The sequence below is a fragment of the Lepidothrix coronata genome, unplaced genomic scaffold, assembly GCF_001604755.1.
Source record: "Lepidothrix coronata isolate B3197 unplaced genomic scaffold, Lepidothrix_coronata-1.0 Scaffold1, whole genome shotgun sequence".
Lineage (NCBI taxonomy): Eukaryota > Metazoa > Chordata > Aves > Passeriformes > Pipridae > Lepidothrix > Lepidothrix coronata.
Window position 1 is genome coordinate 4,877,140 of NW_016690181.1, and position 72,089 is coordinate 4,949,228.

General features: G+C 37.4%; 1 long non-coding RNA gene across 2 annotated transcripts; it reads right to left on the reverse strand.

The window, feature by feature from the left end:
* Positions 1-20,629: 20,629 nt before the first annotated feature.
* On the reverse strand, positions 20,630-49,819 carry LOC108493896. 2 transcript variants are annotated; one of them, XR_001873636.1, is made up of 4 exons: positions 49,709-49,819; positions 36,408-36,487; positions 26,324-26,442; positions 20,630-20,733 (listed from the first exon to the last, which is right to left on the reverse strand). It is a non-coding gene; the product is annotated as an uncharacterized LOC108493896 (long non-coding RNA). The 2 variants fall into 2 exon arrangements; XR_001873637.1 differs by lacking the exons at positions 20,630-20,733; positions 26,324-26,442 and adding an exon at positions 32,187-32,295.
* Between the last annotated feature and the right edge of the window lie 22,270 nt (positions 49,820-72,089).

Genomic DNA, 72,089 nt, shown 5'->3' on the forward strand with positions numbered 1-72,089 from the left:
GAGTGATTAACTGTTTCACTTCAGAATACTGCTTTTAAACATTCTGACTCCAGCATAAACTCTTCTTCTCCCTCTGCCCTGTAATACTTTCCTCAGGGGAAGTTAGAGTCTAATTTCCTAACCCATGTGCTTCAATATCTCTGCTTTCAATCTGGACTTGTACCGAAACAAAAAAAAAATTTCCATACTTGCAGTGCAATTTCCTTTAAAAACAGCCTTATTTTAAATATCATTCACCCTCCCCAAGACAAAGCAAGACTCTTTTGGTATTTTTACCTTTATGTTACAAATACACACTCTCAACAGGACTGTTTTTCTTCCTTCTACCTCACTAAAGTATCAGGAGCTCTGCTCTCCAGTATCATAATTCCATCGAGGTGGGCAGTTAAATCAGTACAAAATTAATGAAAAGAAGAAGGGAGCTTAGTCCATGCTACTCATGAATTACTTCACTATTAAATTGCAGGCTGCATTATAAATTCACCATGGTAGATGAAGAGAACAACTATACAGTTTATAAAGAGGGAATTAGAGAAAGTAGAACAGTTGCCTACGCTGAAATTTGGCTGCAAACACTACAAATAAAGACCCTTGCTCTTGGGAAAACAGCATAATGTTCTTCTGTTCAGGTCATTGACACTGTGATGGTAGCTCAGTCAGTTCTGTTGGACCACACTTTCTTTATATATATAAAAAAAGGAAAAATTATATATAAATAATTTTAAATGACTTTTATATAGATTTTTTTATTTTTATTTCCTTTTTTTTTTTTGTAAACAAAAAAGCTTTCCCTGTTACTTAAAAAATAGTGATAGAAGTGCAAAAGGCGGGGGGGGGGGGAGAAAAGTAAAAAGACTGACTTCTGGGGACAAAAAGGATAATGTAACCTTTGAAAATCTGCTAAGGCTTAAGATTTGTCTACCCAGACACTGCTTTCTACCTCCATTTAATTAGATTTTAATTTTCTTTTTACATCCTTTCCCTCTACAGATTCTGAGAAGTAATTATTTCAATATCAATCGATTTGAAGCAAGAGTCCCAAGTCTGAATTAAGCAGCTTATGGAAGTTTGTCTTGTTCCTGGTTAAACATTCCTGCTATGCAGCTGGGTAAGCTGCTTGCAGTAATAAAATCCAGATGAAATAATGGAATTGTGCTTGTGAGCCCAGGCTTGGCCTGGTTAAGGGGAACTTCTTATATGCCAGGGATTCAGAGAAAACCTTCCCAAATAATCAAGCAGAGGCAGAGAAGCAAAATATAAGCTCAGTCTCTTCCCTCCAGTGTGCCTTTCATCAAAACAATATCAAATTTTTACATGTTTCATAAATATGTTTCATAAACAGCACAATCCCCAAAATTCTGGATTTGGGAGCTTCTCACTGGTTAAAAATGGCAGATAGAGTAAGGCCTGGGCAATACTCTCAGTTAGGGTCCTAAAATAATCATGAACACCACACACAATATAATCAGTTACGTAAATACACAGCCAAACAAATGTGCCTTTCAAGACCTTTATCTATTTTAGTCAGTCTGTTCATTCCTTCAGGTCTTCCCTCATTTTCTTGGGCAAGCCTCCTTGTTTCTCATAAATGCCTATTATTAAAGCTACCCTTATTTACTGTTTCACATTCTCTTAGTTACCTTTTCTCCTACCCCTAGAACAAGCCAGTCAAGACTTTCATTTGTTTGTAGCCCACCTAGAATCCTAACTATTTGACATAGGCTACAGCTAACTTGTAAGTCAAGCACAGGGAAGCAGACTCTGCATTTCAGGCTAACACCTGACATGTGTTAGCAGGGAGAAATGCCCAGACAGAATCCAGGATACAGTGTAATTTATAAATCAAATCAACATTCACAACCACATATGGAGTTTGCCAACTGATAGTATAGCCATACAGTCTTTCAGCCTAATTTCTTAATGACCCATCTGAGACATACAAACCAACCAGTAAACAATTTAAAAAATAGGACAGGATAAATCCCATTTCTGTCACATTAAAGCATTGTGCAAAGAGAAACATGACACATAAGAGGCTATTTCCTTGATCTTTTGAAAGCATCACCTATTCCTTGCTATTCCATACTTTGAGCTGTATTTGGAAATAGACAGTTCTAAGCACATACACTGATTATTTAAACACTGTTCCTACTGTTGCCTGTACTAGACTTTCCTTAGATAACCACAGATGACCTGGGGGAAGAGTCTGGCAGGGTGACAAAATAACTGCCAGGAAAGCCACAACCATACTATATAATATCTTTCAACCGGATTACTCCTGAGTCAAATTCCTCTTCAACTTCAGCTATGCCTTCACTTCCTCTGGAACCATGGACTTTTGCTGTTGACTTGGAAAAAACTTCTGCTCAGAAGACCTTGAGTGGTCAGGTCATCACAACTGTTCACTGAGGACTTTATTTATTTTTAAATTATTGTGCATTTGGTTAGATAGCAACAGTGAGATGAAAAATCCCAGAATCCCAGAATGGTTTGGGTTGGGAGGGACCTTTAAAAGGTCATTTAGTCCAAACCTTCCGCAATAAGCAGGAACATCTTCAAATAAATCAAGTTGCTCAGAGACCCATCCAACCTGACCCTGACTGTTTCCAGGGATGGGTTATCCACCACCTCTCAAGGCAACCTGTTCCAGTGTTTTAGTTTAAAACATTTAGCCCCTGTCCTGTTGCTACAGACCCTACTAAAAAGGCCTTAATAGGGTCTTCTAGGAGCCTTCTCTTCTTTATTGTGAACAACCCCAACTCTCGGCCTGTCTTCATAAGAAAGGTGTTCCAGTCCTTGGATCATTTTGTGGCCCTCCTCTGGGCTCACTCCAATAGCTCTTTGTCTTTCCTGTGCTGACGACTCCAGAGCTGGGCAAAGTACTCCAGATACAGTCCCAGAGGGAAGCAGAGGGAGAGAATCACCTCCCTCAACCTGCTGGCCCCACTGCTTTTGATGCAGCCCAGGATACAGGGCTGCGAGTGCACATTGCCAGGTCATGTCCAGCTTTTCATCCATCAGTACCTCCAGTCCTTCTCTCTAGGGCTGCTTTCAATCCCTTCATGCCCCAGCCTGTATTGACACCAAGCCTTGCTTTGACCCAGGTGCAGCACCTTGCACTTGGCCTTGTTGAACCTCATGAGGTTCCCATGGTCCCACTTCTCCAGCTTGTCCAGGTCCCTCTGGATGACATCCCATCCCTCAAGTGTGTCAACCACACCACTCATCTTGGTGTCATCTGCATTATGCTGAGGGTGCATTCGGTCCCACTGTTGCTGAAGATATGAAACAGTACTGGTCCCAAAACAGACCCTTGAGGGACACCACATGTCACTGGTTTTCTTGGGGACATTGAGCCCTTCACCACTACTCTCTCTAGATGGAATCATTCAGACAATTCTTTATCCACTTCATAGTGCATCCAACAAATCTCTGTGTCTCCTACTTAGAGAGAAGGATGTTGTGAGGCACCATGGAGTCCTCCTCCATTTACAAATAAGAAGTCTAAGAGGGCATCTTTCCTCATTGACTCCCTGAGTACAAGAAGTCACAAGTTCTCTGTTTTTGCTTGTTAATTCTGGATAATTTGGGTAAAGATGAGCTACATCCATTTACCAGTATTTGGTGCTTGAGATCACCACACTGCAATGTTCACAGTGCTCTCATGGTTGAACTCTCAGACTGAGTTGCTGCACAAGACAGGAGCTCTCAATGTCAGCAATGTGGAGTGGTATGCGCAGTGTTCGTAACCACACCATGCTAGCATACAAAGGTTGCACGTTGGGTGTTTGACATGACTGAAGTTACAAAATTTTTGTAGAAGAAAGAGAAGTAGTCAAATTAAGGATTAAATGTCTTAAACTATACAAGTACTGAAAATATCTTAGACATTCCTGATGGAACACCACATTTCTGTGTCTTGCTCCTACCATGAAACAAGTCCTTTCTAGTTCAGTACAACATAAGAACGGGATTCACGCTGAAAACTGCTCTGCACATGCTTTCTTTGACCCTGCTTTGGATGTTCACTGAAAGCAGGATAAGGACAGGCCTTAACAGCACAAGTGATGATACATGATGGTGATGATACATGATTATGATGATAAAAAAAAAATTAAGAACCTGACCCTGAGTGCTATGTTCGCTGACCTCAGCCAAACAGCAAGACATTTAAACACTAGTGCAAGAGTTTTGTTCTAGTACCTGTCAATTTCTGCAAATCCCCACATCTTTTTAACTCTTCACTCTGGATTTTTGTCAACTGCTCATGAATTGGGTATCTTGGAAATACTGGACTCCTTTCCCTCCGGCTGGCTAGTATGCCCTGGATCTGCAGACCCTGGAAGGTTCTTACAACACTTGCAGACTTCACATGTCAGATCTGTATTTGGAAGCTGAGTAGCAGTGCATACAGTTGGTGTACAGCAGGATGTCAGGAGCCTGCTGGAAATCAAGGTGTGTTTCCATGCTAGAGCCATCCATCAAAATATTTTATTTGAAACATTTTATATCCAATAAAGATTTAAACAAAATGCTGCTAAAGATATATCAATCACTTGTATTCCTGAACTTTCCCTTAGAGGCGGTTAAAATAAAAAGTGAAAAACCAACAGTCTACCTACCTCTTGGTTCTCATGCTGCCACCATAAAAATGTTTAAGCACTGTATCTTCTAAGCATTTCTCTATAGCATAAAATATTCCATTCTGTGGATAAAGCAGTTCAAATACAGAATAATTCCCACAGTGGTAACATCTCTTCAGAAAACCAGGGAAGAAACTCATACGCAGCTGGTCTCTTTTGCTATCACAGATCAAAAAATCTTCAGGTAGAAAATTTGTCTGTATCTTCAAAAATAAAATGGACTAAGAAAAGCTAGAATAAGCTTGTAGTTGTATTTCATAACCTGTAATAATGTCTGATGAACATAAAAATATCATTGAGGGATAAAAATACCTTTAACTGATATGTTACTAGATTGATCTCGTGCCTGTAGCAAATGTGGATAGAGCCTTCCCAAATCTTCGTTCGCGAAGCCTCGCCATGACTAGATTGATCCATCCAAATTGGAAAAAAAAGCAACAATGGAGTAATGCTTTTATTGTGCACCTATCATCTGTAGGGTTTGACTTATAGATGGTTCTTATAGATGGTTACATCTCGAATGAGGAATCTGCACTACAGTCATCAGAGATGGTGTAACAGAAGGAAATGTAACAAGAAAGATGAACTCTGAAACCCAGTTTGCTACAATCAGATATTTTAACAAATTACTTTCAGACCTAAAATGCTTGGTTAGAACACTGCAATTGCATTTCAGATCTCCCACTGGTAACCACGAAGATTTATCAAAGGAATGTGTTATTAGTACTGTGTTACCTGAAATAAAGGTAGACTTAAAAATATACTATCTGACCATTTGAAGTAGTGTTGTGAAATATATTTTTTGATTTTCCAAGATAAAAGTATAGTTGATTGTCAAAATAAACAATAAAATCATTAGTAAAATCATTAGTAAATTAGTAAATTAGTAAATTAGTAAATCATTAGTAAAAGAGAAAACAACATGTTGATTACACTTCACAAATGCCAGACTTGTATGCATTTGTCTTTTTTTTCTAAGCAGTGCTTTTTTATTTTAGACTACATTGATAATTTTTTATGAGTGACAAGTGTTTAATGTCTTGTAACCATTTTAAGAAGTTCCTAGTCCCTTCTTCACCCCCGTTACTTATGTATGGCAATTCATTAACATTTGTAAAAATGAGGGGGAGGACCCTCCCTGGAGAAGGCAAGAAGTGGTTTTGGGGAGGAGGAGAGCAGATGATGGGTGTGCAAGAAGGAAGAAGTAGTAGCTAACTGAATATAAATTTTCTCTTTTGGGGAAATGCCATGTTAAGACATTCTCTGCTCTTTGTTACCACTTTCTTACCAACGTTTTCTCCCCTCTCCCTGTGATGGATGCCAAGACTACTATTATGAGGCTGGAGTTTATGAGGGGAATATCGGAGAATAATTACATGTATATATGTGGGTCCCTCACAGGCTAACCAGCCAAGGCAAAATGATTAAAATAAAGCACTTTTTATTAATGAGACCATGGGTCAGAATGTACCAGCATAAATAAATTTTTTTCTTATCTTTCTTAATCTTTGATGGTCAGAAATAAATACTAATTCTGTAAACTTCCACGAATGTAGATACTAGCACATATCTTATGTTAAAGCTGCAAGACCTGTACATCACAGTGTAGATCCATTTCGTTCAGAAACATTGCCAGGTGAATTTGGAAACAATTGAAGGGGCTAAGACAACAGAGAAAACACTCTCGTCAACTTGTTGGTCAAACTAATGAAACCAGGACTGTGTGCTCAACTTTATGGAAATTTTGAAGATGAACTTAATGCTGAGAAACATCAATTCAGCCAAACATGTAAGCAAATGAATGACCTGAATCATGTGAATGTTCCCACTGGGATCAATAAGCTGGCCTGTGCTATTGTCACAAAGCATACTAGAATAAACGTCCTTGCTGAAAAATGGAAGGTGATACTGCAAGGAGCCCAACATAGCTAATGAAATAAGAATTGAGGTACATAAATGAAAAATTCGAACGAAGAAAAAATAAAACCAATAACAATCTTTCAGCTGAGACAACATATACAGACATTCAAAACAGTGCTTGTGAATGAGCAAGATGAGGCACATATGAAGATTTTTGTCAAGTCAGGGCAGACAGAACAGAGACATTGAGGCATTAAGATTCTGGTAGTTTGCACAATAGAGAGGACATATAATTCCTGTTCCTTTAATCTAAGGCCATGGATTGATTTGAAAACACAGTGTTCTTTTAAAAAAACAGGAAAGAGTATGTGTTTGTGCTTAAATACTTCTCCTGTAATTCACACTCCAGAGCAAGGGATAAGCTTAGGAGTTCCTTGGTAGTCTAGGTCTTTATGCCAAACCAGTTCCTTGCACCTGGCAGAGAGAGAAGGTGACATGACTGGGATATCTATTACTAGAGTTTGGATTGTCACAATGGTCTGTGTCTCAGAACATTTAAAATGTGAACATGGTTGTTCTAACCTGGTTTTGAAGATAAACTCAGAACAGGCTACTGACAAAATCAACACCTGATTCTTAGCTGCCCTGACGATTTTCTAGCTCTAATTGAGGATCAAGGTCCTCATTTTGAGCAACATGAAGAATACCTTCCCAGTCCTTTTTAAAATGTTAAATTCTAACTTTTTTTCATAGTCTGAGGTACTTCAAACTAAAATTTTTTTATTATAAATTTCAGAGCATCAGTCTCTCTGGGAACAGAGATTTTTTTCTTTTGATCTTTACATTTATCACTAAAGAAGATATTTTTTTTCCTGACACTTTCTTGGAGAAAAGAAAAATTTTCTCTTTCCGTGGCTACACTGTGCTCCTCCTCTAATGATCCCAGCAGCAACACGTGCCTTCGATGGGGTAAGTGCTGACACACCACTCACTTTTCCATTAGAAGTGCAGTTGCAGCTTTGGCTCCTGACCACACCAGGACAGTGGAACAAATGTAGGAACTGACAATGCCATCTTATGGTGGACATACAAACTGCAAATGCAGTCTGTGAAAGAATATACAAAAATGGCCGTTGCCCTGGACAGGTAAAAACAATATGTGGGATTCTTAAGGATGCAGCTGGGTGTGTGTATATGAATAATTATTAATCTCTAGCCTTCTTTAAGGGCTTAAAACCAGCAGGATTAATTTAAATGCCAAAGCTGAAGACTTTGTTTGTGATGACAAGCGAATATAGGAAAGGAAAAGGAAAAAGGGGAGATAAATGCTCTCACATTCTCTTCTCATTGACTTGCTCTCATGTTCTCTTAAGGTCCCTTAGCACAAAAATAGTACTCAACATGGATGACATTGCAAATGGCCAATGTACAAATGTCCTCACCAGCTTAGCTTAAGCAACAAACTTAGAATATCTGTTGTGTTGTTGTTAGATATAAACCAGCCATTACAAACAAGACTAAAAGGAGGAAACACAAACTATTTTAGTGCTGGACTTCCTCACCGTGTGCAAAGCGTCTACACACACCAATAGCAGCAGTTTGTCTTGGAAGTTGGGGTATCCATCAGTTAGGACTGTGTCTGTTAGATGCCCAGAGATCCAGAATTACTATTCAAAATAGCAGGGCATGAAGACCACCAAAGGCAGTAATGTGCATCCATATTGGAGAGAAACTATGAATACACCCTGCCAGTTTCCGTAGGAACCACATGGATTTTTATCATTGGACTGTCATTACACTGGAGCTCTGACTTTAATAACTTGTTCCTGAAACATTCCTGGAGGAATACTGAAGCAAAACAAAGGGAACTATTAGTGGTCAAAATTAACAGAAAAACTTCGCGTTTCAAACAGCAAGATACATAGTACGGTTGAGGTTCCTCTCCTCAGTGTGAAGGCAGCCCAGGGGCATGTGTGTGGTTAACAGAACACAGGGTTAACCTTGGTACAGATGTGATCTCAGTGCTATGCCACCTTCACCACTTTTGTGCTTGGGGATGAGAAGCTGGATTACAGCAAGACCAGATCATTTGAGTCATGACAGCTGCCAGTGGGGAACCATACATACCATGTGTACATGGTATGTTGAGATACACACGGTACTGTGGAGGTACTTTTAGTGTTGGTATTGGGTTCTGTTCCTTTATGTCTGATCTTTTTTTTCTTAAAAATGCTGTGAAAGGTCCTGCAGTAAAACAACATCATTAACATTTCAGACAAAGCTTGTCTTGTGACAGCAAAAATATTGTGAATTTAACCAATTCTCAATGAATAATTGTGAAGTGCACCCTGTTAAGCCTTCCACTGGGAAAGTGCTGGAATATGTATTTTTAGAACCATTTATATAATTTCTACCTTTGCTTTTTTTGCTTTTGATTTTTACTTTTCTGTTGAGAAATTTAACTCAAGCCAGTGCCCTGAAAGAGAAAGAAAAGTTGCCTGGGAGGAACTGCATAAATGCTGAATATTTATATAGAATGACAATGACATTTGACTTCAGGTTTTCTTTGATGGAAATCAGTTCCATTTAGCTGTGACCCATATCTCTTTGTCTTGGCAAGCTGAGGGAAACATAACATGTTGGACCAAAAGTGAAAGTGGCCTAAACTCCTCATTTTGTTCCCCAAAAACACTGGCTTGAATTTGATATATCTTAGCAGATGAACATATTTTAGAGGGTGAATTTTAAAAAACTATCTATGTTGTTATTCTTACTTCTATTTCTCAATAGCACATTTTGTAAAGTACTGTTCAAAGACATGCATAAATTTAGTTGTTGGGTTTTTTTTTCCCAAGAACCTTATTATTCAAGGAGGATGACAATAAATTAACAAATAGACTGAGGATAAGAAAAGTGTCATTTAGAAGAGAAGTGGTTGATATGATCATTGCTCTTTTTGGTGAGGCTGCATATATTGATAGTGCCTTCCTCAGACTAGTAAAACTTGTCCTACTTTTCTAAAATATTCTAGCATATCTCTGAATATTACAGCTCTGCCAGAATCACAGTCTATTAGGATTTGGCCCAGTCGTTTATGTGATTAGGACAGCACTGCCAGAAAACTAGTTTAATATGGAAAATAATATTGATGACTTGACACATCAGGATCTCTAGTGTAAAACTTTAACCAGTCACTCTCGAGGCAGGACCTGAAATAACCTCCTTGAAATTAAATGGAAAGGCATGGTTCTGAATACACTAAAAAGCCCACTATGCTCTATAAGCCTGGGAATATTAACTTAAGTGTTTGTTAGTTCTTCTTCAAACCCCCTTAGTTTTCTCTTTGACTTCATAGCCTGATTCCTTTATGTAACTATTTAAATATCACATTAAGACAATATTGACTTAGGTACTGAATACTGAGGCACTCAAGAAGCCAGAGGTGTCAAAATTAAAGTAGCTTATTTAATTTTCACCACTTCATGCATAGCTGTTACTTCTAAGTTATAGCACACCAAATCTTGTGTTATAATACACTACTTGGAATGGAAACATTTAAATGTCAATTTCTTAGAACAGTAAACATGAACATCACAATTTATTTGTGTGTACTATTGTGTCAAAGATAAAACCCACATAAATCATTTTATGATACATATGGAGTAAAATATCTGAGCAAAAATGTCTTTCACCAGCCTGCTCATGAGTTTCTGTATTTCACATCAAAGAGTCGGTAGCTTAAAAATCCAGTTCAAAACCTTACCCCTAGCTCTGGAATTTGAATCCAGCCTTCCCTTACTCCTGAGCAGTATATGCTCCCCAATATGCCACACAGCTCTACTACATTTTTCTTATTCTCCTTTGGTGATGAATCTAAGCAGTCTGTGTGTTAGCTGCAAAGTCACAAGAGTCACATAAATATCTGCAAGACAGGCAGACAATGATGTTTCTGGAATTTTTGAAAAATAAGGGGAAATAACACAAAATAAAACAACCCATCTAGAATCTAAATCAAGGGTTGTTTACCTTTTAGCATGCACACACAAATCTTGGAAGGAGAACATTCTATCATTCTTCGTCTTTGCGTAATACCTCTGGGCCCTTTTATAATATGTAGCTATCAGAAACCAAAAGTCCCAGCTCACACAGATTGTTATTGCAGTGCTTGGAAAGTTATTGCAATGAATCAGAGACACACAAAAAAATGAAGAGAGCTATCCCTGTTCATTCGAAGGCTGTCCCACAGCTGCTTAAGGTTACAGGCTGATTCACTTGGCTACTTTTGGTTTTTCACAGCTAGAAGAGACCATGGATGCTCTGAGACTCTTGTATGCCAATCAAAACAAATTCTTAATAAACAAAAATATCTTGCCTTTGAAATCCAGAGAGAATCATGCTGGCAAGCAGCAGCTATGCAATATTTTCCTTTCTGTCGAAATAGCAGTAACCTTCTTAAAAGAATTCAGGAAACGTCAAAAAACATTTTTTTCCCCTGCTCCAGACTGAAATCTGTTCCCCTATTTTCTTCACAGGATGAGCTGTTTGTGAATAGCAGGAAAAAACCTGATTTTAGCAATGAGGAGTCAAGCAACTTTTCCATCATGACTGTTTCAGCATCTGCCTCAGCAGAAGTTGTAGCAGGGCTTCAGAGAGCAGTTGCTCCAGTTTTTACTCCTTTTGAGGTCTGAGGACACTCAATTTCTGGTCATAGTGTAGCTTTAGAAATTTTGAGTGACAGGGATAGTAAGCTAAGACCAAGAATAGGCTTAGTTTCCCTTTGGAGAATTTATCTTTATTACTAGGGCTTAACTTTTGAAACACTCACAAAAGCAAAACTGGTGATTTAGGCTCCTGGAGTGTGAAGGTACTCAAAGTATTTTAAAAAGTTACTGATAGACGATGAATCCTGTGAGTCCAGATGCAGCAGATGTGAAGGAGTGAGGGGAATGATTATTTTATCTCACCTTACATTTCCCTGTTCTTGCCTGTTGCAGTAATGTGTGAGATTGCTGTCAATGCTTCTCATTGTAAATTCTCTAGCAGATTTATATAAAACCTACTCATTTCAAATTTCCAATAACCCAAGCCATAAGTCTGTGTTACCCAAACAGCTATTGTGATTCTCATAGTTTTAGGGTTACAGATGGCTCATTCAAGAAAAGCAGTATGCTCAATTTACAGGTATCCATTGACTGAGATCAATACCAAAGTCTGAGAGAGCTTGTTGCATGTTAATTATAAAGAGTTCCATGTGTTCAGGAAAAAAAAATTGAACAGCAGCATGAGGCTGGGGTTTATGAAGAAGCACAGAGCAGAAGGGGAGAGAGCACACCATTATTCTTGGAGTCCAAGGTGATGAGCATCCTTTGGATAAGAATGACGAAATGATGTTAAAAAATGGTTGTAGACTGGCTGTAACAAAGGTATCTGTAGAATGAAATGCATCTGCAGGAAAAGCTTTTGGAAAGTCAAGAGGCTCAGACAGAGTACAAACGTCTTTTCTCCCTCTCATCTACTTTTTTGTCTCTCTTAAAAGGTGACCTCTCTCCAAGGGTATTTGCTGGAAAGCAGTTACAAGAGTTGAAGGGTTACACAGGAGACAAGTCCAGGGAGTAGGGAGTTAACTCCTCAACACACTGGTCATGACTGTGTAAATACTTGTTTTGATCACGGAGAAAGAAATTGTCTAATGTCCAGGCTCTCACACCTCTACAGCACTTTGCTTTAAAGAGGACATGTTCTTATTCATCAAATGACTCCTCTGGAATAACTGGCCCAACAATGTCAGCTGTTCCTCATCCTTTGCTGTCATCTTGCCTGTTTACTCAGTGTTTTAAAGAACAAACAAAAAGAAAGACAGAAAAAAAAAGGAAAATAAAAATAAAAGAAACCTCCAGCTTATTTTCACAGAGCATTTCAGATTCTACTATTTACTAAGATATTTCTGAAGCAGAAATTAAAAAACATCAATTTTCCTGGTTGCTTCTTTCCCTAGCTTGGCCCACTGCTCAACCTTTCCATCAGTACTGCCTTGGGGGTTACCAACAAACTCCCAAGGGACCTGTGAGGACTCTGCTGAATCGTAAATGCTCCACTACAGATGCAGAGGGCAACACCACTTGGTTTTGGTGCGATGCTGACAGAAAGCTGAAAGTAAGGGTATTTTGTACAGTGTGTCCACATAAGCACATTAGCAATTCGTATACTAGAACTAGTCATTAAGGAGAGTAAGAGCAAATTTATAAAATGCTGCTCTGTGAAGTAAGTAGTAGAGTTTGTTCTGAAAATGTTGGTTATACATGATAGCACTTGCTAACACCCTGTTTAGACAGCCTCGGACACCTCTGCTGTCTTTGCCCAGAGAGTAACAGAAGAACCACAGAGAGGAATGCACATGAGCTGACTCAGCAAGCATGCACCAGGAGTGCTTCCACTGTAAAAATGTATTCCAGGACTTGACAATGATCAACTGCATTTAAATTGGAGCTCTGCATTCACTGCTGCTGCTATTGCTGAACTCTGAGGCCAGGATCTGAGCATGGTGCCATATTATCATTTTACTACTGAGAACAAGGAAATATGCATTTAACTTTTCACACCTGCAACATGCCTGCAGGTCGTCATTGTTTGGTAACAGAACAAACTAAATACTCATGTGTTACTTCTGTGGCTTATAAATAAGTGGCTTATTTATTTCACTTAAAGTTCTGCCTTAGTATGTAATATAAACAACCATATTTCAGAATATGGGTATATAAATGCTTGGCCCAGTGGATTCTCATGAGCACAGAATTCTGAATTGTGCCCAGCTATGAGCACTGCAAGAACTGAATATTCACACTTGACCCTTAACTATCTCTTGTAAATTTGTAGTATAGGCACTGGAGTCAAAACAAATCATTAATTTCTTCCACAACTTCTCTGTCCCTCATGTGAAATCTCCATTTAAGCGTCCGGTGATTAGTGCTGCCTGCAGGATGCCTGCTGATTTAAATAGGCTTCTGCCAGTTTTCTATATCCTTGTTTTGTAGCCAAAGGGCATGATAACCTACATGACTGAAACCTGTCTGGAGAGTGGAAATAAGCATGTCTACAGGTTCAAACATCCATATTTGCCATTTTCCCTTTGAGCGAGCAATCAGCCAGGTCCTCCAAATTGCAGTTTTCTTTTGTTGTCTGCACATGTTTAACCTCACATCCCTATTCAAGGACAAAAAGGGACATGATCTGACAGTGAGACTCATACTTTTCAAGTCTAGAAAGTGGCCACAGGGGATATGAATAATATTGATGCTGTAGCCCTGAATCCTGCTTTTTTTTGGTAGACAAAATTTAGCACCCACTGCGTGTTATGTGCATGGGTACACCCTTAAGTTCAGTTTCAGGAGAAAAGCCTAACTTAAATGTTTCTTTTGTGTATGACCTCCAGCATGCCAACTCCCCGCTCTCTCTATATGCTACAGAAGCAGAGAGAACTGGGCCCAGAGGGAGACAGCCCAAATGAGAGCAAGGGGAAAGAAAAACAGCATGAGGATAGATGAATTTGGACAGCAATCAAAACAGCCTTGTCCCCACCCCTTACCCCCTATGTATTTTAATTGCACAGTTTAAAATAATCTCCTCAACTTTGAGAGAAAATCTGCTTGTCCGTGAATATTTGATCTGGCATTGACTCTGTCTATATCTGAAACCTCATTACCACGAGGAGTTCCTGGGGTTCTTCGGGAAGAGAAGAGGAGATGAAATGGGATGTACTGTGCTGGAGCCTGGCAAAAAGTACTGAATAGAATTGGCCAATAGCCAAATGTTTTCATCCCTAGCAGAAAGGCATTAAATGAAACTGGCTGCATTTAAGTGAACAGCTTTTTGATCAAATAAATAGGTAAAGAAACCTCTGTGTATGTGCATGTGCATTATATATTTACATATAAGTTTTTCCATTCTTAGATACTTTCATAATTTCCAGCCTACTGTAGGTTGCTTTAAATTTTATGATAGGGTTCAGAACACCCAAAGAATGAAAGAGGAGAGGATTCATGTCGGGATTACATTTCCTTGCTTACTCTGTGTCATTCCTGGCCAAACCCACCACCTGGTTGCTCATCAGGAATGAATCTGACCCTCTGTTTTTGCAGGTCTTAATTAAATGCTGTTTAAAAAAAAAAAAACAAACAAGCTACAGTGAGGTCTTCATATTTCTTCTGTGGATATTTTGCAGCCATTCATTCAGTCATTGATCATTCTTCTGAATGACTCTCGTAAATACAAGTTTATTTAGTAAATTGATAGAAATACAGCAGACGTGCTGTCCGGCACAAAGGTTGTCTAACATTCTCTGCTGCAAACCCCCTTTCTACGGCTGAATGTAACTTAAGTAAATGTTACCTATTTGGCCTTGTGATTTCTGTGTTTCACCTCTTTCTGAAGTTGATTTATGCATGCATCAAAACCAAAGACGACTCTGTGGTAGCTCACTTGCCTCAGACACATATGCTGTGGAATCATGCAGTAGTTTATTAAAACTGTTCTTTGTACCTTAGGAAGGCCAGAGAAAAGCTTTTGGTGTTTCAATGGCAAACTCTCTTCAAGGCATAGAACACTCTGAACATGAAGATTATTCTGCCATTTTAGAATGAAGTTTCAACTTCAGCTACTAGATATTTCTTTGCTAAAAATGCTGATCTTCCAGGGACATATTATCACTAAATGAGTAATATGACAACTTTTAAAATCATAAACAGTTAAGGACAGCCCTTGGTAAACAAGAATTGCTGAAAATGCTAGATCTCTAATTTACCTTCATTTCCCTAGAAGTCTAAGCTCTACAGGTATTTTAGTGAAATATCACTAGTTCTTTTTTTCCACAGATCTTCAAGTTCAGCTACCTCTTCTTAGGTTTAAGATTTGATGTTGTGTTTATTTGGTGCAATTTGTATCCTTTTGACTATCACCGTCTTCTGTGTATTTAAGCTGGGATTCTTTATTTGTATCCTCTGCTGACACAATTAGTGTGGAGTCATCTCCATTTCTGCAAAACTCATGGAAAGAGGGCATAAAAGGGTGTCAAATTAGAATTATGGCCTTCACATTGATTTTTCCAGTTAGTTAGAAGTGACTGTCTAAGCTGTAGAGCAGCTTAATAATCACATCCTAGGATTCTCAAATCAGAGTGTTCAAGTGATCCATGACTGCACTGTACTTCATAGTGCTTCACTGTTTTTTGGCAGTAGAGTCATATCTGCAGAACTCCTAATACCCTAATCCCACTGTATTCTCCAGAGCTGACTTAACCCCATACTGGCTACGTAGAGACTAGCAACAATACCGCAGTGAAGTTTATTTTATGTAGGTTCATTAGATGCTGCCAGTTCAGACTGTGTACTATATGTGGGTATGATTTGAGTTAAAATTCTGCTGGCTTCACTAGGAAGCCTAGTATTTAGACAAATGGTAGTATTTTGGGCTTACGCAATGGTCTGCTGCTGTAAAAAGCTCGGGTTTAAAAGCAGCAGGTTTTTAGAGATAAAAATAACGCTAATAGCAGAGGTTTGCTGAGATCAGAAGTGAAGTCTCTAACTGCACCTAACTTGGCACAATATCTGACTTCAGAGAGCTGAGGGAAATGAAGGTTGTGAATCATGAGACTAATGAAAAGTAGAAGCTTGGTTCTGTGGGACAAATCAGATTAGTGGACCTGATTTCAGAACAACTAAAAATCTATTTTAACACCTTTCATTCTCTTATCGAACTGAGACTGAGGGTTCTTTTAGATCATTCATGGTGGGGTGTAACATTTTTAATTCCCTGATCATTCACATGTCTGTAAATTAGTTTCAATTTAGGATTTACTCTTGGAAGAGCTAAATATTCTGTAAACTGGGAACTTTCATCTATGGTAGAAGACATTGTCTGCTTAGCATATCTGGCACTTGGGAAATCAAACTTCGCAGTCATGGATTGCCAATATTTGCTGCGGAAGCAAAGGGCAGCATCCCTTTGGGGACAGACCTGACTTTCCACAGTGTACAGTACGTTTGTATGGTATAACTATAGTCCTAAATTCTATCCCATAGATAGAATTTGTAGACCATCCTACAGAATGTGTTATTTCATGAAGTGCCATTCCATGGTCTCATCTGTCACCTTTATCAGTAATGGCAGCAGCAGTGACACCAAGCAAGGCTAGTTAGTCAGTGCTAAGGAGAACATGAGTCACTGTCTCTGGGCATTTACACAGAGCCTATTGGAGCAGTTAATGTTTTGTGTGTGAGATGGACAGAGTGGAGTGGGCTGCAGCCCAAAGAAGTGTGTGTTGTTGAGATGCAGAAGACTGTTTGCAGCTATGGTGTACTCATGCTGGTGTGTAACAGGGATGCAACCTTTCCATCCCAACAGGTCAGAAGACTTCAACGGCACGAATTTAAGTCTGGGCCTTGGCTGGGAACTGTGGGATACTCACTCACATTTATTCTTCCTTGTTTGTTCTTTCTGTTTCAAATATTTCTACTTGAGAGAAGTATACTCCTACAGAATGGGAGCTTACCAGGAATAATACTGTTAGAATAACAAAAGGAAGCAACAGTTATAACTTCACCAATGTTCATTTTACTACCAGTATGAGATATTTCTTTTGAAGTATAGGTTTTTTTACATTATATTTTTCCTAAATTATTTCCAAAAGGTTTTATTTTTTTATAAGATAACCATTTCACATTCTACATTGCTCAGTTACATGGTGTTAATATAAAAGCCAAATCTTTTGGCTTTTTTTTTGTAAATCCTTCACCACAGAATAGATCTACATTTGCAAATGGTAGGTTATCCTATCTTCCTGTTAGCATAAGGGTGTTTGCTTCTATATTTGTAATATCACCAGTATTCCCACAAAACCTGGAAATTTTGGTTTTGTCAAGTTTGACTACACGAGTGAGTTGGTGTTTTAAAGAATTAGAAAATAGTTGCTCCCATCTTAGCCAGGTTCACTCATTTCATTTTATACTTTTCCTGAAATGTCTGCACAAAACCTTTCAACTCTAGCTTTCCAATGAGAAACTGTTCACATCCTGTATGGCAAATAATGGATTCTGAAATACTGTAGCCATGCAACAAATCGGAATTGATCATCTCCACAGAAACAAAGAGTGAAATTATAGAAGTATTAAATACTTCTGGGTTTTTTATGTATTTCCTATTCTACTTTATACAAACACTAGATTATGTGAGGAGTTACTAGCTGAAATAGTTAAGTTGCTGTTATCCTACCATTTAAAAACCTCTTGGGTTTTGAAACTGTAAACCTAAAACAAAACAAGATAAATATGGTATACGCTAGACCTTGACAAGTTTCATCTGACCAAAAATTTAAGAAATAATAACAAAAACACAGATAGTAAAATAACCCAGAACAACTTTCATTTTCTATCTTTAATGCAAACAGGCACCCCAAAATGACTATATAAACTAGAAGTAGATAAATGACAGCGGAGGGAGAGGCACCGGCAAGGAACATAAGAAAAAAATTGGTTATGCCAATGTGCTCCCAACAAAGCCACAAGAAGAGAGACTCGAGAAAACCAACCACAGCACAATCATAATTTTCTTCAATCTTTAAATCCATCAATGGTCCTCAGACTATTTGTCAGAATATGAAGTAGCTCTTATCACAGCTCATGAACCAGGGTATCTGCATTTTGCATAGATGGCATTTTTAATTGTATAGGCGAATTTTCTAGGGTGTGGAGTACTGTTCTTTGTAGTGCTTCACAGGGTGTAGCCCTTAAGAAAGATGATTTGACTATTAAATAATTTGGTCATAATGAACCAAGAAGGGTTATTCTAGAGGTAATAGAGGAAAACTTTAGAAGTGTCCTCTTTCTTTAACCATGCAGAATGTCACCAAGACTTTCTAAATTCTAGTACCAGTAATTGCCTATGTCCTTTTCAAATAAAAATGCTTACTTTTGATTTCAGCATTTACTGTGTCTCTCTCACACAGCTGTGCACCAGGCTAATTCTGTCACTTTATCAGCCTCTCTCCAGCTTGTTCACCTCACCAGAGAAGCATTGTTCTTTGCGGAATATCGCCTGAAGCTTTGCCAAAGCCTAAATTCTAATAGTTTGAGTGAAGAGATTTCTAATGCTTCCCCTAAGAGGTTGATAACACCGTAATTAGTTAATTTGGCAAATAATTCTAACCTTTCAGCCTTTGTTTCCCCTTTCTTTGCTTCAAAGATACTTTCTTTCCTATATTCACAAGCAATACTTTTAATTTCTTTAATATTGTCTTCTCAGTACTTTCAGATAGATTTCCTACTTCTGCCTCCTTAGTTTGTAGTTATTTTATGCACACCTAATTCTTTTAACCTTTTCCTCATGACCTTCCTTAGTTTTCGGTATGCCTTTAAAGTAAGTATAAAACATTAGCTTTTCAGACAGGATGCATGTGCAATGCTGATCATGGTGACTTTATTACAATTACGTAAAGGTCATTACACTGAAGACATATTTTGCTAAATCATTAAATGTTAGAGGAAAAGCAGCTTTTTTCAAGAAAATCTTCTGCAACATTACTGGGCAATTCTCTGTTTCCTCAGAATTCTTACAAGAAGAAAATTTCATTGAATTAGGGATTACAAACCCTGTAGTGTCCACATGAATTTAGAAGGAAAAAAAAAAGAAGCTGTAACATGACATTTTTTACACATACGTTATTTATGTAGACACTTTTTAAAGTATAGAAGTGTAGAGTTACACAGATAATGGAATAAAACACAGTTTTTGATTTAAAAGTTAATATACGAGATCAGGGAGAAAACCAGTTAAGCCACTTTAGGTCATGTATTAATATATGATTTTAAATATTTTTTGTTATAGAAATTTTTCATCTAAAATATTACCCAGATAGTTCAAATATTTACTGGAGAATTATTGTGCCATATTTCAAGACCTAATTAATTTGTAGTCCATTTTCTGAAAGTATTAAGCAGAATAATTTGAATCTTGCCTCGGTGGAAATATCAGTACAGCCGTAACCATAAAGTTGTTGTTCATTTTTTCATTCTTAAAAAAACAAAGTTTCCATGTGATTTATTAGGTAGGTGAAATATTTATTTTTCCCTTGTTGCAGTTGTGTGTATGCGCATTTGGAAGTGCGAGTTCCTCAACAACAAAGGTGTAGTCAGGTCTTTGCTTTGCTAAACAGACACCTGAACAAGATATTCTAACTTATTTTATCAGTCATCAGTACCCAAAGAATAAAAGCACCCAAAGCAAAAGAAGGCAAACTTTATCTTCCAGACTGAAGCTTTTAAACTCCAAACAGATACAAACAAACACTTATCAAACCAGCATCTTCTCCTAGCTAGTGATTGCTCCTGAATTGTTATACAAATAGTCCCTTTGTCCATCTTAACTAAACTCAAAATTGTTGTTTGTGTCCTAAGGATAAATTTCAATTCACACACAAAAAAAATGTTGCTGCAGATAATAGCATTGAACAACAGTGTTCAAACCCCATTTATTTGGGAGTCTTTTTGAAAGTGCTGTATGGGACCTTGTTTTTTCTGAAGAAGGTAAGAGTGAAATAAGGAGTGCCCCGTAAACAGAGGATGCAGACAGAGCATGCTTCTGTAGTATAATATTACTATCACCCTGCACAAGGCCCTGGAATCACCACACCTGTTACAAGAGGAGCTGTAATGACTAGAGAAGTTCCAGGAAGCAGAGAGAGGTGTTGCTTTCAGAAGCAATAGGGTATCAGCAAATGGAGAGGCACCTCATCAGTGTCTATACACTGTAGATGTTTTGCTTTGCAACTTACTGTTTTGGTTTGTAAGGCTCCTTATAGTCAATTCACAGCTTATTAGGAATATATGAAACAAGAGAGATTCTCTTATGCCATTTTTTAATTTTCAAAGAATGTGAGAAAATCTTGCAACTCTCAGTGGTAAAGAAATGAACACCACCATCCTGAACACAGTGTCATGGATCAGTTTCCAGTCTTGCCCTTCTGATGATTTCTGTGCTTTAAGATCTTCTTTTCTACTACTCAAGAATTACATTTACAACTACTTGTCCCACTTGACATCTTCCTTTTTGCCTCTCTTCCTGCCCCAGCATATTAAACAACCTCCTTATTTTGTGATAGTAGAATACCTGGCAAAGTTGCTTCTCTTTTGGCCACATCTCTTGACTCTGTGCTGATGTTTTTAGTATTTACACTTGTCTCCCTCTAAAAAGAAGGGTAATTGGTTTTAATGAAATTTAGGCACTTAGAATCCATTTGCTTTACACAGATCTAAGACTGCCTGTGGATCAAAGCTCGTTCTGATGGCAATTGTGAATTTGAATGTATTATGTGACATTTCTAGCCAGTCAGAGCTAAGGCAGCTGAGTTTCTGAGCAGTGACAGCATGTTGATTGTAAACAGCCAAATAAACAAAGCAATAAAATATAAAATTAAACTTTGCCCCTAAAGTAAGGATAGCTCTAGAAACTGGAGTTTCTAAATGCTATTTCACATGGATGGTTACCCTTCTAACGAATCCTTCCAGTGGATTTTCTACCTTGGATACATTATGTTGCAAATAAATAAAACATTCAGGAAGCACAAAGTAACCCTATTAACGCTGCTTTTTAGTCCTTTCTGTATATTCCCATTTTTTTCGTTATCACTGTATAAAACTAATAACACACATTATTATCAGCTTTTTTTTACTTGACTGAACAAAATCTATTACTTCAGTCAAAGCTAGATTCTATGTAAAACAACAGAAATCTTACTTTGGAAAAGTCTAGATTTAGCTGTGTTTTACAATGACAATATACTTTCTTCATAAAGAGATGAATCACCTCTAAAAAAGGACTGAGACATTTATTCCATTCTGCCATTATTCATAAAAGACCTCTAAGCCAAAGGGCGAATGACTTATGCTATATCACTTAAAATATCACTTCCTTTATTCCCAATTCATCTTGCCCCCATTTTGACAAAATGTCATCGATTAATGGAATTGTCTCTTTAAGTACTGTAAATATTTTTTGTCCTTACTCCTAAGAAAAGTTGGATTTTAGTGTCAGAAAGAGAGAAATTCAAATCTCTATGTCCAAGATGGTGATTTCCGAGAATATCATGTGGTGTTTTCAATAAATAAACAATTTACATACAAATAATAAACAAAGAAAAGCCCTGAACAGACTCAAGCTCTTTCCTTGTACTGCAATAACTGGTGTGTTTTCAGAAGCCTTACTGATTCAAAAACATACTCTTTGAATATCTAAAAATTATTTTGGGGCAAATACGAATAACTATAATGAATAATATATTCTTTAGCTCAGTGCTGTCAGCACCTTAGGGGTTGATGAAATAAAAAAAGTATGCTTACTAAACTCAGATCATGACAGAAACTATGTTCACCTGTATGCTGCTTTGGGCTGTAATAGGGTTAATTTTCTTCATAGTAGATAACAGTGGACTATGTTTTGGATTTGTGCCAGAAACTGTGTTGATTAGAAAGGAATTTTTTAACTGTGCTTAGAGAGATTCAAAGACTTTTGTGCTTCTCACACTGCCCTGCTGCTTGGCCGCTGGCTGGGCATCAGTGGTTGGTGGTGAGCAACCGTTTACACTTGCACCTCTAGTCTGTCTTGGGTTTTATTACCTCTGTTTTTTTTTTTATTTTTATTTTATTATTTTACTTTTACTTACAATATTTTTGTTGTTGTTAAGTATAGTAATATACAACTGGTTTTGTGTCAACCCATGCATTTTCTCACTTTTACACTTTCAGTTCTCTCCCCATGCCACTGGGGGTGCTGGGGTGTGGGGAGTGAGTGAGCAGTGGAGTGGCACCTAGTTGCCAGCTGCTACTAATCCACAACAACCTTAAAGGGCAAAAAGATTTTGGTTGATATTTATGTACACCGATATGCAATGCAGAAGGAGACCTGGGCTGGACTGCATCCAGATCCAACAAGAATAAGCATGGCCTACACTGAAAAGGACAGTGGTCAGTCATTCTAGCAAGGTGGATTACACTTATCCTAGTTCCAGGGGAGGACTCTCTGCTGCGTGGGCTCCCTACCAGGACAACTTCTCCTGCACAGGGGCAGTACAATCAACTCCTGACTGGAGCAGCCAGTATTCAGGCCCCGTCATCCTTTAGGGTCCTGCAGCTCTAGGACAAACATTGCTAAGACTGAGCTGTGAGCCTAAGTAATTTTTCTGGTAGGACGCGGATTGGACATTCCTTTTCTGACATCCCCAGGTGCCTAATTCATACTGATTATATAAGAGCCTCTATGCATAGATAATAAGGAAATTTTTATTAAAGCTTGAAACAACAGACTTTTCTCTTGCAGTCATCACAGAGTTCACTAGACCATTTCACAAGTGTCAAAGCCAGTTTCAAAGATGGAGAATGTTTACTCTGTACGGGTGTAAGAGTGGGAAAAAAGAGGAAGTGAAATAATCTGAGGGAAAAAAAATAATTACCTATTTCATTGAAAGTAAAAATATGTACTTCTAGCACAGGATTCATCTTCGATGTGTCTCACCATACATTTACACAACCATTGCAGACAAATTTGATCTCTGATGACCAGTTTCTGAATAATTCAATGGACACGGACGCATTAACTTCTTAAATTTAGAATCAAACTCATGCCTAGGTATGTGTTTTAGTCGTGGAATACATGAAGTCACTTACAGCTTGTTACTGCACCTGTTTGGGAAATATAGTTCATACTAACCTTGCAAGAACTCACAGCTTGCAGAGACAAACCCTTTCTAGCAGTAAGCTTGCTTTGACTTAGCTCTTAATTACACTGCATAGAGTATCACCATCGATTAGTTTATCTGTAATCGTTCAGCTTAACGTATAGCATAAGCTAAATCAATAATGTATGAAATAAAGACCAAACATTTCATGTAGTACATATTTAATGTAAAAAGGCTGCGCTTTTCCAAATTGACAGTCATGTCTGAATCTTTGTATTCTCAAAACAGCCAATAAAGGATTACAATTTTAAAATATTTTGAAGTGTCCTTGTAAATCAGGAGCCTAAGTTCTATTTTCCAATGTGACTTGAAGCCTTTTGGTTTTTTATGGCATTTGGCAAGCTAAATCTCCAAGCCTCATTGTAAAATGGGACTTAGATATCTTTGTAAATTTTACTCTTTGTCCAATAGTTTGTAGTTTATGACATTTATGGTATTATCAAGTTGGGAAATCTGAGCCTACTGTATCACAGAATCACAGAATCATTCAAGTTGGAAGGGACCTCTGGAGATCATCTAGTCCAACTCCCTTTCCAATGCAGGGCCACCTAGAGCAGGTGACATAGGAACTCATCCAGGTGGGTTTTGAATGTCTCTAGAGAGAGACTCCAGACAGCCTGTTCCAGTTCTCTGCCACCGTCGATATAAAGTAGTTCTTCCTCATGTTGAGTATCATAGATTTCTTCTCCTATAGTTTCATATCACAACCTTTGAGGGATGCCTGGAAATATTTTTCATCTTCCTTTAGGTCTTCACAAATCTCTTGAGGGGAAGGGCTTCAGAACGCATTTTTATGAACATTTAAATTTTACTTGTATGTCAAATAATAAGTGTGTAAAATAAAGGACTGCTATCAATAAGCAGTTACATTATACACTAAATCCATGTCATGAATCAGAGTTCTAAGACAAATACCCAGTCACATGACAAAACCAGAATCAACTGACTCCAATGGTTTCTGATATACTACCAGCCAGAAGACAGAGAGCATTATATTTCTCTGGTAGACAACATTTCGGTTCCAGTAAATATTCATTGACTGTTAATTTTCTGAGTAGCTGTGGTGCTAATATAAATTTTGCCAGTTCATGTAAGTCAGCAAAAAGCCATGAAAGCTAGCACTTAATATCACACATAGACAGCTTAAGTCAGCACTGCAGTTACCACTACAGGAGACCAAAGTGACCCAGAATAAGCTTTGCTAAATTCTTAAGGAAAATTAAGAACAAGAAAAAAAGAAATAAAACTTTTCCTACATTTGCTTGTCCTATTATTTTATTATGCCATATTCTCTGGACTCTACAGATCTTCTCTATCTGCCCTGCAGGCACATAACTCTGATTTCAACAGAGACAAGACACTAACTACTTTTGAGAATTGAGCCTGAAATATTTTAGATTAGGCACAGTCATTTAAATAAAAAATACCCCAAACACATTTTTTAATGTCTAGACCATCTAGATGATTGAGGCCTCTAGATATTACCATAATTTTGTATTCTAAATACACTGTTATAGTTAATGACAAGAAGACACAAATCAAGACAAAAGTAACAAAATAAAAAAAGGAGTAATTTTGTGCAGATGCTGCTGATAAAACTGCTTTAGAAGTCCTTCACATTGTTGTGCATGCCCTCTCTAATTTGTCATTTCCCTCATCTGCTTTAGGCACTTATTTCCAACAAAGTGTACTACAGAACACATTATGAGCTGGGCATTAAGAATCAAGAATATCATGTTTTACTAAGAGTTCTCCTTCTGACTTCTGGAGTGAAATGTGCAAATCACTTAACTCTGTATACTCAGTTTGACCATTTGTATAATGGACCATCAACCATTATATAATGAATCATCCACTGCTAGCATCACTTTGAGAGCTTGGTACCCACTTAACAAGTACTTAAAAGCTGCAGCTGTGATTCTGGTCTAGTCTTTATGGGAGAAATTTTCTTCTGCATCTTCCTGCTCTTTCTAAAGATCTTGAGGAGGATGAAATATGTGGACCATAAATTTTATACTGAAGGCAGAGAGAACCATAATAAGACAATGTTCTGGGAATGACTGGGATTAGAGTTGGTCATTTTGCTGCTTGTGAAAAGAGGTCCTAATAGCAAGCTGCCACAGCACATTCATCAGGGCATTTGGCGGTCACCAGCTGTTGCAATGTGGTGTGCTCTGCAATCTATTGTTTGTGATCATCTGGTGCCCATGGGGACACCATGGCACAGGTCAGAGGATGATAGATAAGATTGGAGTAATGATCAATTCTAGTCTACTATTCCACTTCTTATTCAGCAGGATATTAACTTTAAGAGTTTTCCATTCAGTGACCTCGATAATTGGAAGGCACTAATTAAGTAATTTCTCACAAGGGTACAATATTACTGTCACAACTTTTTAAGGAACATAAAACTCATACTGACAGTCACTGCAGTTCAGCCATAGGGCAAGGTGAAACTTTTAGACCAAATAATTTTTATAGCCAACGTACGTAGATTTGGGTCAATGGACATATTTAATTAATCAATGTTCACTTTGTGAAATAGTTTAAAATTAATGGAATGGAGAGGAATTTTAAAAAAGCTTAATTATTGGAATTCCAGGTAATTGAAAAATTATTTAAAAATTATTTTTTGCTTTGAAATTAATTCAATTTCTTTTTTAGAAATTATAAATAATCATATATTCAAATTTGAATTAAATAAAATTATGAATTTTTTAAAAACAAAATTTGTACTAACAGTTTTTGTAACTGTGCTGAAAGTGAGCTCAGATCAAGGAAGTCTCTTTCCTAGCTTAGACCCTTTCTCCTGCCAGGAACACAGCAAGATGTATTGAGCTGAGAAAGACTGAATTGTCTTTAATAATAAAAAAAAACCAAACACAAAGACAACTAAATGCTATGCTTCTTTCAGAAATGAAAAAAATGTATAAACCAAGTATTTATAAAAAAGATCTTTGAATTTTAATAAAAAGGTGACAGTCTTCAGCCATCAACATTGAACTTTCTGGAGTGAAAATTCTGCATTGGTTTCAATCTTTACCTGATGAGCAAACTCCTGATTTTCTCCCATCTGTTTTTTGATTCATGATTGTCTTGGATGCCAGACTTATCTCCAGGGCCTCCTTTGGTTATCATAAGAGTATTATCCTCCAAGATTACCTAAATAATAAAAAATAATCCAGTGACATTTCTAGTGAACAAATGAAACAGTTTGAAGCTGCGAAATACCAAAGTTTCAATGCACTTTCATAATAGGAGATTCTCATTTCATAGAATAACACAGTGGTGACCTTCAAGTGAGAAGGAAAATGGAGGGTCAACTTCTATCACCTCTAAAACTTATATCACTTGTTAATACTCTCAGTGAGAATGGCAGATATAGGCTATATTTACAACATACGTTGTGACTCGCTTCATGGTAGAACAGAACAGAAAATATTATTTTTTGTAGTATGGAGATCCTACTTTGGTTTTATTGGCTCTGGCAGCCAGGAGGGTCAACCGCGTACTGGGGGGCATCAGGCAAAACATCGCCAGCCGGTCGAGGGAGGGGATTGTCCTGCTCTGTTCAGCACTGGTGCGGCCTCACCTTGAATATTGTGGCAGTTTTGGGCATCACAACATAAGAAAGATATTAAGCTCTTAGAGAGTGTCCAAAGGAGGGCAATGAGGATGGTGAAGGGCCTTGAGGGGAAGCCGTATGAGGAGCGGCTGAGGTCACTTGGTCTGTTGAGCCTGGAGAAGAGGAGGCTGAGGGGAGACCTCATTGTGGTTACAACTTCCTTGTGAGAAGAGCCGGGGCAGACACTGATCTCTTCTCTGTGGTGACCAGTGACAGAAACCAACAGAATGGCCTGAAGTTATGTCAGGAGAGGTTTAGGTCGGATATTAGAAAAAGATTCTTCCCCAAGAGGTGGTTGGGCACTGGTACAGGCTCCCCATGGAAGTGGTCACAGCACCTGGCAGAATTCAGGAAACATTTGGATGATACTCTCAGGCACATGGTGTGATTCTTGGACATGGTCCTGTGCAGGGCTAGGAGCTGGACTTGATGGTCCTTATGGGTCCTTTCCAACTCAGCATTCTCTGTGATTCTGTGGCTTTAGGACTCATTTAGTGAATCTACAACGCGCTTGCAACAAACGTGGGAAGAGCCCTTCCCAAATCTTCGTTTGCGAAGCCTAGCCATGACATGACAGTGAATCTAGCACTAAGGGATTATAAGAATCACTAACACCCCTCAAAAAATATTTTCTGTTCCATTAACAGAGGAGGAACGCATACATTTATATTTTTGTTTAGTTTTGTTTCTTTGTTTTTATTATTTTGTTTTGTTTAAATCATCACAGGCTTAGTCCAATCTTTTAAGTAGTTAGGAACCTCAAAGCTAGGCTGTGAGGAAACCTCACACAATCAAACACTGGCTTGGAAGGGAATCTCTAGGATGACCAAAGCTTTAATGTCCATAGTGCCATGAGAATATCACAGGAGATTTTACTGGCTAGAAGAACAATTTAAATCTAAAATAGAAAGAAGACAAAGTTAACATTAAAAAGGTCTGGGTTGGCAATATTAATTCCCAATTTGAGGGAGGCTCCTTACTTAGTCCAAAAGAACCTTCCCATTTCTGAAATCAGTTCCTTTCTTAGGCAAGGATTCCGACTGCATTCTGATTTGTCTCTTCTTTCTCTCCATTGTGAAGTCAAGAAAATAAGTAATAGTCATTGTATAATAGAAGCCAAATTAAATGATTTGCCACGTGGTGTCTGATAATTAACTAAATAAGATTCCCTCAAACAAGCAAATCTAACTTGTTTTTATGACTACGTTAAAATGTGAATCTTAAGCAAAACAAGAACATAAATCTCACTAGAAGATGTTATAATATAATCAAACATGATTCTGAGTAGAGAAAAGGCTTTATTGAAAGCCATAAAACTTCTTCAGATGCCAGTGGAAAAAATTATGATAATAAAATCAGCTCCAGTTTAATGGCTTGGTAAATGAAGAGAACATTAGATGGAGTCCTGCAGGGTGCTTACAGTCCACCCCATTATTATCTCCTCCCCACAATCAGAGTGCATCCTCTAAGTGCCTCACTGTGAGCTTTTTACTTTGGGGGCCACTCCTGTCTCCCCACTGACAGACGTTTCACTGGCCACTGCATCCTTTCAAGAGAGTACAAGTCTGGAGAACTAAAACCTTGTGCAGATAAAGGCTGCAGCCCTTACCCAGGGGCATAACCATCAGTCCAGGAGAGCACAGACAGCCGGCTTAGTCTGTCAGCAAAATGCACAGCAGGATGGTTGTTTGCGCATACAGGAAAGGCCCATTAACAGAGCAATAATATTCTAACCTAGAATTAAATTCTACACTCTATATTCTATAGTGTCTTTTTTTCCCCTAAGGAAAAAAAATCAGCATATAACCATCTGCAGATCTCTTAGCATAAGGAGGGGAAAAGCCCTGGGCTAAAAATAAAAAATTAAAATAACATGGTGTCTTTTCTGACATACAGTCTATCAGGGTGCCTTAAGTTCTAGTCTTCTACTCCTGAGCCTTATTTTGGAGAGAAAGTCCAAGAAGGAAGATTTCATTCAGGATACAAATTCACCATTAGACACCTACATATGTGCAAATTCTAAATTAGGAATTTAGAGTATCTAAAACCAATACAGTTACAGAACAGCAGACTGAAACCACTCCTAGAATTCCTCTTTCTTTATTTCATGGAAATCTCACTCCTACTTGCTAATCACTTTATTTGAGGTAGTCTAAAATCCAAAGGAGTTGCTAGAACATGGAATGAGTTAAATCTTTTCTGGAAAGAGCTTTTCCAATTTCAATTCCAACTGTACATTTAATATTTCCAATTAAAACAACAGCTTTAAGCTCTCATGGAATTTTTGTTTAAAAATAACTAGATATTTCAAATACACAGCAAAATTTGGCAGGGCAGATGCTGAAAAAGGCTTTTACAGAATGAGAGAATAGTGCATAAAAAGGAGTTGAAAATTTCTAAACCTAGACCTAGCTGTTCAGGACACAAAAAGAGAGCAAAATTAGAACACGTCATAAGAGTATGATCATCAAGTCATAGAATCATATAATGGTTTGGATTTGAAGGGACCTTTGAAGATCACCTAGTCCACCTCTCTGCCATGGGCAGAGACACCTTCTACTAGAGCAGGTTGTGCAATGCCCCATCCAACCTGGCCTTGAGAGATGGGGCATCTACAACCTCTCTGGGCAACCTGTTCCAGTGTCTCAGCACTCTCACAGTAAGAATTTCTTCTAAATACCTGACCTAAACCTTGCCTCTTTCAATGTAAAGTCATCACTCCTTGTTCTATTGCTAAAAGCCCTTGTAGGGGGGATTTTCCCTTCCTGTTATTTATGGGATCTGCAAGGAATTGAAATGCAATTTGCACATCACTATTCTCAGATTATCTCTGAGCCCTTATTAGTAGACAAGGAAACTGAAGGTTTCCTCCATCTCTGTCTTACGTAAGTAAGCTGATAGGAGATGTGAAGCACATAAAAGTGGATATATTGTTAAAAAATAGCATAGATTAATATGGCCTAAAATGAACTAGATAGCACAAGTCAACCATTTTAAAAATCTTAAACACTTTGTGTGGGCAAAGCTGTGGGTCATGTTCATTTGAAGCACTGATGCATTAAATGAAGTGTTGCCCCTATGTGCTGTCAGCACCATCCTTCTATATTGTGTGAATTCCACATGAAACAGGCAAATAGCTTTACGCCCACTATTTTCCCATCTCTGTGCTTACACTATTTTCTGACAGAGAAATTAATGATGGTGTTGTTTGTTCAGCAGCCCAGAATGAGAGCTAATCTGACATCTTGTGTCACAACTAGAGTTTGTAATGGAATTATTAAAGAGAGGGACAGGTCTAAAGGGTAAGCTTCAAATATTACAGGTTGAAAGAGACAGAGGGAGGAATACAGATCACTGTACACTGAAGCAATGTAAGAAGTGGGGAGATAAAAAATTCCTTGAAACAAGAGGAAACAGCAGAGTCAGGTTCTGATTTTGCAGGGGTTTATGTGAAATAGCAGGAAATGGTCATTCAGGCTATCTTCCCTCTTCTCCACCATGCATGCTTATCTATGCCAAACTCTATGTTGTTCTGCACGTAAATTGCGTATTATATTATATTATATTATATTATGTTATGTTACATTATATTATATTATATTATATTCTATTCTATTCTATTCTATTCTATTCTATTCTATTCTATTCTATTTACTGTGTGTGTTTCAGGATTTGTTGCTAGCTATTCAGCCTAGGTAGCCCCAAAGGGCTAGAAGTAGTGTTAGACATGTCTGAATGGGGAATTAGCTGGAGTGACTGGAATGAGAGGTCAGTAGTAGCCCAAGCTTGCAGTGCCATGGATTGCCGACTGGTTACACTGACTGAGGCTGACTTGTTAAAAATGTGTGTATTACTGATGCCTGCTTTACTTTGCATATCTTTGCAGGGGAGTGTAGTGGTGGTGGTGGTGGTGTGTGTGTGTGTGTCCCCTGCCCATTCTTGAGTTTATTGTCTAAATTGAAACAAGCAAATTAGAGCCAGAATTTTTGATAATGCATCAAATGTGGTTAGACAGCATTGTTAGCAACATCTTTTAGAGTTCTTTAAACCTGCAGTTTCCAAATCACAGCAGTAAAATAATGCAAGACAATCTTTATATTTCATTGCAGAGAAGGAAGCATCTCAGCCTGCCTGGGAAGCACCTACAGAAGTAAAAAATAAGTTTGAGCATACTTTGAATGTTCACAGAGCTTGAATACACTATAATTAAGCAATGAACTGAGAATGAGTCAATTTCCACAATGGAACTGAATTATAACAGTGTGAGACCTGGAGATGGACAGCACCATATGACACATGAAAAAACTTGAGATATATTACTAAAAAGACAAATAGTTTTCATTTTGCCCCAATTTATTGAAAAAACCCTAATTCATCAGAAAGACTGAACAAGGTGAGAATCAGAATATCTTATGGATATAGCTGTCAACCCCACTATAAATTGGAAAGAGGACATTTGAACTCAGCTTTTCTATATCCTAAGGTGAACTAAAGCAACACTCTGATTTACACAAGTTTTCTGGTTGATTTATTAATTCCTGCTGTAATGGGCAAATAGGGCAAGTAAGAACTTAAAAGCAATGATTCCAGCTAGCATATGGGTACCTCAATAGTGTTATTAAATAGCTTTTATTTCCCATATTAACCAACATGATAATTTGGAAAAACAATTTTTGAAGTGTTAGACTATTTTTTTTTATTTTTCTGAAATTTGTGGTTTGTTTGTTTGGAAGGGTTTTTTTCCCTTCTGCTTAAACAGTTCATTGCATGTGACCTTTTCCTAGGGGTATGTCAAATCTTATGCTCTGGAAAAATTCCAGGCATGTTAGTTAGCATGTCTGAATGAATAACTGGTTTACACAGTATTACTTTGTTTTGGTATCTTGTCCCATAACAAGAGAAATAAGTGTGTTTCATAAGAAGTAAAACAGAGTCTACTTAAAACCAGCAACAGCAAATAATCATGCATTTTAATTTCAGCCTGTAGCACTTTGTACTATTTCAAATCACACATTTTAATATCAGATTGAGACAATATTACCTTTCTATATGTTAAGCACCAGAATTTGTGTTCCACAACACAGATGTTAAAGCCTCAGAGCACTGGCAGTTCAGAATAACCACGAAGAAAAACACAGTGGAGTGAGGTGGGAAAGGGAAGGCACTTGTTAAATCCTGTGCACCTTCTGTCTGATTTATTATATAACATATATATTTACTTGTTTTGGATGAAGAATTAAATCAGCATCAGAGAATGGAGAAGAGTGACATACTATGAAAAAGCGAAGTTTATTCACTGTTTGGTGTACAGATATTCATCATAAGCTGATCACCACAGATGCTGAAAAGATCCAAACTCATTCCAAGTAATCTTTCTTCCATGCATAATGCTGTAAATTAAGCAAGAATATTTTCAGTGGGGACTGACTATCTGAAAATGCAGGATTTGGCCACTGCTAGAGCCAAGAATGGAAGTAAGATTGAACTGTGACTTGACCCGATATGGCTGTTTCTACATGAAATCAGCAGTGAGAACACTTATTAAGTAAGAAGACAGCACTGATAAGCAGGATGTTGTTAAAGTCCTTGGCAACATATAGGCAGGAAGGAAACTTGCATGCATCGATACTTTAGACCATAGGAATTGAGAATGAATAAATTGAAGAAAGAGAGGTTTTCAAATTGTCAAGCACTCCTCCATATATATAATCTACTGCACTGCACCACCAGGACACTCTTTCTGGTTTCTAGTGGAACTAGAATTCAGTTGTGACTGGAAACATGGAAATTTGTTGGCTAGCATGTCTTTAATCAACTATTTGCTTTATATTGTTCCATTGTTAACATTTCTTTTGTTCTACCACCACTATGGATATTTTAGATAATGACATTTTATTCTAACTTTCAGTCATCTTTGAAGTTAATCAGAAATATTGAAAATATAAATCTTTTGTAGTTGCCTGTAAAGAATATAATAGAAAGTCTAAAAGTTGGCTTAAATATTGTCTGAAAGTTTGACAAAAATATTCTTGTCTGAAAATGTTAATTCATTAAAAAAACCTTTTCAATGATGCACATGAGTTTTAACAAATCCTTCAATAAAGGCCTTGCAGCTCCAGTTTGGGATTTGGAGTCTGAGACAGACAGAACCAACTCAATTCTCAGAATTATTTCCTACATAACTCAGAATTCTCATATCATTAGAGAATGTCCTAATCAATCCACTCCTAGCTGTTCTGGAAAATGCCCTGTCTGCTTATGATTAAACCAATAAAATATTTTTACTTTTTTTTGGTGAATGTATAGTGGCAAAAACCTCAAGATCTCTATTTCACAGGAGGAGAGACAAAACCTTTCACAGATTTAATCTATCAATACTTTAGCTAAGAAGAAAATGTGAGGGCCTCCAGGTAAGAGCAGGTAGGGAATTGAGGCAGAGGCCACTGTCTCTCTATGAGGGTGCTACACTGCGTTTTACTGCAGGATAATTCTAGAAAAAGAAGTTTGTTTGGCTACTGAACTTGGAGTTAACTTGAAGGACCTTACATTGGATTTTAAACAATATATTTAAATAACTGTCAGAAGGTTAACAAATTTTGGTAAGCAAGAACCTGGAATAGATAAGATCCAACAATTCTGGAAGGTAAGGTTCTGCATCCCATTATCTGTGTCCTGAGCAAAACAGACCTTAATAATTAGTGATTATAAAACTTCAGTGATGAAATTTAGTTTCTTTGCCCTGCACGTCAATGAATGACATAATAACAATCATATCCTAGAAATGTACGTATAAGATTGTTTTAAGAGTCTCAATTGAGGTGTCAATGAACACTAAATTTATTTAAATACTCCTGGATAAATTAGGTAAAATTTCTTCAATACTTATGAGAGATGTATGATTTTGAGATATCTGTCTTTGCCATTTAGGTTTTCAATATTATATTGAATTAACTTTTAATCAAAATATTCAGTGAGATATTTCTTTCATGACATCCAGGGAAGAATGTCTTCTCAGATTAGGCTTTAGCAATTAGAGGCAAAATCTGATCTAACCTCTGGAAGCGATTAGTAATGGTGTTTAATTGATTGGTGTTTGTTCTGATGTTGAATGGGATAAATGTGACAGAAATCTGATTAAACTGGTTTAGGCAAAAGCATAAATTACTGAGAAGGGAACCAAAGAGAAGTATAAGAAATAGCGGCAGAGTAGAAATTTCACTTAGGGATAACATGGGCCTCTCCACCAAGATATTATTAATTAATTAAAAATAATAGTTTAAAAGCCTGGATAAAACAAAGTGACAAAAACAAACCCAAAAACCGACAAAACAAACACACAAAAACCCCAAACCAAACAAAAAAAAACAACAAAAAAAAACCCAAACAAAAAAAAAACAAACACTGTGAAAAGAACATTAAGAATGAATGGCATGAATGAGAAACTAGCTCGTGCAGACTAAGTGCTATTTTCCTAAGAGACAACTGAAAATTAAGAAAAAAATTACACTAACATGATATCCTGGGTTTCAGGACTGCAACTGAGTTACCTATACGGTAGAGGGACTTGCAGCAGAAGCTGTAGTATCTGCTTTCAGACTCTTTGATCACAAGAAAAATTTGGTATACAATCCATGCTTTCAAAATGCACCATGTCAGCAGAACAGTGGTGAAAACTATGCACATTTGGGAAAACAGTTCTGATATCCAGAGTCCTTCCAGCACTTTGATTTTGGTTACCCATGTAGGGAGCGGGGATATTTACATTTTATTGGAAATTATATTTTAAGTTCTGCATCTGGAACTTCAGAGAATTTCAAATCAGACACAGTGGAACAAAGTTTTCTTCCTTTTATCTGTTTTTAGTGACACAATCCAAAAGCCTGTATCATTGGGAAACACTAGTTCCAAAGAATCATAAGCTATTGAGAGCTGCCTAAAAAAACTCATACATAAGAGATGCAATTATTTTTTTCTATGTTTCCCAACTTACTTTAAAACACACTATTCCATACATAAATATTGAATAATAGTATTATAGTCTGTCTAGAAATACATTTTGTGCCAAAATCTGAAGTCCAGAGAGACTTTTCTTCATATTGGAAGAGCATGAAGCTGTATAGAAAGAGTACGAAAAAGTCCATTACATATCAACAAGAAAATCTGATATCCAGGACTTTTTTGGCCAAGTTACAAATCATGATTCCAGTTTGAAAAAAAATTAAAATGCTCATCTGGATAATTGGGAATCCTGTATTTTAATAATTTTAATATATTAATTTCATGAGTGCATTTTGATAAATGTGTTCTTCTCCAAAAGAATTTTCTGTTAAAAGATTTCCAACCAAGTTTTCTGTATGGCAGTGAGTACAGCTACAAAATTGCCCTACACTCCTCTACAACTGTCTTGGACTTGTAGAGTTTTTCTGGGTAGATTTTATGACTAGAGTGAGCATATGAAAATCACAGCTGGAAGAATTTTGTTCAGTTCCTTTTCTTTTGTTAAGAGCAACACTCAGTTTCTGTTGGTAGGAGAGAAAATAGCACACTTATTTCTTGATTTTAGCCAATATATTTTTAAATGTGAAAGACTTGCACTTAATGCCAATTTTGATACATACTTAAAGCTGTAGAATTGTATTAATATCTTATCAGAAACAGGTACTTAAAGTGATGAAAAATTACATATAACTTCTAACTGCATTATATTTTTTTTTTATTTGAACAAGTAGGGTTTTGATATTATGCACTTAGAGGACAGAGGATGCTAACATTACAAGTAAAATTTTTTAATGTTCAGGAGGATTCCTGAAGAGGACAATGGAGAATATGAATTAGATATACACATGATCTGCAGGTTTTTTCATTTTTACGTGTTTACATTTTTTTGTGCTTCATTGTGGCTTAATGGTACTTATGGCAAGCCTGTGATTGGCTGCTCAACCACAGCAAGCCCAGGCAGAGCAAAAGCCTGTGCACTTTATTGGTAGCCAATCCTTAGATGAGAACTTGGAGGCCATACTATTTGAGTTTATGGTATGGGAATAGCGTAAAGTGCAATTAGTATATCTTCTTGTGTAAAAAGATAAGTAGAAAATTGTCATTTTTGAACAGTACTTTACACAACTAAGATGAAAACTGCTCTCTGGGAAATAATTAGAAAATTAAGTATCTCAAAGGGGTTAGTAATTACAGATTCTGGAGTTCATTTACATTTAGTAGAGCCTGTAGTAATGGTCCTATTGTGTTTATCACATTAGTCCAACTATTTTGCTGTGATTACCTTTCATCACTAGTGCTGGTGGAATACTGGAAATCAAATTACCTCAAATAGAATACCAATTAGAATACCTCCATTCTAGCTTATTTCAGCACAAACACCATATTACATCGTATGTTGGCAGATTCCTATAAGACACTCAGTGACTTTGAACTTTTAGGAGTACCGAGAATGTTGAAACTTACTACTCATGGTATAGAAAACCTTATACTCATCTTTACTTACATGGGAAGTAGTAGACAGAATAATGAGTCAAATACAGTTAGGGATGTCACAATCAGAATATCTCTTTGGTCAGAAAATACCTGGAATATAGAGAAAGGAATAGAAATTGTCAGCAATTTACGTTGCAAAAGCCAATACAAGGATGAGTCAGCACTACACAGGCCACTAATTACTTAATATCCTGTTCGTTTTGAGCTGAAACACAGCCTGGGTCCCTTGAGTACTCAAAGAGCCTAAAGAGACCACTTGGTCTGTTGGAAACAGTTTCACTATACTGAGATTTCCACACATCAGAGCCCACATATTTAGTTAAAGCCAAAACACACAGTTAACAAACTAATCCACTGCTGTATTCTAGTTAAACAAAATGCCTAGAGAATAAAGAATATATACAAAAAAGCTAAAAGTGAAAAATCTGCATTCTCAGATTTCTAACTCACTTTTATTTCCCCCCAATATTAAGTTGACAAAGTTTTTGTTTGTAGTCATTTGCAGAGTTCTTGAAACAATTTTGAGAGTGTTCATTCCTATGTAAGGGTGCCCATTCTTCCACCTACTTCTTTAAAAGTCTCTATTTAGCAATTCAGATTTGAAAAATTATGCTAAAACTTTTTTCTGGATTAAATACTGAAAGGAGGCTTTTTCAAATTATATATATTTTATATTATATACATATATATAATATATATATTATATATAGTACATCTTAATCTTTATCACCTCCATATAAGCCAGTTGGAATAAGTATTTTTGATCTTAAAGTTTTTTGTGTTATTGTCTTTCATTGCAGCAACAAACAGAATAGAATTCCAACCGATGTATGTTTGACACTTAAGTATTATTCAACATTTGCATTTTATGTTATATTTTTTCAATTTAGTAGTTCATATAAAAACTCTGAGCCCTGAAAATTCATTGGAATGCTATTTGTTTTCTGAAAACCACCTAGTGAACTTGCTAAAAAATATGAAAAAGAAATAGACTCTGTCCAGAAATGCAAAGAGCCCAGTGAAAGGAGTCTTGCTCTTTCTTGCTTATATAATTTTCAATTGTGTGGCATTGTCTTATTCAGTTCTACATGAAGTTTCAAAACGTGTGGTGGGGAAGTGACCAGTCACATACGGAACTCAGAATATTCTCCAGTGGATATTTACAGATAATTTTCTCCCTTAGGCAGTTATTAATTTATGGGCCAGGTATTATTTAGAAAGCCCCAGAGCTGAAACAGTAGTCAGGGTTATGAAAACATAACAGTGTTCTCATTCCTCACTTCCCTTCAAAAGAATAATTTGAAGATAGGAAGACATAAAAAAACCCCAAACAAACATGTTAAAAAGGTGACCCAGAGTAGATGAATGAGAAACCTGGGCAAAGACTAGAACTCATCATGAAATTCTTTAATCAAAGAGAAATACTTTGTGGCTAAAATCCAGTCATTGGCAATGAAACTATTACCTGGAAATAAGGTAACATTCTGTTTTTATGGTAACTGTGTACTGATGTCTTTCAGTTCAAGTGGGGCCCATTTCCAGTTGCTGAATTTGATTGTATTTCCAAGAGAAATTTAGTAATTCAAAGCAGAAGTTTCAGAGTTTTATTCAGGAATTAAATTGCACAATTTTATGGCTGAAAGTATGGCTATTTATACATAATGGTTCTTTTTTGGTTCAAATTATGACTCATTTCCTTCAAAGTTTTATGAATGTTGTTTCTATCCCATTTTATAGGTAAAGTTTCATTATCTTGATTAAATAAGACCTAAACCAATCCTCGAAATACCTTTGCTTAGTGCCTATAGAGTAGCAGAAAGCAAATTTGGAAGTAAGTTAGTTGTCACAGGTTTTTTTCTGAACCTACATTCCCCTGTATTCCAATATACCTGACAACAATCTCAAACCCTTGCCTAAACATAAAGTTTATGGCTGCATTCAATACAGAGTAAGTTAGGTTTTGAAGGCTTGCCTTTTATCTGAGAAAGAAACAAGTCCACAGGTTTTTAAGATGACAAAGTGTTTTGGTTTTGGAGTAAGTTTGTTTAAGGTTCCAATAGGAACTATTAAAGGCATGTAGGTGATCATTTCATCAAGTAGAGAAAGGATAATAAAATGAAAGGAATCTAATTTGCTATTTTAATATGCTTCAAATTACATCAAGATACCTGACTTTATTTACTGCCTTAGATCTAAAGTTATTTTAAGATGAAAGCCACCTGAAGTGGTTAGAGAGTCTCCTTATCTTCCATGTGCAAATTTTTAGCTAACCTAGCCCATGTTTTTGCCTAACCTGAAGCTGAGTTATAAATAACTTTTGCCGAATTTATGAATTTGAATTAAAACTATTTAGAATCCATTGGAGTCTAATGACTTCAACTGCAAACCAGAAAAAGCATATCAGTAGAGAAAAAATTCCTTTAAAATTCACTGGAATTGAAATACCATTCCTTGTATTAATTTCCATCCTTAGATTCCTGCTATGATAATATTTATTGAGTGACTTCTACCTACTTTGCCATGGGGATTTTCTCTAATATGAACTGAAATCTACTAATCAAGAAGTAAGGAAAGGAGGGGAATGAGGATTGATTCTCTTTCCAGTGATAGTTTCTTCCCAAGAGAGAACCTGCTGTAGCAGCACTACTGGGGTTGCAGGTGCTAGGCCATGAGAAAACCAGTATGTGAATAAGATTGGAGAACAATAAAGGAAAAGTATTCCCACAGGAAAACCGAGCCTCTGTGGAAATAATATTGCTGCTACAGCAGCCTGAGTAAAAGGTCGCAGAACTGCAAATAATATAACTAATACCAAGAAACCAGGGTAAACAAGGTACTTATGGAATGCAAGATAAATATATTTTATGTGTAAGGATGGAGTTTTCAGGTGTATACCAGCAATGTGTTTATTTTGAGCAGTCCTACTTCCCACATGGAGGCCTGCTGTCCTCTCAGAATGACATTGTATTTCTACATCACCTTGACTATTGAGAATTCCTGGCTCAACCATATGTTTCCCTCATAAAACAGTAAGTGCCAGCAGGACAAATCAGTCCTTGATTTATATCCTATCGCAGAATCAAATCTTAAATGCTTAAACAGACTTTTCATCTCAGGACACTTTTCCTGGGCCACCACTGATAGTGATAGCAAGAGGAATACAAAACTTTCACAGCAACCTGAAATAAGAGCATTGAAACAGGTTTTATTGTATTACTCTTGATGCAGACTTTATGTATGCAAGGCCTTTTTTCTTCCAGCTTTAACAAATATGACAGTTACACACAAGAGCAGATATGATTTAGTCTACAGAGGAACCAGTAAGACTTAGGTCCGTGGAAGACAGGACAAAGGCTTTGCATACCAACTGTCAAGTGTATAAGCACATCTACTTCAGCACAGAAGAAGGCAAATATTTTGTGTAAATCATTGTCAACTACATCCAAAAGACCCTGTGATATAGCGATGAGGAAGAGAGATTCACTGTGCCTGTTCAATATGTGCTAAGAGTATAATGATGGGATTCTCCAAAACAAACAGTTCAGATTTTCCCGTCTGTGAAGATATCCCTAAGGCAAGAATACATTTGTTGTTTTTATTTAATGACTCAAGGCAGCTGCCTCTTCTGTTTCTGTTATCTTTAGTTACGCTGTACGTCTTCAAGTTGTTTTTGGAATGAATGTGCTCTGCTCAGGCCTTTTTATTTTATTACTCTTGGGATACTTGTGAAGCATAGACTGCGAACAGACTCTCTTGCTTGTAATTCAGTCTTTCATTTGCGTTTCTATTAATTAGTGAGAGGGAAGGAAGTTCATAGAAAAGAACTATCCCTGAAACAGTTTACTGTGTTTGTGTAGACATATAGTGCGTCAAGAGTGTGAGCAGCAAGACTATGGTACAGTTTTCTCCTAAATGTCTAAACGGTGTGGAGGCCAAGAGGACACTAGTGAATCAGATTCACTGTACCTGAGATACACTGTCTGAACTCATTTCAAGAACATTCTGGCTACAGGATAAAAGATAATTTGCCATCCATGATTTATGAACAACCAATATCTTGGTCAAAGCAGGAGAAAGAACTCTAAGTAGATTGTTCATTTACAGCAAATCTGTCTTTTCCAGAAAGTCTAAATCTTACCTGCACAGCAGCTGCCTGTGCAATGTAGTTATTTCTGCATTTTCTGTCTTCTCAATTTGTCTTTGATAGAAAACATAGAAACTATAGCACCTATAGACAACCTCTTGCTTTCTCATCTCCATTCACATCTGAGCTGAGTAGCAGCTATTTTCCAAAAGACAACAGGGACTGCAGTTCTTACTGGTCATCACACAAAAGAGTACAAGGAGGGCGTGACAACTCCTTTGCCTTGCCAGCTGTATACACCTGTGTATGGCCAGGCATAGGAGGAAGCATGAGATACAGGAATGAATAGACAGCTTCTGTCTACAGAAGCTGGAAAACACTGAGGAGGAGCTTGCCCTAAAGTTACTTCAACAAGAATTCATTTCCATGTACTAAAAAAATCACAGATTATCAAAGAGAATGGCATATGTTTTCCCAAAACTGCATGTGGCAGGTTATCTGTCATTTTACACACTCTGTAAGCACTTGCACCGACAATCAGGTAAAACAGAGTCATGAAGAACAAATGACTGATACTGCCAGACCACCCATTTTAGTGTTTCTATTGTTTATTCAGTAGGTATTTGCCACATATACCCATACCACAACTTTACCCTCAGGTTTGCTGCAGCAAGTTCACACTGCAGATTTTTAAAAATAGATATTTATTTTAGTACAGTGCATAACCAGAAACTGATAAGAGAATTTATACTTTTTATAGAGTTCTGGCTACTTAGTGCTATATCCTGCCACACATGACAGAGAAAGTACTGGACTAAAACAAAGCTACAGAGGCTGGATTGATGAAAAGGCTAAATTGAGGACCAAGAACACTATGTATTTTGGTACACTTAGTGTAGTGAAGATCCTGTAGCACAAACTCATATGATAACAAAAACAAACAAACAAATAAATAAAAGGGTGACTGAAACCCCATTTGTGTTTCCGTGTCAGTTGATCTTGGTGGTTGTGAGCACCTCAAAGACAGCTTCTTCCCAGAAGAGCATTATGAGCCTGAACTTAGAATTTGTATGCAAGTCATGTCATGGCTGTGGGCAGTGCTGCCATGCCTAAATAATTTATGCCATCCTCATTTTCAAAGAACTTGTGCAGTAGCACACCATCCAGGCAAGAGCTCCTCAAGGGAAACCAGGCTAGGGGTGTCTTGCAGCCACACTTTCATTTTCCTTGGTCCATATCCTTATCTCTTCAGCAGCAGCTTGCAGAGAATTGTAACTTCTGACCCAGGGAGCTTATTACTGATGCTCGGGCTTTAATGTCTGGAGAATAACAACAGTGAGATAACAGTCTGTGTGTGGAACAGGCACAAGAGGAACAGGGCTCTAGAGTTGGTTTTGTTCCCCTATCACAGCTACACTGAAGTCCTACAGACTTGCCACACGTGCCTTCAGAGGCTGCTGTTTTCCTCATTCACAACCCAAGGCTGCTTCTTTTCAGATTTCTGCTATTTACAAAGTGAAAACATCATTGATTTTATTGCTAGCTTTGATAGGATTATAGAATGATAGATACTTCTGGCAATTGTGTAATGCAACTTAATTTTTTTTGTTTGGCCTGCATTTCCAAGAAAGTGCAGTTCGCATACTTGTGCTGTCTGCCCAACTGACCATTCAGTTATTAGTTTCCCCAAATTACGTTTTTCCCAATTCACTAATTTCAGCCAAATTTGCCAGAGTGTAAGTGCATACAGAAGAAAGACTCAAACTCTGTCCTGTAGCAGACAGTACATGCTGCCACTCTTTCAGGCAAAGAGGTAGGGGATGTTGGAGTGTTCAGGGAACATGAAAGGAATTGAATACTCTTTTATACTGTCTTTAAGGATTGCTACTCTGCACTTTATTGTGCCTTAGCCTTACAGGTGAAGGTCTAAGCCACTTTCCTCCTTGCCTGGCCCAGAGGGTGACTTTTCAATTAGAACTCTCTCCCTAAACTCTGTAATTTAGTTAGCAACTATTAAGCGCCTTACTATTTTGGAAAAGTGTTTGGAGAGCAGAGCAAATGCATTCACCACTCCTTCAATAATTGTTGACATATAGGGCATTAATGATTGGCTTGAAGGAGCTGATTGCCTGAGGCACAGCTCCAGTAATCAATAATCCTTGGAACATTCTGTGCCAAGGTTACTTCTGCCCACAAAAATGAAATAGGAGTCAGGGAGACAATTTATTTAGCCTATTCATAAAAACTGTTATGATTCTAAGCACAAAGCAATAATAGTAAAATCGTGATGTTAAAAACAAAGATAACAAGATACAACATTCGAGAATAAAAGCAAATCTTGCATACAGTTAGAGTTGCATACAGTTGCTGTCAGCTAATGTACTCCAAAGAATGAATGGTAGAACAACCAAGAGCAGATAAACATGCAGTGGAAGAGCCCTAATTGTTATGAATGAAATTTCTCTGTTCCTGAAGCAACTTGCTGTATACTCTAAAATCAGCCAGCAACAGACACTCATGAAGCCCATTTTTGAGGTAATTTCACACCTGAAGGTTTGCAGCTGAGAAAGATGCTCAGCAGGAAAAATAGATGAATATCAGGTATCCCTAGTTAACTTTGAAAATCACAGCAGATCCAACTCAGCCTAATCCAAAGCAGGATAGGTACTAGATACAAAATGATGAAATACTTTGAGTTATTCACTCAGCCCTTTTTGCTTCTTATGGTGTTGCAGAATACGTGGAGAGATGCAGCTACTTCCATGTAATGCTAATACATCTTTCCCAGTATTGTGCATTTCCAAAGAAAAGTGAACTGCAGCACATTATAACTGGGAGCTATTACTTATATCCTGTCCATCTAGAAGTTCAGGGAATTTCACGCATTATATACATAGAGGATAAGCTAATTAAAGTCTGATGACAGTAATTGACACTATAGACCTCCACAATAGCACAACCAGGTGCTTGCTCGGTCTGTTTGATCTTTCAGTTTCCTCTGTCCTGTCTTTGAAAGGTATCTCTGCAGAGCTGCTGTAAAGGTGCTGGAGACGTTGGACATTATGCATCCATGCTCAGTGCTGTGCGTGTGCATGTGCAGACCACTGTAAAGCTGTGCCAGTTGTGAGAAACCTGTCTGAACTGTTTGGATTCAGATCTGCTATGCTTTGGCTGTAGGACCCATTTCAAACAGTCTGGGGCTTGGAACTGTAGCCTCTCAGGGAAATGAAAGAAAAAATCCATCTGTTTGTTTTACTGACTGTTGGAAAGGACATTGTTTCACCAGAGCTGACCACCATGCAAGATGTGGTATTACAGGGATGTATTTGAAGTTCAGAGGTTAAAATATTTTTATCTCTTTTAGATGAATTCAGAAAATGCATCCCACAGCAGTTCTGTCTCCCTGCAGAAGCAATGCTTCTCTTAGAAATTGCTGGAGGTTTCTCACCTTCTTTTCTACTGCTCTATCATTTTGCTAGTTCCTCTGGATCATGAACTCTCAACATTCCTTTATGGTCCGGAGGGTTTAATGGAGGAGTCACAGGAATTAGTTTGTGCTCCTGTGATTCTATCAGTATCTTACCAGTGTACCCTTTTCCAAAGACAGAAACTCTCCAACAGGTCCCAAGCCCTCTATCACTGCTGCTCTCTAAGGGCCTGAAGGACAACCCGAGCTTTTGCAGTTCCAGCTGGCACAAAAGCAACACTGCAGAAACACAGTCACCCTAGGTCAAAAGGGTATAGCAGTAATTAAATTGCAGTTCTGTGCAGAAAAGTGACAGTATAAAAATGCTGCTGTACGCTTCTGTGTTTATTATGCTTCTTTGACTCCAGATGTACACAGTTTGCAGCTAAAAGATTTTCTTTCTTAACTTGACTCTTTTGCCAAGCTAATGTGAATCAGAATCAAGATAAGGTCCTTTCTTAATTTTTTTGCATTACTACTAACTGGCCAAAATAAGCCTTCGGCAGCACAGGTATCATCCTATCACACCAGAATTTATTCTTAGGTCTGTCTGAACAGACCAAACCCAGTGATTCCAGAGCTGTTTACTGCAGAAAGTTCTACTGAATATCGCTGGTGATAGCTCTGCAGGTATAATGTAAAGTAACATACTTACAGCTAAAATCAACACAGGAAGCTGACAAAGGAAGGAAGCAGCTTTGCTAGCAAGAAGGTGCCATTTCAACACAGCCATTTTTCTGCCTGGGATGGCACTTTCTATGAGCTCAGGCCCTAGGGCAAATCACTTCATGATGATGGTAAGTGAGCTGAAAGCCAATCTCAGTCAGCAATAAAATAACAGGATAGGATTAAGAAAGAAGTAAGTGGTGATATATCAAAAATATGGAGTATTTTTGACAAAAGATGTGATGAGGAAGCCAGAGGCTAGAGAAAAAGAAGTAATGAGGATGAAAAACTGGAAAACCATAAGATGGACAAAGAAAGATGAAGGAGTCTAAAAGGGTTCAGTCAAGGAGAGCAAAAATAAGGAAATAACTCCAGAAAAAAGGAATAGGGAGTTATCTATATAACAGGAAGACAGACATCATTAGAAATTAAGAGAATGATTGAGGTAATTCTGTTAAGAAGAAGCACAGTGGTAGAAGAGGAAGGGAAAACACTGAAGAGGAAAGAAACAGAATTTTAGGAAACAGATTAGTAAAAGAGTTATGCATCTCTCAAACATAGAACCATCCCTCAATACTAATGCCGCCTATCCCTGCTCATCTAAGAAAAAGATAAAGTAAAGCAATTTAAAAATAGGGTATTTATTTATTTACTTAAGGGGGTGGTATGTGTGTATATGTGTATTTTGCTTTAAGTTGCACTTCAAAGGCAGGAATAGTTTCATTTTAGGGCATCCTCAAGACTTTTGAGATGCACCATTTAGCAGCACTGTAGAAGGGTAATCCCACTGGCTGTTTTCAAGGGCACATGATAGTGGAAGTTTCAACAAAGCAGAGTCATGTGAAGTCATTGCTATTTTGACTTTGTTCTTTTGCTAACAGACTTTCCTAGGGCAGTATGTAATGTCTTTTTAACTACTCACCATCCTTGTTCCACTAACCTATCTATCTCAGAAAGACTATTAATGTTTATTTTGTGCTGTGAAAAGTCACTTCATAATCTCAATTCTTTTTCTTTATATACTAATCATCTTCTGCTATGTTGAAAATAGTATCGATGCAAGTGAAGAGCTAGTATAAATTAGTATTTGACATTTATCTTTTCATCACAAATAATAATTTTCTTATTCTACTTCATGCTCATAATCCATCTTTCCATTTATCTGGGCTCTGTCCTCTCTCACTTTATACTTCAGTAATCTCATCTGAAGGAATTAAAATAAGATCTGACCTTATGTATAATCTCCCACAGGTGTATTTGCATTGTACGAGGAAAGATTTAACTGTCTGGCGGCTGCTGCTGTCACTACCGTCTTTATATCATGGTGATAACTTCCTAAAGATCACATTCAGAACATATTCTGCCTGGACTTACCCAAAAAAATTACGGACACACTCTATCTGGAAACAGTTTTAATCTGCATGCATCTAAAGCTCCTCTGAGGCTGGTGCATAATAACCTTAACTACTAACTGGGTTATATTTGTAGAATTTCAGACAATGCACAACACTAAACTGGAATGGCACCATTTGAACATTTCAGGAGCAGGTGCAGGTTATAGGCAAATATAATTAAATTTTGAAGAAGAAGAAGGTGAAAATCCTGCCTGGAGGAAAGGTCCTAGAAGTAGGAAAAGACCCTGCAGATCAGGGAGAACATGGAGACAAATGGGAGATGCTGAAGGACCTTGGCCAACAATATCAAATACTGATAACTGTGAGCAGCTGCAAAGCACAGACTGACACAACTTCACTGATTGGCAGTGATGTCCATGCTAGAAAAGGTAAGTGAAGCCCTAGGGAAAATAATGCTGAGGTGGGAGTGAGCAAGTGAGATAATCAAGCCGAACAAAAGCTCTAAACTTAATGGTTCTTAAAATCCGGATTTGCTACTGGCTGTGTTTTACTCTGTCTTCCTTGTGACAGTGAATAAGAGGGATAACGTATTTCATATCATATCATATTTTATCATATTTTATCCTTCTTTAAAAACACAATTTCTTGCTAAGGATTCTCGGAATTTTAGTAAACTTTCCATGTAGTACTAATTTGTAATATACCATAAATTATGCCTCCTGAACATCAAAATGAACACAATAGTCTAAATTATACCTCATAATACAATTTATGATCCTTTAAAGAGGACAAAAACAACTAGTAAAAAATAAGTTTATTACAGATTTAAGTGCAGTTCCATCCCCTTGTACTGTTCCCTTTACTTAACATTATAAGCTGGTACACAAAACGAAGTTCAGAAATTCCATTCATTAGAAGTAGTGGTTTTTGTATTTTTTTCAAAAGAGATTCAACTGTCAGTAAATTATATGTTATGTGCAAAGTCACCCGCTTTGTCTGTCTCCACCTCCTTATACCTTTTCTAAAAGACACTGTAGACTGTGACTTGCAGATAATGAACGAGAATTCCTGTGAAGAATATGATAGAATAGCAAAACAGAGTAACTCATATATATCTTCTTGAAAAGCTCTTGAAAACAGGCTATACTGAATAAGTGTTCTAACCAAGATAAAATTTCAGTGAGAAGATCTCAGATGCAAGTGAAGCAGAAAAAAAGGAGAGTCAGCCTTACCCTATTAAATGAAAATCCTATAATAAGTCTACAAAGGTCACGAGGGACCCAAAAAGTGCAGATTTGAGATAGCTGGAAAACTCTGTTAATGGTGGAAGTATACAGTAGGTTGGTGTATGTAAACAGAGTACATAGAAATATATCTACCCTTCTAATAAATGCAAAAAATTATGGCTTCAAGGTGAAGAAAAGAAACAAATTTTCTACCATAAAGGAGGTTGCTAGGATATCCTTCTGAGAACATATGTATTATACGATAATGGTTTTGGATTAACTGCTGAGCCATGTTCTGATATTTATATATCTGGCTATTTAAACTGGCGATTTTTGTACACAATCTCTTATTCCAAGAAAAGACAGAAGGACGTAATTCTTTATCCATATAGCTGCAACATGGGATACAAAACAGGCTACAGTTTCTGAATTCTTAGTCACAACCCTATTATGACCATACAGGTCAGAGTGAGGGGGCAAAAAAATCTCTGGAGTCGCTCCAACTTCTAAAAGAAGAAAATGTTTCTTATGCCTAAGGAAAAATGTCACTTGGATTAGATCGGGGAAAAGGAGAAGAAACTTCCTTCCACCACTGCCATTCTAGACCACTGCCACAATTAGGAAACTTCTCATATTTTAGTTATCTGTGCAGCTTTCACTGTAGACAGGATCTAATACCTGCAGAACATTTTAAGAAAAATCTACTTTTGATTTGTTGAACAAGAACTGAGTTGGAAAAAGGGAGACTGGAACATGTTTTGTTGTAGTTACAAGTTAGGGAAAGGCACCTGCAATTCCATAATCTCTTCCCCAATTAAGCATGTTTCTCCCCGTCAACATTTCTTAGGTTCTGGTGCAGTGCTTTGTAATTGCATTTCTATCTTTCAGACTCCCTTTTCTCTTGTTTCAGTTGTACTGCAGGACTCTGTCATCTCTATCTCAGTTTTCACACACTACCTTACGTAATCTCATCAGAATTTCATTGGTGACATGAATGTCTCTCTAGAATATGTGTAAGTCTCACAGATCATTTGGCAGAAAAGGTCATAAGGTCACCCTGAAGCAGTATGTCAATCCTCAAACGAAAAAAAATTCTTATGCTACTGGAGGGGGAAAAAAAACAACAAAAGAAAGTCAACACACACATTAAAGGAGGAAACACAAAGATGTAGGAAGAGAAATTGAGGGAAGAGAGATTGAGACTGATACAAAATATTGATTTTAAAAGTTGAATATTTTAAAGCCTTATCTGTCTGAACCATAGCCCACAGAAGTACAGATATGGCCCTTGATATCCTGGCAGGAATGCGCAAGACTATAACCTTAGTCTCCCTTCTCTTCCAAAAGTTTTTAGTAGGTTTAATGTTAATGAAACCAGTAGTTACTCCCCTCCAGTCATTATACGTTTCCAAACTAAAATGCAAAGCTGAGTGAGAACATCATGCAGTCTTTGAGGCTGGTTTAGGCAGCTTATATGAAGGTAAATACATCAGATTTGTTAATACACACCGCCCTTTTACAGTACCTCATTTCAATGAACTTGGTATGGTTTATGAATATTCATTATCACAAATGTCATAATCTCAGCAAATCAAATAAGTAGTAGTTAACGACTATCTCCATTACACAGGTGGCAAAGAAAAAAATTGATAACCTGGTGAAGGCTTTACAGTGAGTTAGAGAGATCAAGAAACATAACTTGGCAGGCTGACTTTCTTCCCCTTGGCACCAGGGAACCAGTAAACAGAGATTAAGAACTGCTCACCATTCAAATGAAAAAATACCATACAAGACTTATTACATTCCTAGTGTTCTGCTGATATTCTATGTTTGTGGGCAATGGGGAAGATTTCAAAACTTTAGAAACTTCCTGTGTTAGTTTTAATTTCATGGTAATTGCGAGAGCGTAAATGTGGCACTACTTGTAAACCGATAATTTACCTTTAGGCTCTCTAATGTCTTGTTGGAAATACTTCTGAGTCTTCTTTAAAATGTCCCATTTTTCACTGGGCTATTAACTCAGAAGGCTACTTTGAAAAATCCTTCTACATATTATTTTACTTTTAGGATTTCTTGCAACATGTGGATGAATATGGCAAAATAACTTATAGTAAGACGTTCAGGAAAGTATAAGCATGACAAGCCAGCTCTAAGAGAGAGTCAGTAAACTTCCTTTTTAGTGACAGACAGAACAATCAGGAATAAAGTAACTAGCCCAGAAAATGCCTGTCTGCTAAGAAAGCCTTTCAATTCCTATATTCCTGCCTTTGAATTTGACTTAATTTTAGTTGCTACATATTTTTAACTCATTTAATAATAAATGATAATTCATAGAAAACATGCAATAATTAAATATAAATATTTAAGAAATATGAGGTTTTAATATTTAATATATTTTGGTTTTGAAAATATAAGGAAAAAGAATTTTCCTTCTCAGTCTTATTCCTGAATAAGGAAAAAAAGTAATGTGATAAAAGTGGCAGATTTAGCACTTCTACTTAAACAAATACCCACTTGGTCCTGCTTTTGGGGACCAAGACAGCAAAGCTCTGGATTTTCTCCCTTTAGAAAGTAGGCTGGCCACGGTAAAGGTGTTTAAACAACTGCAGGGATAAATGCCTTCAGAATTGACGACACTAGGTAAGGAGTTTCTGTTCTCTGGCCATGTTAAGTGATCTTTCACTAGGACATGACCTCACAAACCTGGATAAATAGCCCAGACACCAGGGACTGAGCAGGCCTTAACATGTCCTTCATCCTCCTCAGGACCAGATGTGATCTCCTCTCGTCAAAACTGAGGCATATTGGCAAGGGCTGAAACTGTCAAGCCAAGTAATACCCACCCAGGAGATAAACAGAGCTTCTGTATCCAAGCCTGGCGGAATAGCATCAAATTTATTTTTAAATACAAGATTAAAAATAATAAAAAATAAAACCTCTTCACTGGCATGTTTTGACAGTAAAATTCAGGATTCCCCACTGCTTACAGTCCAAGACAAACTTCATTTCTTCTCTTTCCAAGATCTACTCATGAGACAATTAATATCTGTTGCTTCAGCTGACACACAGATGAACTCAGATCTAATTAAAGAGGTTTCAGAAATAGCACAGACATAAATGTCATTCTAGAACTGATTATTCCTAATTGACAAATTATCCTGCCACCTCTGCAGAGTTGGCAACATATCTATTTCCTGTAATACTGCAACTTTAAATAAGGGGACCAGAAATCATCTTGCTTAGGGGTAAGATCAATGATTCTGCACATGGAAATGACAATAATAAATAAGAGAACAACTTCTTTTATGCATCACTTCCTTTCTCTAATTAAGACCAACTCTCCACCACCAATCATAACCATGTTGCAGGTGTGGGAAGTTACAAAATGGATTTGTTGGGCAGGAGTTCTCTTTAGTGTGGTCTACTGCACTAACTCTACACTATACTAGCTGGAGCCCCTCTCTGGGCTGCGTCTAAGGATAACCACTTGTTAATTCTCAGTGATAAATTCTGGGTGTGAGCTTACATCACTATTTAGTGTGGAAAATATCTGGCTCTCTTCTCTCCTAGGGTTTAACCGAAAGCCTGGCCAGGGTTCAGAGGAAAATCAAGAAGTCAGTTTGGTCCATCTACTATCAAACAAGGCTAGCCATCTATTTCCATTGCCTTGACTAGTCTCTAAACACAGAAAGATAGACACATTCATACCTCATTAATGAACAGATATTAATCTTCACTAATAAGCAAATATCAATATATCTTACTAATAAGCATACATGTTTACATGGGTGTAGTCTTATATTACGTGTTTTACTAAGGATTATACAGAATTCTGGCTAATAAGTAGATACATGGATAGATATATGACATCAGGTTGGAAGATTCATCTAGAGGTCAACTTTGGCTCAGAGCCTATTTTTCAGGCCTCAGCACTGCAACTGGTCAGTGTGGGATAGCACTATCAAACTCTTAGTACTAATCTGACAACAGTTTAGGTGTATGGATGGTAACAAGACAATGCCCAAAGAACCCATGTAGTAATGTAATTGTAGTCTCAAATATGAAAGCATGGATCCTTCTGATCTGACATAGGTGGGCACTGTCTACTGGTTGGTCTGTACAAGACTTGTATCGTTCATGGAACAGTCACAAAAACACTTGCCATTTTATTGGGTTGCTGTATTTTCTCTCTTGTCCCAACTCTGAGGGTCATAACTAGGCTGCAAAAGTGTAGAAGCAAAACTATTTGATAGGACAGGGAAAAGAAAAATAATTTCATTTTAAAATGGAAGGATTTTTTTCTACCCCCATAGCAAGAGCCAAGGACTGTTTGACTGTAAAATTCATCACACTGTTATTGTATTAATGATGAAGAAATTACCATTATATAACACCATTAATCCAATGGTCCCAAAGTAAAGGGCAAACAATTAGTAATGTACCCTGGGGATGTTTCCAGTGGAAGACTGCAAAGAGCAGGACAAATCAATGAAAATTGCTTCTGGCTGTTAAGTCACAGCTGTTGAGCTTCATCCTCCATCCCTACTGTGCAGGCAAGAGCCAAAGCAATAAAAAGCTGAAGATGGGAATTGAAAAGTAGCCAAAAGAAGGACTTTCTGGGAAGTTCTGTCTTCTGCTGAGCCTAAGGAATGTTTTATTTTCCTGTATGGTATTCTTTAAGTAAAACCTCCTTTGTAGCTATGACAAGGCAGTTGGCTCCATGGTCATTAAGCTGAGTCCTTTAATAGCATCCACAAAATTTAATGTTTGTTTAGCCAAGAGCTATCGGTGAGAACATGTTGTCTAGAAAGGGTTCTATTTCCCTACCCTTCACTACGTGTGCAAACAAGCTACACTTGCCTAGTTATTGTTCCATCTGCCTGCTTCTTCTGCTTCCTACTGTAGCTTACAACCTTTGCATGTTTTCATGCCTTGGCTTTACATTTGTCACTTATGCATCAAGTACTGGTAAGTAATTGGGCAGGGTAGTGCTTTTAAAGCTTTCTCTCAGAGGAACAACATCCAATACCAGGAAACCGAAGTGAGATAAATTCTTGAAATGAGATACAATTTTTTTTGACAATAAGGGTAATTAAAAGCTGAAGTAATTTATCAGAGGATGGGAATTTGTGACTGCAAAGAATGTTAAAGTCAGATTCAATACTTTTCTAAAAACTGGTTTACTTCCCACTTTTGGAAAAATTCTACAGCTTGTATACCTGAAAATCTGACTAGAAAGAATTGCACATGCCCTTCTGGCCTTAGAATCTATCTATTTATATGGACTCCTGCATAGCTAAATGGGGAACCTTTACTTTTAAAATTATTGTCTTCCCAACAACATACTTCTATGTGCTTATTTATTGTCTCATTGTTGCCTAAGAAGTAACATCTTAGTCACCAGTATAATTTTTATTGTCATTATCATTGAATGTAATAATATAGGTCTTGGAAGTTTTGAAATTTTAAATCTACAGAACCTAACAGAAAGGAAAATATAGATTTACTCTGCGGTTTTTGATGTGCTACTTTTCTTTGGCTTTTGAGATCCAGATTTTCAAGCATTTCTTTACAATACTAGAAACATACTTTTAGAAAACATAGTCTGACATTCTTGCTGTAATTGTAGGATATCAGGAATTGTGAATTTATGACAAAAAAAATGCTACAGATCTCCAACAAAGCTTTTGATAGGTCACAGAATTTTTTTTTTATTCTTCCCTTACTAATGTTATATAGACTTCATAGGATGATTTTAGTTCCAGTTATTGCATTGGGTATTTTTCTTTAACTTTAATCAAGTTCACTTAAAACACATTGGCAGAAAGATAACTTCCAAATATTTTCAGTTCAATATTGTCAAACAATATTTTGGGACTTACTTTTTGTCTTTACTTCAGTTAAGCCAGTTCAAACCACACATGTGGAGGACCAGGCATAAGCAAGTTTTGTCTCAAGCATTTTGACTGTTGCAGCAGGAAAGCTGTTATTGGAGGTGGAGCAGTGCTATTCTGAGCAAATTTCATTTTGTGCCTTGAGACTCAGGCTTAGTATGCCTGCACCAATTTCTCCCCCAACCCCCTCCCACCTGGGATCTAAGGACCGGTAATTTCTGTCTTCTGTTTCTCCCTTTCCTGCTTTTATTTCTCCCTCTCCCTTGCTTTGTCTTGGCAAAGTGAGGCTATCCTATTTTACTCTACTCTGAACTGAAGTTTGTTGTGGGAGTTGAGAGCTTGTTGAAGTGTGTTGTAAAAGTTAAGGGCTTGTTAGCTGACAATTGAGAAGTTTGTTGATTGGGAGTTTGTTGAAGTGTGTTGTAAAAGTCAAGGGCCTCTTAGCCAACACTTTTGAGACTAAATAGTGGGTTAGTTGCCAGAGTTAAGATGATTATACAATAAAGCGTGAGTTCCTTGACAGGTGGACTAGTGTCTTTGTTCAGTCTGATGAGAATGAGCTTTATAATGAACATTGTGCCCTATATCATGTGGGTCGTGACAACACAACAAGAAATTTTGACAGAAGACATTGAATTACATTTCTACAGTAAAATAAGTCTTCATTAAAGTTGTCCATGTTTTCAGAAGTGGATATTTTGGTATCCCAGAACGTACAAGAAGGCAATAAGATGTTTGCCTTAGTCAAGTAAGGCAAATGTTTTTAAAAGAAATATATTTCTCACACTGTGCAAGAAAATCCTTCTATTTTAATGATATATTCCTGTGACAGAAGTGTGGGGATAAGACAATCACAAACTGAAAATAAAAGGAGGATCACAGTGATGACTAAAATGTTTTAAATATTTCCCTACTATAGAGATTATAAGCCTTAAGTGGCTACACTTTTAGGCTGTCAAATTTCTCTCTTATCTGAAAGATATTTGCTGAATATACTTTGAAATCTCCTGCAGTTGGGAGTTGGTGCATCCTCTAAGAAACCTATTCTCAGAGATAAGAAGCCAAGTGCACGTCAGAGGTGATTAATGAGAAATGTACACTCTCTTCTACTGATGCAGGGGCCAGGTGGAGGACAGTGCAGCACAAGTGCACAGAAAAATTGTCATGGCATCTTTATGCATGGTGTCTTGACATGCTAGTGCCACAGTAGTAGCAATGCCTGTCACTGCTAACACCCTCCAAGAAACTGCCATCATCATGCTAGTGTACCCCTCGGTCCAGCTCTCCCAATCTAGTACCAGTACATTCAGCACACCTCGACTTTGAATTTCCTTCAAAGCTTCCTTGTTTCCAAGCATCCTTGTGCAATCTATTCTATGGCGTAGACAAACAGTATCGCTGTTGTAACTGTAATCAGAAGTAATTATTCTTGCAAACCATTAAGAGCAACATTGCCAGGACCATCCTGACAAGTATTGTTGCTATTAATGCCACTTACCTTCACATCCACCAACATTCACAGATTTTAAAGCTGCATTGTTCATTCCATAGAGTTTTTGCCTTCTGTGATCTATTGCTTTCAATTGTAGGTCTTTTTCCTGCATTTGCAGTTATACTGCAGTCTAACCATGTGACAGAATTATGCATCAGTTAATTTACTGAGTTCTGATGCACTGCACAGTTTGGTTCCAATATCTAGGCTACCTCATTAAAGACAGAATTGCATATCACCATACTAGTGCAGTGTGCAGTATGGACAGTTTAAAAAAAATGAAATCAAACACTGCAATATGACAGAAACACGTAGCTGCTGAATTTCCTGCAGCCCTACTAAAAATTATATTAATAAGTATATGAAACAGCTACCAAAAAAAAAATCCTTACTATGAAGTTTTGTGTCTATACTTTGAGGATAAAAATTAAATCATTGCAATCAGTGCCAAAGTGTTATGTTCTCTGGCTCTAAAAATGACATTCCACAGGCATATATAAGATCTACCAAACAGTACATACACTTGAGAGCATGTTCTGTCAGCCACTTATCAAATGGCATTAAAAAAGCTGAACTCTAACTGAAAATCAACTTTTTCTCTAGCAATGTTAAACTTTCAGATTACTGGCAAGTTCTATACCTTTTTGGTATACAAGCTGATAGCAAAATGAAGCTTCATTTTCAGAAGGCTGTTGTGAAAAACAGTAAAAACAATGTCCCAAAAATTCAGATAAGTCAGTCCCCATTTACTTTAGACAATTTTGATTATTATTTCCTAATTTTGTATTACTTTTATGTTCTCCAAAAGCATAGTCTGAGAAATTATCAAAGATCTTTGAAAAATACTTTGAAGTTGTTTTGGTTTCTTTCCATTGGGGAAATTTATTTTTTATTAAAAAAAAAAGGCTGATTTTCAAAACAGTTCTTTTCCAAAACTAAGAGTCAAATTGAAAAATGAAACCAAGAAATTTTGCCAGAAAGATATGGAGACCTTAGTTTGTTTCCTTTGGGGTATGGGAAAGAAACAACAGAAAACCAAAATCAACAACTCTTTCAAGTTAAGTAATACTTTATGAAAAGATGTGCCTTAGGTGTGGAGCCTTTTAGCATTAGAAATTATGTTGAAATTTTCCAGTAATCAATGATGTGTTCACATAGTTTGTATAGTTCTCCACTACTCTTTTCTTAATTTCTTCTCTATTGTTCTGTTAAAAAGTACATCAGAGAATCTCACAAAATAATTTATTTAACAGCAAGACCAAGGTTACACATGTAACACCTCTGATCTTCCCTAAATTATGCCAGCCTGAAATGTGTGCTTCTCCTTACACCACTCTCCTACCACACATCCCCTTGATTTTGGCCTCTAACTCCATATTCCTAATCACTTCTTTATACTTAAGTCTCCAAAGTGTATACATATTACTCTTTTCACCTGGACAGGACTATAGTTACTTACTCATTTAGTATAGATGTTGAATCCCTAATATTACAATGGATTTCTTCCTAATACAGTAAATATTAAGCAATTCAGTTTTTCTGCAAGCTAAACTCATCTTGTTATGAGATCAAAGTTTACTGTGACATTTTTCAAATGTGCAATTATTATCATTCTAAAAATACTTGTATTAGGAAGCTGCTCCTACAGTACCAGCTCACAAAGGCATTACAGAAACATTTCCCACATAAAGTCTTAGATTCTATAACATCTGCCATTATATTGTGTCAGACTCGGGCATGCAAGGGCAAAACCAGACCAGAGGTGTGGCAGAATTGTCTTACTGACTCATGGGGGAGGAAAAAGAACAAAACCAATAACTCACATACAAATTTTTCATGGTGTTTTTTCCTGCCCTGCCATTCAGTCTTCAAAAGAGCACACAACCCTTTGTTGTCCCAAGCTCCCTAATCCCAAGCAAAATGTTTCTGCCAATTATTGCTTTCAAACCAGACTGCACAATGTGGTTTTCTTCTCGTCACCTTGACCAACCTGAGAATTCTCCACTCATTCTAATTCTTTACTTGAAGCTTGAAGAATCACTTTTTTTGGCTTTCCCTCTTTCTTGATTAAACAAAACTTAAGTTTAATGTTCAAGGTGTAAAATCTAGACATCATCAAATATCTCCTCCCCTAAAAGAAGCTTGATCACAAGGTTAGAGCCTCCAACTCATTAGGAAGTAAAATAATGTCATGCTGCTTGGTGCATTATTATATAGAGTATGTATCATGTAATGAATGCTTCCTAGCATGCTGCTCATGCACAGTAAAGATGGAACAAATTGACTACACAACTTAAAGTAAATCTAGAACCAAGGCTCATATAATGGCAGCACATGAATTTCTCAAAATTTATTCTTCTGCAGGCAATGAGAAAAGTCCTAGCTGCTTGCTGTCATAGGGAAATTTCTTCCAAGTCTGAAGAAGGAAAAATCTGCCATGTGCGTATCTGGACACTGCCAGTTACACAGCTTGCCAGAGTACTATCCCTTACCATCCTATTTCAGGTCTTTTCTTATGGAGGTAAAACCACCTATAAATGCCAGAAGACTATTTCTTAATTCTACAGTTCAATCATTTATCATTGTAATTTTGGATTCAAACCCATATCCTAAATTAAAGCCAACAACTTCTAATTCCCTAATATGGTATCTATTGCCAGCATTGACATTGATTTCTCTTGGATCCTAAACGGTCACTTCACTTTGCATCTTTTCCATAGTTTCTAAATGTAATTAAAAAGTAACTTAAAAACTATTATGACCTCAATATCAGAGGTATTGACCTTAAATACTGACCTGTCAGTAAAGAACTCAAATAAAGTTCTCATTTCCAGGACTTCCAACGGAGAAAAATTTGGCAGAATTTTTCTTTGGCTGCTAAATCCCCCACTGCCTTTTGAAGGAATCAAAGTCCTGTTCTGAAAGCAGCTTGTCTGACCCCAAAGCACCTTTTCTTTCCTGCCTTTAATGGTCTAACTATGTCTTTTGGACTCCAACAGATGTTTTCAAACTGGAGTAACATTTCTACAGAATAGCATTTCAATGATTATACTCAGTGATAAGCCTTCCAAGTCTTTATTTTTTAATTCTTACAACATTTCTATTTTCATGCTCCCCCCCTCTAACTTCCACATTGCCATCAGGGCCAGAATCGCTCTAATAATTCACACTGACATTACAGATACCATTAAGTCTACATACTTCAATGAAATTGCCTCTTTGCTGTCTCCTTTATGGCTTATAAAGATTCCTCATGGCTCACAAAATCCTATTTTGTTGTGGAATCTGTTGCATTGTCCTCCACAAACCATATCCAAGGCTAAAGTGATTTTTTCCATGAATCTTCATGCTGATACCCAGTAAGTATTTCACAGAACAATGAATGCTTTTTATTTCCTAAATGTTGGCCTCTTGTGCAATTCACTCCTGGATGTCACTGTAATTCGGTTCTGATTCTCAGTAGTGAGCATAAATACAGGTAAACAGTAATTGTTCAATGTAGCCATATGGAATATTCATGAAAACTGATTCTGCAAGAATGAACATTCATGACCATCTGTTGTGACATGGAAAATAAAAGGAAAGTGCAGCTTTTTCAGTGTTCATCATGATCATGTATTTTTTCTTCATTCTTTACCCCCTCCTGCAGGATCAGGATGACCTTGTAAAGTATTCACCCAAAATGAGTGATAATCAATCTGAGGTAGTTCAGATCTCCTTAGCCACTAGTGCAGAGCAGATGAGAATGAAGGTGAGAATTCCTGAGTGCAGCACAAAGTGACTGGATATTGTACCAATGCAAGGTCTTTCCTACTCTGCTACTCAATGATAGAGGTCACTTCAGAAATATTGGGTAGAGGAGACCCAGAACTGTAATTTCCAGAGAATTGGAAATGGGTTTGCCCTGGGCACCTCAGAACCTGGAACTTATAATACTGACATGAATTTGGAAGTGTGATGCAACAAATTGGCATCAAAAATTGATGCATTAAGGGTATTTGTTTTTGAATAGTCACAAATGCAGGAGAAACAGGCTACTAACATACATTTTGATAAGGTGAATATTTTATTTACTGCTTAATTTATGTTGGCTTTACTCTTTTATCAATGCTAGCTAGAGTAAGTAATTATTTTTCACATATTCTGTAAGGGAGTTTATTTTACTTGGGGATTCCCTTTCCCTTTCCCTTTCCCTTTCCCTTTCCCTTTCCCTTTCCCTTTCCCTTTCCCTCCCTTTCCCTTCCCTTCCCCTTTTCCTTCCTTTTTATAGGTTTTTTAATATTACAAAAATAACTCTAAAAATTCCTTTCTTAAATAACCTTATAGGTTGATCACCAACTCATTTTCCATTCACAGTGCAAAGAGACCTGGAAATGTTGGCTGTTCAAATCAGCTTGTGTACCTAGTTTATAACAAGACCTATATTTGGAGGCATGCAATATAGGCTCCAATCATTACTTGAAGCTCAATCATGAGATGCCTTAAAGCATCACAAACCAAAAGGGTTTTTTTCATTTAAATTAGAAAGTTTAAATTTAAACAGTTATTAAAAACATAGTCTGCCGTTCTCAAAAGGAAATAGAGAACAGTGTTATCTGAAAACCAGAGAGTGGAAGGATAAATTAGATTTCTGAAAGGCCTTCCATTTTAATAATCCCATATGTTTTTAGTGACACAGGTATATATTTTTTACACTGTCATTTTTATCTCAACAATTCTCCTTTAATCTATTCTGTTCTGTCTCTAGCCTTGGCCTTTTTCCTCCCACTCTGAGGTTTCACAATGCTTTTTCAGTCATTATCTTTTCACCTAAATAATCCCTCATTTTGCAGTTCTCAGGAGCAGTGTCTCAGCTGAAAGTCTAATCCTGGCTACTGCCTGTAATGGCTCCCCAGGATAAGTAATCATCTGAGCTATTTGACATTCACTTTTGTTGACCTTACTGGGACAGTAGAAGGATAGCATTTTGTGCCTCCTTTACCAGCTGTGTCTTCCTGCATAAAATCCTGCAGGCTTGTATGGTATAAGCAGCACTGGCTCCCAGAAACAGATCAGAGTCTTTAAGGAGTCCTTAGGTTCATAAACCAAAAATATCCTTAAACAGGAAAGAATTATTCACTATTGTCCTCCCACTCTGGACACATGAACTGGACTTTTTTTTAATCAGTACATGTTGTCCTTCCGTTAGTGATCAGGCATGGTACCTACTTCAGCCTCAAGTAATATACATACAGAACAGGCCGGCAAAGATGCAATATCCTTTTATCCTTTAACACAGAACTCCATAAAAATTGTTACTCTGCATGAGCAACCACAATAACATTAACTTTTATAGATGAATCTTATTCTCCCCCAAAATCCTTCTACAATTCTTTTCCACTGTCTTTTACGGATACCTTCATATATGTCATTTTTTCAAGTGTTTTCCATGCACAAACTCAAGTGTTTCCAACATTACATCTATAGCCTATGCAGTAATTGTTTCCTATACCCTGGTAATCGTTCCATGATTACTTGTTGCCACAGCGCCAGGTTTGCAATTTGGACTGCAGAATATCTCTGCTCTGAATCACAGAGGGGGAACAAAACTAGGTTGTGTCGGGTTCTACCTTTAACATGTCAGAGCACAGCTATGGCTTCCTTATGCTCCAAAATGTGAGGGCAAACGTTTATTATTCATATGATTCTTTGGTGAATGTCTGTTTGCAAGAAGAGCAAGGGATTTACCCATTCAGAAACATGGGAATTCATTATATTTTTCACTTATTTTAATCCTCTCCCTTTTCCTGTTTATAAAGGTTCAGATTTTTAATAAGGCATTTTTCTTTAGAAAGGACAGAAACAACATTCCAGGTCACTTAAGTGATCTGTTGTATGTCATCAGCAGCTGAAACAAGGACCCTGAAGGTATTTGTCAGAAGCAAAAACTGTGCAGATTGCTGGACACAATATTAGAAAACAAAAATTTTAGTGAGATCAGGGACAGCTGATGAGCAGCCATGACTGGGAGAAAAGGCACACATTATTAAAAGCAAAGTATCAAATAATTACTTCAACTCTTACTACATGCTTTGAAATATATTGTAAGAAGGAAATCTGCATGAAGTTATATACCAGATCCTCAGCTATATAACATAAAATCTCTGCTTAGCTGGAGTTGAAGCCGTTTATTAAAATTTACTAACATGCTTTTGATAGTCAAAATCACCAGATAAAATTAGGACTTCGTTAATCTCAGTTGATTTTATAACCCAAACAAAAAACAAATCCTGGAAAGCTTTTTCAAGGGGCAGTTATGAACACTAAGACTTAGGGATGCCTGAGGTGCCACATCTGCTGCCAGCGCATGGGGTGCCACCCCTGCCTGGAGTGTCCAGCTGCAGGGAATGGCTGCTCCTGCATGGACAGCTGGCATAGGTTGCCTGAGTCTGGAAAGAGAGATAGGAACAATTGCCATGGGTCATGTCCACTCTTGCCCCCAGGCCATAGCGGTAAGGGTTGGGTCCTACCTTGAGGATAGAAGGTTTCAGGATGGACAAAAGGTGACAAAATGCTGCCAGAACATCAGGGAGGCCCAAGGGCTGCTCACTGGGAGCCACAATGCTGACTGTGCCATGGTCCATTTTGTTGGGAGTCTCCTAGGAGGGAATTTGAGGCTTCCCAGTGTTCCACTCCACCCCCAACCACCTCTTTCAAATGACACAAATTTCATTTGGAGTGATTATAGTAATGGAGAGTTTAAGTGCCTCCAGAGAAGTGATGACTGAGCAAATGTGTGTGTAAATGCATACATTATTCTATAAATACCTATTATGTTAATTACTCAATCCTGCTAGTAGTAGGTTAGTTAGGGCAGTTAGATGGTGTCTGTGAAACGCTCAGTAGCTGGAGCTGAACTCATAGCTCAAGAGCCATGACTGGATGATGCAGAAGTTGTTGTACCATGGTGATGTTGTCAGCTGTCGGAAATTTGTAAGAGAGCAATGAATCACCAGGAAAGTGCAGGGGAGTTCTATACCTACTGTCTAAAATTGAATTCTCCTTTCCTGTGCTAAAGATAGCAGAGATGCCTGTTTAATTCTCTTCTCCCTCTTTTCATTTATTCCATTTAGTAAATAGATGGGCTATACTTTCTCAGTGAACATTATGTCAGCTTTGACATGTTATGTATTTTATGAGACAACATCTGTCTTTAATGGGCACAATGAATTTTGATTCTGTCTTGATCTATTTTACCCAGGTGATTTATGTGGTGATGACCCAACATCTAAGTCATGGATCTGACAAGAAATCTGTCTCATTGGGGCAAATATGGGCCGACTGATAGTTGCAGGCAAAAATCTGGCTTAGTGTCAGATGTATTGCCAGGCAGTGAAGCACTCAAAATTCTGATCCATTAGTATCCCTTAGCTCAACACCAGTACACTTACAATAAAGCACTGAGCAGAATGGGTATTTAGCACAAACTTATCTATAACAAAACTGCAAGATGGGAGTAATAATTCCTAACAAATTGATATAACTCAACCCTCCAAAAAAAGGCTTGAAGTCACATGTAAATAACCTTCTCACGTACTTTCACTCATACAGTCTACTCAAGGTTATCATTAAAGCAATAAGTTTTCCTCAGCTTTCTCAACCATCCACAGTTTGATGATACCACGAATTCATGAAAATAATTTAGACCTGTAGTGACGCAAAACTGATTTCAGCCAAAGAGAAAATAATTTTTTTAATGACACCTTTACTACTCCCTTGTTATCAGAATCTTCCAAACCTTAAATACAAAATTCAGGGTTTTAATTATGGGGTCTTATGCATAAGGCATAGGTTTCAAAAGTCTTTCTTTTAAGGCAATTTTTAGAGAGGGTTGCTTGTCTTTTTAAACAGAGGTGTCTCTTCATATAAAACTCTTTTTTCAGTCTGCTTTCTTTTAAGGTTTGCTGAACTATTTGAATCCATTTGTCTCTGTAGGACCCATTAAGCTCAGAAAATTAAACAGCTTGCGACCAGCTTTTAGATTCCAAAATCCATTCAGTGGAGAAAAGGCTGCATACTATAAAGAACAGAGAAGTTGTACATGATCCATTTTTTCCCGTTGACAATGACATCTACAGCAGCAGCACTCCACTTTTCTTTCCATCTTTACATGACACTGTAATTTTGTTATGTCACAAATCCTAGTGAGGTTACTAGTTGCTAGTGATTTTTGAGAAATACACTGTCCTAGTATAGCACCTAACATGGGATTTGCTGAGAATAGAAAGAGACTTTTTACTCCTTTGATTTCACTTCATACATTTTGTTGCAGAAGGTATGCCAGTGACCAATGACTGCTGAATACCGTCCCATGTTAGGGAACAATTCAGCTTCGAGGAAATCTCTGGAGGCCATCTGGTACAAATTTCTGCTCAAAGCAGGGCAAGTATATTTAAATTTCCCCAAGAACAAAGAATGGAGTCTTTAGGGGCTATTGTGGCAGAAAAGGTCTTTTACACTGTAGGAAACATTCTAAACTTAATGGCAAGACCCCATTCCAGCAAAATTAAACAGATACTTTTTTTATGCTTTTACCGTTGCCTTTTCCCTATTACTCTTTCTTCTCAGCCTTCCCCTTCCACCAAGACCAAGTGTTCTGGGGAAAAAAGTGTTAGTCAGCACCAGGCCCCAAATGGTCTGCTGCATAGATTTCTGCAGGCAAAAGACCTAATTCTTTATGCCCTTTTAAAGTGAAAGTGACAAACTTAAAAGTGATCTTCCCAACCCTCCCAATGCTCCAGTTTTAGACTGATAGGTCAGGTTCACTAATTTACCTACTGTAGTTTGTCTCCTTTGGCTTATCCAAAATAACTAATAGCTCCTTTGTAACAAGACAAAATGTGAAAATATGGACAATAAATGAAAATGTAGACTTACAAAACCGGTTTGGGTTGGAAACCAGCTGAAACCAGCACAGTATCTTTAAAGATCACTTTGTTCCAACCCCGCTGCCAGGCACAGGGACACTTTCCCCTAGATCAGGTTGCTCAAAGCTGCATTCAACCCAGCCTCAAACACTTCCAGAGATGGGACAGCCACAACTTCTCTGGACAACTTGTTCCAGTGCCTCACTACCCTCACAATAAAAAAATTCTTCCTTATGTCCACTCTAAATCTGCCTCTTGCCTTTTGTCCTGTCACTACAAGCCTTGGTAAAAAGTGTATGTCTTCCTTATGAGACCCCTTTTTGTATTGAAAGGCCACAATAAAGTCTCCTTGGAGCCTTCTTCTCTTCAGTTGGATGCAATTATTTAGCACAATTTTTAAAGACAACCGTAAGCAGTAGGATCCAAACAAACCAGAGAATTCAAGTCAAATTTCAAGAAAACGGATTTGAAACAACCTATGTAATGCTGCATCAAAACTTCACACAGTAGATTCTGTGCATGGATACACTTTAAATAAGACTGGTTAAAAATGCTTTCTAAAGACATTAAAGAGAATATAACCACTCTAGCAAAAATATGGGTCAACCTAATATGTTGTGCTTCTCCTCTGTCCTCTCAGTACCCTTCAACACTGTCAAAATTGTGTAAGTTAACAAATAATTCATTCTTTAAGGAGAATGAAACTATGCTAAACCAGCTGCTAGAGAAACGGACTAGAATAAAAAAAAGTATATTGTTCAAAAAAATCCACATGAAAAGCTTTCAAAATAAACATTAAAATAGCATTTAAAATAAATCTTTAGGCAAAGGGATGATTCAAAACACTGTAGGAAATGCTATTTTATACTACTGAGAGCAGAAAAAGAAGTCTAGAATGTGAATTACAGGTCAGTGAAGAAGTTCCACAATCAATATTGTCCCTGTTTCTTTAAATGAATTTTAGCAAGTCACAGTTACTCCTTGCCTCAGTTTACCACACCCATCAGAAAACACCATGCATCCAAGCAGATGACTTCAAAAGAAGACTGTCATAGCATATGGACTCTATACTGCTGATACAAAATCACTGTGTTTTGTTGAAATGGGTTTCAGCAATGGACAAAAATCTTAGAGATCAGTTTTCTTTCAAAAATGGACATGACAGACAATAAATCACAGGAAAAGAAAAGGGAAGAAATTTTGACTTGAAATGTTTAATCTTTTAATATTAGCAATATGCCTGCATAGACTGGTTGCTGCTATTTCATTATACTTTCATATGATAGGAGCAAGTAAAAAAATCTACAGCACAGAAGCATTAACATGGACACTCTAGTAGACATAGATAAACTCCCAGCTTGTTTGGTGAACTGACCTTGGAGGAAAGCACTACTTCTACTGAACTGGCCAATTAGGGGATTGATACATCAGACAGAGAATACTGAAAGTCAGTGAAATCAACTGTGTAAATGGGAATCCCTATGTCTTCATCAAGATTTTTTAAAAATCAGTACTTCTTTATCTTCATGCACCTTAGTAAGTAGAAAGTATTTCAAAAGTATTGAGAAACCAGAAATTTTCTACTGGGGAAAACTCTGATGCTTAAATAGAAAGCCTAAATTTCCCTACCTATTTTTCAAAGATATCTGTGGGTGATCAAGGACTACAAAAAGTTACTCTTCTAATTAAAGAAAAGCAGTGGTACATTCAGTGAAATTGAAATGTAGTAAGTGCCAGATAAAACAAACAATAAAATAGTTTAGTTTTTATCACACTACTTTGCTAAACTATGATACTTAGTACCATACAAGAAATCACTCATGCCAAAAGCTTAGGACTCTAAGTTGGTCTTCACATTATGTGAAAAATTACAACATTAGCAATCATATTGGAGAGTAAAAAAACCCAAACTTTAAAGTTTTATAAGCCTTCATGCATCAGTAAACAAGCAAATCTTTAACTGTTGAAAATTAGGAAGAAGCCTTCCATGTGGACAAGTTGTTCCATAATTGCCTACCTTTGGGTTTCTTGTACTGCTCTCCAAAGCATCTGATGCTGGCTATAAGCCAAGGCATGGATGACAGGCCTGATTCATAATGGCAATCCTTACTCTGGAATGTAGTGTAACACCTTTTACTTTTTGAGAACTTCATAAATTTAGGATGTGAAATCTATATCACAGATGTTTTACCTGTAAAAACCAACTGCTACTGATTAATCTCAGCCCTCCACAGTAGCATTAGTCATGTACAGATTAGCTACCCCTTTGGTCAGGGCTAATTACCTCACCAGTACCGTCCAGTAACATCAATCTCAGCAATCTAGTGTTACTTTGTAGCCCAGCATTATGACATAGTTATATCATAGCTAACAGGCTTTGATAGACCACAAGCTTTGTAAGTTTGGAAGGTCTAAGGGCTACAGTTTGCTAAACTGACTTTGTCTGAACTCTTTCTGACCTTCCTCTGGCTTTGCTTTACTTGATTTTGTTGTAAGAGCAACAGACTTGGCACTGGAGACCACATGGCTGTAAACAACTCACCAATGCTTTAAGAAGTTAAAGGAATGCAGATCTAGAAATGGACAAAACTGGTGCTAGAAATAACAGAGAGAAGAAATTGTATCTAAACCACATAAAGTGTCGTATATAGTAAATTCAGATGTATTGTGAAGCTGCAGAACAATGAAGAGTGAGCAAAAACATAAAAGTGTGCTAAGAAACAAATATGACCCCTAGCAGATCCTGGGGAGTGGAAGAAGAAAACATAAACGTGAACACCATTTGTGTTCAGTAAAGGACTCCACATTGTGGTGACTCACTATGGCCTTGTCCTTACACACCGAAATGAAACCACTGATGTTGGAACTCAAAAGAGCAGAAGGGTGAACATAACAGCGGGAGAAAGGAGTAGAAAGTAAGAAGTGTGCATATAACAATTGTAACTGTATTATTCCACCCATCTAGTCTTCTCTTCTCCTGTAATAATGAACTAACGATTCTTTGATTAGATAGTCAAGATTTCCTTCAGTAAGTTAGTAGTTTTACATATACATCAACAATATATTATGCATTTTTGCTAGGATGTAACAGGAAACATTTACAGATTTTTACTCTTGGTGTTCTCTGGAGGCATAAAAATAAACCTCTCTTATGGCATTTCCTAAAAGTTTATGACAGTTGAACTGACAAGCCATTGACGTAATTGACAATGCTTATTTTAGGTGTCTCTCTTGTAATGCTGTTTCCTTTTACTTCAGAATTCAAAACTTGGGATTATTAGCAATACTTTCCACTTACTTATATTTAAAATTTCTTGCAGCTTTATTTCCCCAAGATTATTAATTCAGTATTTCTGTTTAATCTTAAAAATTTTAGTATCTTGCACTGTCACTGACATTAACAAATCTTAGCAATAGTTTTCTTTATTTACTCAGAGTCTCAAACACAGTGAAAGTAACATTTTTCTAAATGTGATGAGTCCTGAAAGGAAGGCACCTTGTGGACAAGTAGGAATGTTTAACGGAGAGGAGGAGCACAGGAAGGAAAAAACATGGAAAAGAAGAAGTCGAATTAAAAAAATTATGAGATTGCAGAAGGAGAAAGAGCAGTTTCAAGTTTAGGCCAACCAAACAGCTCCCTATGAAATCAGACTCTTCCCGACAAGTCACTCAAACTGAACCTTTCACACCTGAGCACTTACTACATGTTGTTTCCCTCACTTTTAGAGTGCTTGTGTTGTTATTCCAGGTCNTCAGACAAGTCACTCAAACTGAACCTTTCACACCTGAGCACTTACTACATGTTGTTTCCCTCACTTTTAGAGTGCTTGTGTTGTTATTCCAGGTCTGCTCAGTGCAACTGTTGAGCATTTGCAGTTGGAATTGAATTGTGCTTTGAACATATAATAGACTGTATAATGCAGAGAGCTCTTAAAAACTATACCACAGATGCATGATAGTGTAAAACTACAAGTATGTGGCACTGTTCACCTCAGTCTCTGTGAATAGGCTCTCCATCAGTCAATTGGAAGTAATAAGGGAAACTCTTCCCATTATGATACTAAATGCATTATCATTTATGATGCATTTAGACATGTTTGTAATGCTTACAAAGGGAGGGGAAAAAAACTATTAACTTTTCATAGCTTGGGGCTGAATATCATGCTCCTTTATGAGGCCTGTAGTGCATACTAAATAAAACAGTAAAAACAAACATTGAGTATTTTTTCAGCAAGTGAGCATGATTCATCCAGTGGACTAAAAGATATGGAGATCTTATGGTAAGGAAGTTCAGTAATCAAGTTGAAGCAGTAACATAGTATACATTTCATAAGTGGAAAATTGTTTAATTATAAACAAAATTTAATTATAAAAAAACCTTCTTTGGCTCTAGAGTATCTTTAATATCTTGCATTTTTAAAGCAAGCTGAAAAACAGAAAATGCTGCCTGTAAAAGCAGCTGACAACCCTGGCATTGGACTTGGCACAGTCATCATGCATACCTCAAGCATTTGAGCTTGTGGAATAAGAAATACCAGCAGCTTCCTATCCTCTTTGCAGGCCTGCAAATTGCTTCCTGCCAGGGCATTCACAGATTCATTACAGGACACTCCCTGTTGCTTTGATTTTGGCTTGTTTGTTTTTTTAATAAACTGAAACAGCAATATGCCACCAAACAACTCTTTATGCTTGTGGTCAGTGCCCTGCTACAGTCAGACTAGGATTCCCTCTCTCAGCTTTTTGTTTCCTTCTACCAGATGGTTTCTTACCAATCACAGGCTCCTACTTTCTCTCCTCATCATATCAGTTTTTTCATGTTACTCCATTCAGGTTTGTCTCTCAATTTTTTTTTGCCTTGTCAGTGCTGATTAACTGAAGAGACCTTCAACCTCTTCCCCATTGTAACAGGGATATTAGCATCATTTTTTCCATTTCTCTCAAGGATGCTGTCACAGTTTCCCTCTCCCAGCCAGGCACACACTTCCACTTGTACCAATTTCATCTTTCAGCTTCTAATATCTTCACTCCCCTTCCTTTAGTTTTACAGGTTCTTTTCCCCACAAAGAAAAAAAAATCCTAGCCTATTTCTTCCTCATTTTCTGTGCTTCCCTGTACTTCAATCTAAGCAGAAGGTGACTGTGTAGCTCTACATGCACATTCCAGTGCTGTAACAGAGATGTCAGAGAATGAGTCATACATATTCCTTCTGTTCAGCAATAAACATGTGGTTTGGACATCAGTAAGAGCTATAAAAGGATTAAGCATGCTGAAGATCATGGCTGTAAAACTCTTAGAAGTATATATTCTTTAATTTGACCAAGTTTGGGCTCTTTTGAATACAAATTTCACAGCAGATATATCCTGTTATAAAGGCTACCCTACTTCCAAATTTTACATCTTTACCAGAAGTATGGACCCACTAGCACCTCTGAAAGGAAGATACTTTTGAATTATTGAACTTTGCATAATAACTTACTTTTCCCAAACTTTCTTCTAGAAATTGGTAAAACTTTCTATTGATAAATCCAATGTCTGAGTCCATAGTTGCCTGGTAAGTATTGCATCTTGTCAAAATATTTAATACTACAAGTATGGTTATCAGACAAAAATAATAAAATTAACAGAAATTGGGTTACCAACTATTTTGGGTACAAAGCCTTAAATCCCTATTCTGCAACCTCTACTCATTATAGGAGTATTGTATGATATAACCATGTGAAAATATGACTCTCGGGTAGAGGGTTAAAAATCCCAGTATGCACACATTCATCTTTAATGATATGAAAGAGCTTTTCAGTTGACATTTACATGATTTTGCTGCCAGTTACTAGGATATATTTACATATATAGTTTTCATTTAATATATATCGTATACCTATGCCATTCTAGAGACACATGATAAGCTACAGTTATCTAAATTGATGTGAAGCAAAACTGACACAATGCCAACCAAATTCCCAGAATGACAATTCAGTCTGTCATTGCATCACCCCTCAGGCAAGGCCTGAGTAAAAAAGATATTGGTGTGTCCCTTGAAGGTCAACAAGCACAGGTTCAGCTAGACCTCAGGAATGAAAGAAAATACAAGGAATATTTTTCAGTAACTGTTGAGCTCTAAGGCTGTACATGTAAATTTTGACTTGAACTTGAGACTTAGTCCTTGATCTAACGGGTAACCGTTCAAGTCTTAAAGCTTTGTTTGAAAGTACATTCTTTTCGGTACTTTTTCAGACATATTAAGATGTCAGATGATGTGGGGTAAGTGGTGGATATTGTCTGCCTGGATTTCTCCAGGTTTTCCAATACAGTTTCACACTGGCTCCTCCTAGAGAAGCAGATGCTTTGCAGTCTAGACAAGTGGTCTGTGCAGTGGATGGGGAATGGACTGACAGGTGGAACCTAGAGGGTGACGGTAAACAGCAACTTTTTAAACTGGAATCCTGTCACAAGTGGGATCCCCAAGGATCGATACTGGGCTCAATGCTGTATAATATCTTCATAAGTGATCTGGATGATGGGATCAAATGTGCCCTGATGAAGTTTGGTGATTATCTCAAACTGAGTGGAGAAGTAGACACTTTGACTGAGAGAGCCCTGCTGCAGAAAGACCTGGATAGGCTGGAAGAATGGGCTAACAAGAACTTACAAAGTTCAACAAAAACAAGTGTAAGGTTGTGTACCTGGGAAAACATAACCCAGGAGTACAGCACAGGCTGAGATCTACCTGGCTGAGTAGAAGCTATGTAGAAAGGGACTTGGGAGTTATGGACAACAAGCTCTACATAGGTGAAGAGTGTGATGCTACAGCAGAGAAACCAATGGGATATTGGGCTGCATTACCAGCAGAGATAAAGCAGTCATTACCCCATTTTACTCAGTGCTTGTCAGGCCACACTGGGATACTGTGTTCGGTTTTGGTCCCCACTATACAAAAAAAGTTGTGGACAGGCTAGAGAGGGTCCAGAGAAGGGCCACAAAGATGATCAAAGGACTGGGAAACCTGTCATGTGAGGAAAGGCTGGGAGGAATAGGCTTGTTCAGCCTTGAGAAAATAAGACTTAAGGGATCTCTTATCACCATGTTCCAATATTTAAAGGGTGGATACAAAAAGAATAGAGACTCCATTTTTACAAGGAGTTGCATGGAAAAGATAAGGAATAATGGGTAAAAATTACTCCTAGACACAGGAGAAAAAATTTTCACTATGACAACAATCAGTTATGGGAATAATCTCCCCAGGGAAATTGTGAATTCCTCAACATTGGACAGTGTCAACATTCGGAGGCACAGGGTTCTGGGCTATCTTATCTAGATTGTGCTTTTGCCAAGAGAGGTTGGTCCAGAAGATCCTTGAGGTCCCTTCCAACCCAGTATTCTATGATGCTGTGATTCTGTGATTCCTTGTCCACACCACAGTTTTGCTATTTCACACTTACCTCTGGTTCCCAGCCTTGAACAAGGCTGACTAATTCACAACAGCGACTGCAACACTAAGCTGTGATTACGTGGGAGACAGAGGTGCAAAGTAGTGACCAAAGAGTAGGTTGCACTAACTCTGAAGTGGAAGACTGCCTGAGTTCCCTGCAGGCTCTACATTCCCTATACCTCAAGCATGTACATAAATACTGATCATTATCAATGTCTATTTTTTTATTTTCCAACTGTGAGAAAAATTATTTAGGATTTCAGTGTCTTTGAGACAATTTGCAACACTTAAAGTGGGAGAGATGAAGGATGCTTGGAGTTGTTTATGGCTACAGTCAACCAATATTTCTGTCTGCTGACAATTATAGATCTGCTAAATAGTGATGGCTTTCTTTATCCCTTCTTTTCCACTTCTCTAATTTTCACCAGAAACAGTTTGCTCAAATGTGAAGACAAAGTTTGACTCGTATTTTCACAGATAGACTACAAAAGCAATCACTCAGATGATCACGAGATGCCATGGACTACCAGTTGCTGAAACCTAAAGTACCTATTGAGAGTAATAATTTGGAGGAAGATACATGCTGGTTGTCAGAAAAAAACTTGTTTGACCTTTACTACGGGAAGCCTGGTTCACATCCAGTCTTGGTTCACATGAGTGTAATGATGTGCAAATAGCTGAAAGTTTTTCTGGGTGTTTTTGGGGGGGAACTTTTGTTAATCTTCTCTCAAAAAGAACATGAACACATGTTCATGTTATGCTCTGCATAAGGGAACAATAAGTAACAAAAAGTAAAATGGTCTTTGTGAATAGTGGTTAATTACTTGGAGATGGTGGCTTCCAGCACTAGACATGACAAATAAAAAAAGTTATACGGAGCAATAGAATAGACAAGTCAGCCAGTTATAAAATAAGGGCCTTGCAGTGGGAGATCAAAACCATAGACCACTGCAGTAGTTCTCCCCTTCTGTCTAAAACCTCAGAGCTCTGTGACAATGGACAGTCAGAACAGATGAAGATTTATTCCAAGAGAAAGCTATCAGTTTAAAGAGACATTGTGATAATTTAGTCTAAATGCTCTTAAAGCAGATTCACTTTGCTCTGCAAAAATGAAAGAGAAGGAAAAAGACAGAAAGCATGTTTTTATGAATTGGTAGTAAGACATACAGTGTTATCA